The sequence below is a fragment of the Strigops habroptila genome, chromosome 1 (genome assembly GCF_004027225.2).
Source record: "Strigops habroptila isolate Jane chromosome 1, bStrHab1.2.pri, whole genome shotgun sequence".
NCBI classification, from domain to species: domain Eukaryota; kingdom Metazoa; phylum Chordata; class Aves; order Psittaciformes; family Psittacidae; genus Strigops; species Strigops habroptila.
Window position 1 is genome coordinate 7,435,424 of NC_044277.2, and position 72,089 is coordinate 7,507,512.

Sequence of the window (72,089 nt, forward strand, 5' to 3'; positions counted from 1 at the left end):
GGTATGGCAGTGAAACACAGAACTGACCTGCATCAGACATGCTCTGAGCCGTCTAGACATTAATTTCTGGGCAAAGACCCACATATCCCCACCTCAGAGTCCTATTTTGTGCAGCCAGACCAGCAAAGAGAGTTTATAAATGCAGTGTTATAAACTCAGGTCAGACTGTGCCAGTACCCAAGTAGTTTCAGATCCAGTTGCAGGTGTGAAAGAGAAAGATTCAAATACATCATGTATTTCATTTCAAGCAAATCTTTCTCTCCAGGACATAAAACACTACATAAAAGCTGCTGTAATGCTTGGGGTATTCAGTATCTCTAATGGTATAAAGCAGACCAGCCTTTTAGGGATTTTTCTAATTGACAGAAGGTGATTAAATGGAGAGTGGTGAGACAGGAAGTGCTCTAGGTGTTAAATACTTAGAGCTGGTTTGTGCCACTGTGAGTAAATGGAATCAATGCTTTGTATCATTATTTAAACAATATAATTAAATTTGGAAATTCAGATGCTTAATGTTCCCTCTGGCCTGCAGCCAGGAAAAAGCATGAACAAAGGAGAGGAGGCCAATAAACCAGCAAGGCAGCTCAGGTGCACTGGAGATCAGAGAGAAATCAGTTCCAGGGTACTAATTGAAATCAGTGGGCTTAAAGTGAGGCCCAGTCCATCTCAGGGAGATGAGGTTTTCTCTCATTTTGGGTTGGTTTGGAGAGATGTTTTCTGGCACTCCGTGCCTCTACCCTAGGTTGCTCCTCCTCTACCTCTGTTGAAGTGACCACAGTGCTACCTTGGGGAGGATTTTGCAGTGATGTTTCCCTTGGAAGACTGCTGTTATTCACAGCATCAAGCAAAGCACAGCTACTCTAAAAAGTCTTCTAACTTTCACAAGCATATTTGGTACATGTACCCATTTTTGATGTGACAGAGTGGAGGCATGATGGTAATGTTTCTGCCTCCATCACCTACAAAGGATAACTTAATTGTGCTTCCCCTTAGATAGCCTAATAGCTGGAATCTGATGTCAAAGAAATCCATAGTAGGAATAAACTTTGATTGGTAAGGCCAGTTGGCCACAGTTGCAGATTGCAAAACCTTTCCAGCTAGCATGTCTTCAGATCAAGAACAGGAAATTTCATGGAAGTTACTCATGAAGCAACTTACTGACCTCAGCATAGAAGTGAAAGAGTGAAAGATGCCTATAGTAAAATAGGGTCAAACTAACTGATCAAACAGTTCTGTCCAATACACATCTGTGAGAATCTAAGTCATTGGTGCAAAAACTTTTTGTAGCCACTAAATTTGTGATGCAATGCTGGATTTACTTTTGTTTTTGATTTCAAGATTAATAGATGAAGATAATTGACGCTGAGGTTTTGGAAGCAAACTTCATCTTATGTGATGAAAATTACAGAAAATTATCCCGTTATATTTATGCTACCTGTGGCAAAACTGTGCCTCCTGTTACTTGAAAAATAGTATTGTGGAGCAAGGTTTGTAAGGGGGTTTCATCTAACAGATTCTAAGGCCAAGCTCAGTAGTTAGTCATTGATAAGGTTTTTAGTCATTTTGAAGAATTGGGAAAATAGGGCAATCAGTGGTTTTCAGTGCGCTGTCCTACCAGCATTGCATTTGGAGAGATAAGTATCCTCCTTCAAGGTGTGTTTTTCTTAGCATAGCTTAATAGGTATATCTGTCTTTGGCAATCTACTCTAGGGAAAAAGAAAATAAAGATCAAAGATAATTACATTGTGGATTGCAGAAAGATACCTTCGAGCTGTTTCAATAAAGATGAGATTGCCTACTAGAGATGATCTTTAGAGCTGTTTCCATGGTACAAGCAAACAACCTTAATGCAAAATTATGCCCAAGTCTCTTTCAGGTGTTCCTTTATCTAAAACAAGCAGCATAAGTAGCTCATTCACACAAGCACCTTACTTCACAAACAGCGCCACTGAAATCAGCAACAAGGATGGCAAAATCAGTCTCTGGGTAATCATGCTTTTCAAGGGGATTTCAGTTCTGCAAGATGCTCAGCAGATCCTGCAGAACTGACACAGACTTGGGGACAATTAAGACTTTGCAGAATCAAACTGGTAATTATCAGGCTTTGATTCATGTTACCTCCTGGGTATGAAGCTTACATTTCAAGTTTTGATCTCATAAATAATTTCTCTAATTTTTCTTATTGCAGCTTCTTGAAATAATCCAATAACTTTGGCATACAGATACATGAATAGCTCACAAGTTATTGGGGATGATACTAATGACTTTTGGGGCACACTAATTAACCCAATGATTCTTTTCCATTGTCCAGGCTCAAACAAATAACATGTCCCCCTAATTTTCAGATACATTTCCAAATTTGTTTAAATATATAAATAAAAATATAAAATAAATTATATACACAAATACAGACCTTTCTGTATAGTGAGATGATAATTATTATGTTGCTATAGGACAACCTAAACAAAACACATTACTTAGGTGTGTATTTCTCACCCTTACATCAGCAGTGTCATCCTTAGACAGTAAAGTCCTTGGGGCAGGCAATAGCCATGCTCTTGAGAGGTGGTAGAAACAGTTGACTTTACAGTCTGTTTTGTGAGTCTTGTGCTTATGTTTGTATGAATGAAGACTAATAGCAGGGATTTTTGTGTTTTATAGCAACACTTGCACATGTGATTGATTGGATGGAGTGATTAAGGCTTCTGATGTGTAGGATAAGCAGAGATAGGGTGGGGTGTCCCATTCTCAAGAAATGTGATGGGTATATACTGGTTGCCTGTCAATGCAGAGGTCTGGAAAGTGTTCATCTAGGATCAGTGCTTCCCAGCCTTTTAGAGGATAATGTGGATGGGAGTTAGCAGGCTGTGGAAATAGCAGATTCTAGAGTGTGTCACTGCCACTTCTACATTTGCAGATGAACACAGTAGTTAGTACATGTTTGTGCTACCTCAAGCTTTGGCTGCTTTTCTGAAAATGCTTTTAAGACCACACTTTATTTTTAGGAGAGGATCCTAAAATGAATCAATTTTGGTTTTGGTTGGGGTTTTTTTGGCAAGGGCCATACTGGGGGAAGGCTAAATAACTGTCCTGGCCTGGCAGGGACACATATGGGGCTGCATTTGCTCTGCAAATAGAGCTTCCATTTCCAGTCCCTGCTGTCTGGTGCATTTCACATGTATTAATTCTACAGAAAAAAAACCCACAACATGAATTTTTGTATTTGAAAGCAGATGTCTAATTAGCTAGTGGATGCTATTTTTCTCTTAGACATGCTTTTGGGAGATTAATGATAATGAAAAATTGCTGAATCTCCTTTATCCCAAAGAACATTCATTCCAATACTTTAGATCCAATGCCATAACCCACAACATACTGTTGGATGCTCTACTGCTTTCAAGTATAATCCCCATCTCTGTTTTGGGGGAAGGGAGGTTGTTTGCTCTTGTACATCCACGTCTGCTTTGATTCATACGTAATTTATGGTGTGCTTTCAACTGTTCAGTTAACTGCCTTCTGTGCATATTCCACAAAGCAAACAGAGTTTCTAAGTCAGTCATACAAACTTTAAAGAGTTCTACTTTTCTGAATTGTTTGATGGATTACACATATTTGTATAATAAGATGTGGTGTGCACATTGTCACAGACCATGCTTAATGGCTTGGAAGTTGGAAGCTTATAACTACAGTGAACATAAGCATCCGCTGTGTTTGCAGGCTACTAGACAGAAAAAAACAACTGAAGCAAAAAATATGCTGCTAAAAAGGAAAGTTGTCTGCTGACAGTCAGCAGTTGTCTTGCAGTTGGAAGAAACGAGGCACTGTGCTACTGTACCCTTGCATTGCGATGGGGTCAGGGAGCCTAAAGATCTCTCTATAGGAATTTCCCTGAGCTGAACTGTCTTCCTGCAGAGCTCCAGTTCACTCTCTTTCTCAATTACTTTCATTCAGACCTTTCCTGCTTCTGCCAGAGACCTTTCTTCTCTGAAAACCCAGGAATGAAAAATTACTCTCCATTGTAACCGGAAAGTTAAGGGAGATGGCCCAAGGGTGGCACCACACCTCCATTTTAGCTGCCTTTGGCTGCAGCATTCACATCACTTTGTGTCATAATTTCTTTTTTTAATCAAACAGCCCTGACCTTCTAACCCTCCAGAATGTGGGCAAAAAAACTATATAAAACTCCTTTATAATTAAAGTGCTCCATTGAAATAGAAACTCAGATGTTAATTGCTCTGAGATATGTGAGTCTGGAAGGATATTCCTTTTCTTAACACGTTCTGGCTATTTGATCTCCTCAAGACAAGGGAAGAACCCCCACTATCACAGCGGTGATGGTAGATGGCTCTATCAAAAGGGCATCTCTTCAGTAGAATTATTTTTATGAACACTTTCAACTGCTGTCCCATATGTTGAGCACACCTGGGAGAGACTTAGCGCCACAATGGGGTTTTTCATGGCAGATGAAATGGCAGATCTGTTAGAAGTGAATTATTCATACTGATGTCGTGACCTTTCATTAATATCCTCAGTTTCAAAAATAAACTCTAATTCTTTATAATAAGTCTCCCTTACTTTTTCTGAACATCTTTGTCTTCTAACTCAGGAACAGACAGATCCTAAAACTTAAATGCAAATTCCTGAGAAGATCCTTCTTTTTTTTAATCATTCCCCAACCTTTTTTTTGTTAATAAGCTCAGGAAATTAAGAAATGTTCCTATAGTCATTTCACAATACACACCAATAATTTCACCTTCCATGGAAGTCACTGTATCCCTGTGTAATTTAAATTCCTATCATATCCTACTAATTATATGCCACTTCCTTTGGGGAAATTATTTCCCAATTCTTGTATCATATCACAAGAAATGTAAGGTATAATAATACTGATTTATTTTTACAGATATTTCCCCTCTCATATAACTATGATCGGTTTCATTTCCAAACTTCTCTCAGCTCTTTAATATTCAAGAGCTCTTACATTCTTATTAGTAAATAACAGATCTTTAAATTTCAGCCTCTTCTAAGAGTATTGCATTTTTCAGATATAAGGATTATCTCAGGATCATTATTTCTAATCCAAATTTAGATTACTTGCCTTGTTTAAACTTCCAAATGCACCACAAAGCTTTGCTTACATGCCTTTCTTTTTCTTGCATTTGCATTTGAAAGCAATGGGTTTGTAAATCACCTCCTCATCCCCCAGTGTGCAGAGTATCTTTTAAATGATTGCCGATACATCTTGGGCTTCATCTAATTAAACCATACTCAACTGATGGATGTGCTTCTGTTTTATCTTTCCTTGTGTAATGATATTCTTTTACTTACTAGGCTTTCTGGATCACCTTCCCTTAGTACTCTTAAAGTACCACAAAAATTCTGGAAAGCCTAGTAGGACAATTTGTCCTGGGAGTCCTAGTTCATTATTTCAGATGGGGTCTGATCCCATGTACAGTTAAGTCAATAGAGTGATGCCTTGTGATTTTTGATTAAGCTTTTTGATTAAATTTGGTGCATTGGTTGCAGCGCTGGAGCTTGATTCTCTTCCCCCTAGCAGGTAATTTGGCAAATTGGCTGGAAGGATTCTAGTCTAGATTCTTCTAGTGGAAGGTGTCCCTGCCCATGGCAGGGGGTTGGAACTAGGTGATCTTTAAGGTCCTTTCCAACCTAAACCATTCTATGGTTTTATGATTCTATGATTCTCAAATCTTTTAGGTCTACACCTCCTCTTTCTTCAGTATTCTCTTCAATAGCTTAATCAATGGCCAAAAGAAAGTTAGGCTCTTTACATGAGTGCTACAGAATAGAAAACTTTCAGTGAGGCAAAGAGGAAGAGAAACTCAAAACTGTAGTGGTCAGAGGTAAAGATCTGCAAACTGTGCTTCTCTGACACTGCAAATGCAATCTACCCATTGCCATAGAGACAATGCTCTCAAATCTCTCTTGGTTTGAGTCAAGAGCTGTCTTTGCTCCGATCTTTCGTCCAGATATCACTAAATTATTCAGGTGAAACAAAGACCTTCCCACTCTCCTGAGAGGCTAACACACACATTCCACCTTTCAATACCTTCGAGGCACAGTCAGTGGTCAAGAGCAATTATTCTACCCCTTTCTTACTTTTATAAATGAAAGCAGTTAAATGCATATGGCTTTCTATGATGGAAATATAGACTACCCATATCTATATGGATATGGCATCACAATCTGCATTTAAATAAATACTTTTTTATTTATATATATTGTATATATATTTTTATACTGTCTGGAAAGAGAAGAGCATCATTTCTTAGGGACCAGTTCCAGTTACAACCGTTATTTTATTTACTGAAGAAAGCAGTGTTAGTTCTTGTCCCTGACTAAGATTATGCAAAAAGTGGCTGGGTTAAAAAAAGAGAACTTGATTATCACAGTGCTGAAATTTTGGTTACCTATTTATAAGGCACCTCCCTCCTTAATGCATTTCTTGATGTTCGTACAAGGCTTGCGTATTGTCAGATGTCCAGGAACAGGAGTCACAAAGGTCTATGTGCTGTGCAGAGAGCTCTTAGACTTATCCAATAGGATGCTTCCAGGGAAGGCTTAAACTCTTTGCCCTCTTAGCAATCCTCAATAGAGTTTCTTCTGTGAATTCACAAGTTGCAACACTCCCTAATCCTCCTGTCAGGATTCAGAGACAAAACAATCATTGAGGAAAAAGTAAAGCAAAAAACCCAGCACCTGGAAAAAAACCCCTGCACCTCATGTACTTTGGTGATAAACTTCTACCATGTTGCCCAGGATAGCATCAAGACCTCTAAGAACCACATGGGTTAAGCATCTACATGACATAACGGTTCAGATCTGGCAGATTACAGTTTTGACCCTGCCTCTAAAACATTTTATATGTCCTAGCCACTCTCCTGATGGTTAAACTGCTTTTCTGCTCTCGTAGGAGTAGGGAGCTTTCAGTTCTAGTTGCAGCTCCTAGTACTGTACCTAAAATCGTTGGAGCAAAGGCCAGGACCATTGAGTGAAAGCACCTTTCTTAGTAGGTAAAGTTAAGAATACAAATTCTCCCAAACAATGATCTTCTTGATCCTTGGTGAGCTACTATATAACATCTAGATGGGAGGTGTAGCACTGTCGTTTCTAGTCATCTGTGAGGACCTTCTTCCAAGGACAGTCCAAGCATACTTACAGGACTGCATAAACTTCTGTGTATGAAGACACTTCTCCATATGTGCCAGAACTGCAGTGAAGGACAGAACCATGTCTCTAGGCCATCTGTCATCTTGAGGCCATTTTAGGCAGAGGTTTAAACTGAGAGATAGATGAGATTTTATCTTAGGGATCTCCAGGATGGTTGAGAGCAGCAACTCTAAGCAGCTTTTCCTAGTTCAGATATCCAAACTCCACTTGATTTGAGTCATGTGTGATGTTCACATATTCACAATCTGGCACTGGGCAATTAATTCCCTCTTGTACATAGCCAAAAATGAAGTCCCAAAAGCTTTATTTGGGCAAATTGCTTTCAGATGCACACTGCAGGTACTCTTGCATCTGACAATTTGTGCAAAAATTCATTAATCTTTCTTTCAGTACCCAGTTTTGAAAACTTTGTTGTAGAGCTTACGTGGATCAACAGCTTCCATTTCAGTAATTTAGAAAAGAAAGGAAAAGGCTCGTAAAATTCCTTAAAGCATATTTGTTCCTGGTGTCAAGATACCATGAAGTATATATATCAGCACAAGGATTTGCTTAATTTATATACTTCTTAAAAGAAACATGGAGATACATTCCTGTAAGAGTCTGCAATACTTGTACCAAATGCAGTGCCTTGTGGGTTTCAGGGATTTTCTTCTTTGCACTTGATCTATTTGATTCAGTAGTCACCTGATCTTTCTGCACTAAATATGCTGCTAGTGCACTAATATTAATTTTTGCACAATGTTGCATATCAGGTAGTAATGAGCAAAACTCAAAAGTTTCATAAAGGATCTGCATTCAATACCCTATCCCCTGCAGGTATTCCCTTCTTTTCATTAATGTTAGGGAGCTAACTTAGCCAACCACATAAAACACCATCATCAGGTAAGACAAAAATCAATTACAATAATTGATCTTTTCAGAACCGGCTTGCTCAGATCTCAATGCCACTATTTGAGTTTCTTTGCTTTAGTGGAAACTAATTAATAAACCAGTACAAAAAACTTGATTCAACAAAATACCCTTGCATCCTGCTCTGAAGATAAGCAACTTGACTCACCAGCGATTGCTTTATAAGTGAGTATATGAATATTAATATTGATGTGTTTTGTTGATGAAGCTGTTCACACTTTTTCAAAGTTCTGCATTTTAAGAATACATATTCCCTTCTGTACCTTCTTTGGAGTCTATCATCATAATAAGGAGCACATTTAGAGCCTGCTCATTCAATGTGCTTAGTGCTCTACTTCAGTCCTGAGTGCCCTTGGTTCCTTGAGCTCAGGGACATATTGTGGAGCACTGTTCATGCTCAGCACAATAACACAACATCCAGATTCTTTGCTTTAATCCCTTGGCCCTTCTGTTACTTAAATAGTTGGTTTATTTTAGCTTAGACAACACTGCTTCAAATAACTCACCTTGTATGAATTCTATCTTCCCTGTCAAGGCTGTGAAAAATGATATGTGATGTTATTCACTGTAGAGGTAGGTGTCCCTGAGTTCCTGACAGAATACAGCCTGTAGAAAAATTCCATTAAAACCGTTTTTGCTTAGTTTGTCTTCATCTGCAGGATTTATCCTTGGATGCTCCATCCCACTTCCTCCTAGAAACAACTGGGCTGGAAGGTGGCATCAGTTCTTTCTGGCTTCTTCAGCAATAAGTCCATGCTCCTTTTTGTTGGATGATGTCCTGTCTTCATAGTCTTCATTAGCTTGCCCTGAGCTTGCTGGTCTAAAGTAAGAACGAGGCTATCAGCAGGTTTTAGGCTTGACTTGTTGGGTAAGGAAACAGCATTTTTGGGGCATGCGTAGCTGGCCAGGTGTATTCTGTATTGGGTTAGATTTGTGTATGTTTTGTGCACCTCTTTGGAGTGGCCCAAATCCATCAGCTCATTTTGTAGTCGGTCTGCTTGCCAAAAAGCTGTCAAGGTGATAGTACCTGCATCCTCTCCAACTGAACTCGAAATGCTGACCTGGTGAGCTGGCTCCTAACCATTGGTTTGTTCTTCCAGGCAGCAATATTTCTGTGAGATCAGCACAAGCCTGTGCGATCCTGGTGCTGCTCTCATTCTAACTCACAGAGCAATGCCCATATTGGGGAGGCAGGATCTGCAGCACCCACACTGAGGGACATCTGTTTACTTGCTATGTTTTAAATGTAAGTGCACTTCCAAAAAGAAAAGAAGAAAATCTAAGCACCCACAGCTTCAGCCAGTGGACACATGAGCATCCATGGGAAACATAGTATTTCACAATTGAACAGCTTCTGTTTTAATTTAATTTTACAGCTTTATTAGCCTGAATATTCATCTCCCAGGAAAAAATTCTCAGAGCTCATGGTCTGGCAGGAAGAAAACCAAACAGGACAAAACCTTAGCCAAATGTGTAATAATGAAGACTAATCCTGACCTGGCAATGAGATGGAACAGATGACCAAAGAAATCTTTTCCATTTCAGGCCATGGTGGTTCAATAATAGCACCCAGCCAATAGCTGCCTTCATCCAAAACCCAGTCCCAAATTTCTAAGCACATGAATACAATAGAAAAGAACTGAGTTACAGGCAAAATACTGGCTTACACAATCTTTGCATTGAAGAGTAAATTTGAAGTCTTAGACTTTGAGATCTTCATTTCTTAGCTCTAGAGTAGCTTACAAAAACGATTTCTTATATGGAAAGACCAGAAAATATCAAAATGCCCTAGCTGGATCATCAGGAGAGTTTAAGCTTTTAAATCCACAGCTCTAGATGCAACATGAGCGAATAGAGTTCCTGGTGCCAGAGAAAGCCCCTGTCTTCTAAGTGGGACAATCATTAGTAGCATGGTGCGTTTGTGCACACAAATAAGAGAAGGTTTCTTCTGATTTATTCCTTGAAGCAGATGCAAAGGGTGTGAGGTTAAATGGCTGGGGAATGGAGGTAACTTATGTCTCCTTCCTCGATGTTTACCAGTGTCTAGGTTTGGGACTAAAAAGTGGAATTAAATATTCCATATATGAAAAATATTTTACTTGTTACCAGAAATTGGAGTCAAAAACCCTGGGCACTAGAAAACATGTAAAAAAAAGTATAACTTTCAACTGTCCATGTACAGAGGAGCATGTGGCAAGCTTACATTGAACAGTGTCCCTTCCTGATCAAATATAGTTTCAGTATTTGCCAAACATGAGGTTCAGAAAGCAAAAACAGATGACAAGTTGCCATCAAAGTTAGGGCCATGGTCCACATCCGGGGTATTCTAAATCCGCTCTGCCACTGAAGGAGTCCTTTCTCTGACCTCAGAGAATGTTCCCCAAACCTCCCTAATTCTGTTACTGGATTTGTTGCTAGGAAGGTATTCTGATTTTGAGAAACCATCTACCTTGGATAGTTAATCCTGGGAACCAGAAGCAGAAGCAAACAAACAGGGTGCACTGAGCTTTGAAATAGTGGTGCAGTGGTCTTCAGCACCACAAGCTGCATCTTGTTTTGTTGGCAGCTCATACAGGCATCGTAAGCTTTTAAAAGCCAGGTAGTGTCTTCATAACTCCCAAGGGGACCCACTAGTATTTTCCCAAGTTGGACTAAACCAGAAAAGAATAAAACAGCTTTTCTGTGTGAAAAGAACTCTCGGGCACATACATATACAGCACTAGAGTAACTGTTTGCATATAGTAAAAAATCTACAGCAACACTGACATTTGAATCTACATAGAGAGAATAATTTACAGTCACGGATCACAGCTTTGAGTGCTTCATTGTGCTGATTTTTTTCTTGACGTAAGTAAAGCCAAACACTGCCTGTTAACATAGTGTTTAGAAAAAACCAGTAGAACCTGTAAGATGTTTTTCTTTTGGAATAAATTCTTGAATATCATTTATTCCAAGTGTTCCCTCCTCTTCAGCTGTGCTAGTCCAGCGTTTAGATATTACAGAGTACTTTCCTTCTCCACATTAATTGCAAAACTCAGTCTTTGGAATACTGACAACTGTAAAACCCCAAAACTACAGATGGCACAATTAGAACACAAAGGATGTGTTGACAGGCTGATAAATGGACAAACTAAGCAGATTTGCTCTAGAAAGGCTTGGGAAAGCATCTCTTAAAGAAAACAGGAGATTTTTGTGTTCTTTTTGCCTTCTGTCATAAGAACATCAATATTTTGTTCTCTACAGCATTAAAAAAAGAAAATTTATATTGAGAAAAGGCTAGCAAACATTGTCTTCAAAGACAGCAAGAGCAATTTCTATGAAAACACTCAACTGAAGAAGTACATTAAAGTTATTTTTATTTCTGAAATCTTCAATAATTTTTGGCTCTGACTGCAGAAAGAGCAGGTAGCAGCAAGCTTTCTTACTCAGTGTGCTTTCTCTCTGTGTATATGCAGACTCCCATTTGCTTAATGTCAGGCAACTGATCTGTTTGTCCTGTAGCGCTAGCAATCATGGGAGCTGGAAATGAGTTTCATTTTGGCTTACATGTCATCGACTGAAGTCTTAATTAAAGTGTAAGTTCGGATAACTTTGGGATGTGAGTCATCAGGATGAAGAGAGTGACGAGTTTAAGTTTGAAAATGAAATTAGAAGTCAACTGATGAAACAGGAGGGGAAAAGCAGTGATAGAACATTTTTATCCCAAATTTGATGGAAAATCAAAGGAAACAGCAACTCCAAAGCCATAGCACAACAGCTATCTCAGGTGCAATCCATACACACCCCAATTATAAACTTTCTTTCTGTGTCAAGTCTATATTAGCAAAGCTTTGCTGGAATTGCTGGTTTCTGTGTAAGACAGGGCATAAATTCAGGAAGCATCGTCCTTAAACCCCTGTGGAAATGGAACTTTTGGACAGAGCTTTTTGATGACAACCAGCTTAGTTTTAAGAATATAAAGTTGTTCCCAGAGGTTGCTGGCAGCATCCTGCAACCCCTAGTAGAGCAGAATTAGATCTAGCATAGGCACAATGGGCTACAACACCCAGCAGCCAGATCTAGCAGAAAAAATCAGAGCTAACACAGCTGAGAAAACATTCAACCAGCCCGTCTTCAAGCCCATGAGTAGAAACCAAGGCAGTTTAAAATGTAAAAAATAAATGAATGTTTCACTAGGTCAATTAATTTTCAGCTGTGAAAATGAAAACCACACAGTGACTCAGTGCTTCTAACTTAATATTACTGCCCAGAAACAAAAAACAAACATAAATCTGAAATACTATCTGCCACAGTGGAATATATCAAAAGTCCTTATGAGGGAAAATTACCTTTTTCAGTAAGTTATTCTTGTTATCTGAGCGGAAGTGATGGAAAAGAATTTTCTGGAACACAAGGGATATAGCCGAAGTGGGAGTTTTAAGAAGAGGAAGTTCTGACATTTCAGTCAACTGCCTCAAAAGCCGTTTGGCAAACGCTTTAAAAAGCCTTCATTAAAGTGTCCATCAGCTGCACTAATGTTTTAAACATGATCCATATTTTCATAGCAGCATGTGACTGAAAGGTGAAAGGGACTTGTGGGGAGCAGGTCCCATCTGTGTGAGTGGAAGGGAGACATATGCCAGCTGATTCCCCTCTTTCAAGCTCTAATTCTTCATGGGAAGAGTATTATTCCCTCCAGACAATTTGAGACATAGAAAATTACTATAAAATAATAGTTTTGGGTCATATTAAAGCTAGATTATATATATATTTTAAAGATTCTATTAATTTCAAAGCTGATGAAATTTAATTCGACTCTAAATAAAATCTGCCGTTTTAATTTGGGGTTGTAGAAACACCTTAAGAACTCATTTGTTTCTCTTCATCTCTCTTTCCTTTTTAGTGCAAGTCATTTTTAAACAAAGATACTGCTTTGAACAAAATACAAAGAAAGATCTTGTTTCAAAAAAAAAAAAAAAAAGTTCAAAACCCCCCATACTGATATTTTATAAATGAAGCAATGTACCTGCAGAGAGGAGGACAGTGTAATGCAGTTGTGGATAATAAGATATAGTGCCATGCCAAAGCAGGAATATAATGAAGAAAAAGAAACTTAATAAATTGCCTTCAAAATGAAATGAGAGACTGAGCTCCAAGGCTTCCCACCATCACTCTTGAGAGAACTTTCTGTTCATGGAATACTTAAATTGGGAAACACGTGAGGCACATGTCCAAACAGTGATAGAAACAGCCTTTTCAAGATGAGTAGTCTGTAGCATAATCCAGGGGCCCTTTGAAGAGTCAAGACAACCAAACAGTTTATTTTGCCTGCAAGATCGTGTCATGTAACATTTGTGCCTTCAACATGCTATCCGAAAATGAATAAGACACATTCCCAGATGTCCCTGTGTTCATAGATAATGAACTATTTCTATTTTTTTTTCAAGGATGGAGGAAAAATGAAATGCATCAGTATGACATAAGCATAATTTGTTTGTTTCACATCGATACTTAGAAACGAAAATTATTTTCAATTCACATCAGTACAAGAAATGCCCTATGGACAGTACTGTGTACAGTACCAGTGTCCTCAACATAAAAAGGACATGGAGCTGTTGGAACAAGCCCAGAGGAGGCCACGAGGATGATCAGGGGCTGGAGCACCTCCTGTATGAAGACAGGCTGAGAAAGTTGGGGCTGTTCAGCCTGGAAAAGAGAAGGCTGCGTGGAGACCTCAGAGCAGCTTCCAGTGTCTGAAGGGGGTTACAAGGATGGTGTGGAGGGACTCTTCGTTAGGGACTGTAGTGATAGGACAAGAGGTGATGGGTTTAAACTTAAACAGAGGAAGTTCAGGTTAGATATAAGGAAGAAGTTCTTTACTGTGAGGGTGATGAGGCACTGGAACAGGTTGCCCAAAGAAGTGGTGAATGCTCCATCCCTGGCAGTGTTCAAGGCCAGGCTGGATAGAGCCTTGGGTGACATGGTCTAGTGTGAGGCGTCCCTGCCTATGGCAGAGGGTTGGAACTAGATGATCTTAAGGTCCTTTCCAACCCTAACTGTTCTATGATTCTATTATCCTATGACAGCAGCCTTCGGCAATTCTCTCATGGTATGCACAAAAGTGAACAGGGGATGTAGGTCAAAGTAAAAGGCAGGGAAATGAGGTGCTAAAACCCCCCAAAGATCTCAGAAAGTGTAGTGGCAGCAGAATATTGTCTTTAGAAATGTAGGAAATGAAAAAAAACTGCTGTCCCTCTTTTCTGTGCTCCTGTCTTCAAGTGAGCTGCACTAACCAGCCCTAGGAAAATCCTAAAATCAGAGGCTAATGGACTTTCCTGCTGTTGCTGGAGTTGGAGAAGCCCCTCTTTAGCACTCGAGTTTAATCTTTTCTGAATTTCAAGAGAAAAAATGTCTCATGTGCTTTAATGCAAAGGAAGATATCCTTCTTATTCTAGAATAAGTCTATCCTGCCCCTCTACTCTGCTCTCGTGAGACCTCACTTGGAGTACTGTGTACAGTTCTGGTGTCCTCAACATAAAAAGGACATGGAGCTGTTGGAGCGAGTCCAGAGGAGGGCCACGAGGATGATAAGAGGCCTGGAGTACCTCCCGTATGAACACAGGCTGAGAGAGTTGGGGCTGTTCAGCCTGGAGAAGAGAAGGCTGCGTGGTGACCTCATAGCAGCCTTCCAGTATCTGAAGGGGGTCTACAAGGGTGCTGGGGAGGGACTCTTCCTTAGGGACTGTAGTGGTAGGACACGGGGTAATGGGTTCAAACTTAAACAGGGGAAGTTTAGGCTAGATATAAGGAAGAAGTTCTTTACAGTGAGGGTGGTGAAGCACTGGAATGGGTTGCCCAGGGAGGTTGTGGATGCTCCATCCCTGGCGGTGTTCAAGGCCAGGTTGGACAGAGCCTTGAGCCGCGTGGTTTAGGGCAAGGTGTCCCTGCCCATGGCAGGGGGGTTGGAACTAGATGATCTTAAGGTCCTTTCCAACCCTTACGATTCTATGATTCTATGATTCTATGATTCTATGGGCCATCATCGAGCATGGACATGATTGTCTCCTCCTCTACCCGTAAAGCAAATACTTGTCCTCTTCTTTGGGATAGAGCTTTCCAAAGGGCAGGTGGGATTTCCCTCTCTTGTTTTGGAAAAAGAACCAAAAAATGTCAGGAATATGACCTCTGAGTTCTCTTTAGCTGCTCTTATAGAGCTGTAAACCTGAAAACTGAGGTGTCAGGAGACTCTAATACTCAGAAGCCTTCAGACTGCAGGCATAGACTTCCTGGTTCACGCAGAATCCATTTTGGGGGAGGGAATTTTTCTTATAGAAGATCTGCAAACAAAAACCGATCCCATCCTTCGCAACCTCAGAAGTCTGGTAAGAGTTTTAACTGTCTAGTTTTCACATTCCCCAGTTTTACAGCAACCACCGTTCACAGACGTGCAGTGTTTTCTATCATTCAACAGCCTATAAGCAATGAAGATCAACATGCCTGGGGGTTTTGGATAGGGAATTAGAAAGGAAAATTAATTTTCCAACATCGTCCTGTGAATAGGTGGCACAGTTCAGAACTCTGAGCTGTTTTCCAAGTCCTGAATGGCAATTGGAATATGCTTTTATTCTCAGCAATAAAACCGGCAATTAAAAACAATATATATTTTTCAATAGAATTTTTTGAAGAGCTGAGATATTCTCCTAATGCACAGGAATTTTTTGAATGATTTTATTTGGTTTTGTTCACTGAAAGCACATTTTCCTATTAAAAAAAAAATATATATATTCCAATGGGAAATGTTAACCTAACATGTTTCTAGTTCCTTGCCAGATCTCAGAGGTGATAGATCACAAATCTTCAGCACTGAGACAGGGATTTCCTTTCGGCTTATTATTTTAATAAGCCAACAGCAATAGATCTACCTATTCTGGAGCTTTAGTCAATAAGTGACAAGGGCTGGGATTTATTAACTGCTCACTTATGCAAATGTGGTTTTCTGCATTCAAAGGATTTTCAGTCGAAGACAGCAACTGAGCTGACTTCCTTTATCATAGAATCACAGATCATAGAATCATAGAATGAACTAGGTTGGAAAAGATCTTTAAGATCATCAAGTCCAACCGTTACCCCAGCACTGCCAAGGCCACCACTAACCCATGTCACTGAGGGCCTCGTCTATACAGTTTGTGAACACTTCCAGGGATGGTGACTCCACCACTGCCCTGGGCAGCCTGTTCCAATGCCTGAGCACCGTCTCTGTGAAGAAATTTTTCCTAATAGCCAATCTAAACCTCCCCTCATGCAGCTTGAGGCTGTTTCCTCTTGTTCTATCTTGTCTTTCTATATATATTCAAATGTTCCCCAATGAATCCGAAAAACTAGCAACAAAGTGTGCTGCTACATGTACAACGTGACTTATGTTGAGCCCATTCAGGGGCAACATAAAACCTGGTTGCAGCATACACTAAGGAAAAGAGAAAAATAGATACCGCAATCAATGGAATAGTAATTTTCAACCTTGCTAATTGTGTATGATACCAGTATCAGATAAATCCTCACCTTAACTAGGTGAGATGAAGCTAAATTATGTTTTTCTTTAATACAAATAGAAGTTGATAGAAATAAACATGTATAAGCTTCCAGTGCAGTTTATTAAGCATACTCCTCCGGCTTTTGCTATCTCTTTGAATGTGATGAAACACCAGTGTCCAGGTTCTAATTAACCTGCAATGATCAGGGAGATAATAGTTTGGCAAACCTTACCTCAGGCCACTAACCAGTAGCCACTCTCAGCCTCAGAATGGATGGCAATGCATTTTTGTTTTATCGAGCAAAATTGATGCTATTTTCATTTGCTGTCCTCCTGACAATGCTAAACTACATAACAACACTTCAGAACAATGACCATGCAGCTATAACGGGCATATCAAGAGAATTAAAGTCTATATGGAAGCCAATTAATTTTTTGCTTTTCATCCCAATTGTTTTTATCAGAGACATAAATATTAAATATTGCCCATTCTGTGCATAATGAATGAATCCCTTAAAAAACCTATAAAACTAAGTAGGAAACCAATAGTAAACTAGTGTTTTGTAATTTGAAACAGTGTAAAGTGGTGTTTCTCTTCAACTTCCCTCAGCAAGGGTAGGTGAAAATCTCCCTTGTGGCTGCTGACTAGTTTAAGACCCTCTCTAAGCCAAGAGAGAGGCTTAGAGAAAGGCAGTGACAGGACACAGGTATGATGCCACCCCAGAGGGGATGCAGGGGCAGTTACCTTTTGCAGTGGAAACACTTCAGGACCATTTCACAATGAGAAAAAATAAAAGCTCTGCTGTTCTTGATGACAATTACAGCATGGGGACTGGGTACCTCTGTACCCAGTACAGGGGCACCTCTGGGGGCTGCTGCTAGTTTTCCCTGAAGACATCCCTTCACCACCCTGAACAAGCCCTGGTTCCTCAGCTTCTGCTCCGTAAGCAAGTGCTCTCCACCCTACTGGCTCTCCACTGACTTTGCTTCAATTTGCCTATACTCTTCTTTTATGGGAGGTGAGGTGGGGGGAAGGAGGCAAAACATTAAAGTTGTGATTGAACATGGTTTTAAGTGTAGGACTTAAGCCTACATGGTCTTAGGTCAGAATTTCCCTTACAACCAGATGTGTAACATTGTGCTGTAAGCCAGCCAGCTGTTGACGTTCCTTCTGGCACCTGCTTCACTTTGCATGTATCAGATGTGAATCATGTGATACTTGGCAATGAAGCAAGGAAAAGAGGAAAATGGAGGATAATATAAACCATTTCAAAAGAAACAGAATGTTAAAGGCCAGGTCCTTATCCCTGACAATATGAAAACAATGGCCAAATTCTCGCTTGGTGAAATTTTTGTCTTTTGTTGTTACTCTCTTCTCTGTCTTATCTGAGCTAAGCTTGAATTACCTATTACTCATGCATCTACAGCTTTCTTGTGGGTTAAGCAGACTGTAAGAAGCCAACTCATATTTTGGGATTTTGGAATCTTTTTTTGGTTCTTTGAAAAGATATCATGTATCTGATGACCCTGTGAGATGGAAAAGGTTCAAAGTAAATGATAATCGTTTCAACAGAGTTTTTTCTTTCTTCCTTAGCGTCTTCTTTCCACTGAAATACAGACTGTTTAATATTTCTGTTACTTAACAAACTCAAGCCCTGGTACTTTTTACACCCTAGCATCTGAGAGCTTGAAAAATACCCCAAACATAGGGTTCAGGGTTCCCCAATGAGAATCTGCCAGAAAAAAATGTGTATGAAATAGTAGAACTCAGCCTGAAAGCTTTTCTCGAGTCTGATTTCCTGGAAGAACTATTACAGAGAAGTCACAGTGCACAAGTTATTCCTCTGTAGATTAACTCGATATTTGGTTCATGATAGGTAATACTCATGCCCACAGGAACTGTCGCACCCTAAGCTCATGTCATGCAAGTAGGTGCTATTACATGCGCAACTGATTGTAGGAAAAGCAATGCTGGCAGTGGATGCTTGCACTCAGAGCATGTGGAGTACCCAATAGACCTACAATCTCACTACCGCAATCCACACATACCTTGAAGTATTGACTTGAATCTAGTTTGGATGCAATAAGCTAATGATCTTTGAAGTGATTGGGTAAACTCATCTCTTTGAGATGCTGCTCATCACTGTAACACAGAGTCAAGGGCCCTTGTTGGAGGTGGACCTGCCTCTGTCTAGAGAGATGTTTGTCAGAGCCAGAGGAAGGACACCAACTGAGGAGTCCTAATCTACGATCCTCTCTAGCAATCATGAAATAAACTAGTAAAATCCATTTAAATCCTTTTGCAGAATGTCTTGTTTAGGGAAATCTTTCTATAGCAGCAAAATGCAGATAAATACTAAAAATGAAAGCAAAGTAAAAAATCCCCAAAGTTTAATGGCTGAGTACAGATACACTGAAGCAATATCCACTTCAACCCAATTGTAAACCAGTTAGTATATAGTGCTTTGCCCGGAATACTGGACAGTGATGTACAACCTACATATATGTAAGAAATAAATGTTCAGAACCCACCAGTAAGCAAGTTCAGCATTAATTGCTTTACTGAGCAATTTTCTGCTAGTCAGATGTCCCCAGACATGCCATAACAATAAGCAGTCATTCTCCCTGAGATTTTCTACTGGCTGATGGTGTCATCACATACAACCTCTTCTACAGTAATGACTCCTTTTCCTGTAAATATAAAGTACGATGCTGGGAAAAAATTTCCTCCACCCTGTAGGAGTTTTGTTTTTGCCTCATGAACCCAAAATAACTCATGATGATAATCTGATTATACTTCTCAATGAAAACTCTGGTAAACTATTTTTCTGCACAGATTAATAACAACAACAACAATAATAGTGATAATAATAAAATTGGAGAGATTTACAATAATTCTTAGCACATGGATTTTATCTGGGTAAGATTCTCTCAGGGCTGATCAAATCATTGGCTATAGCCCAATGCTAAACTTCTCTTTGATGGTTAAAAACTTCTGGTGAATCTTAGTTGCATTAAAAAAAAAGGCAACACATTTCCAGTCACCTGGCCTCATAGGTTCTAGCTGTTAGTTGTGGGTTTTGACATAAAGTAACCACTTCCTGCAGTTTGCGCAAATATACTGGAGTATTTTGTGAAAAGCTTTGTCTTATTGATGTACATTAAGAATTCTCCAAATACATCACTAAATTGCCTACTCAGAGGATGCAGGGAAAGGTTTTCTACTGTATAGAACCCACTTAGTAGGTGTTCAGATGTCTACGAATTTATGTGAGTTTGGGCATGAATCTTTGGCCATGGTTTGGAGTTTGGCATTTAAACATCACATAAGTCTCTTGTTAGGCTCTGAAGGACCATTCGTTATTCAGCTCTGATCAGCCTGCCAAAAGAAGAGAAAACTCCAGGCCACAACAGGTAGAGATATTCTATAACACTAAGCATCAAGTTAAAAACAAACAACAGCAATAACTTATCTTAGTAGATGTTTGCAGATTTAATCTGTTGTCAATCACATAGCGAACTTCAACATTACCTTGAAATTACCACTACTTTTCTGCAATGATCATTTTTGATAAGAAAGTTGCCTTGAACCACTTAAATACCAGGTGATGACTGAAAATGGCTGTTTAGGATTCTAAGAAGGTGTTTTCTTGTGAGTGAGCTTTGCAAGAGAAAACAGTCCCCACTTTAGCTTCTCTTAAGATCCATTCTTCTTGACATCAGAAATGTCATTGTAAACAGCACGCCCTCCCATCCTAATTGGTAAAGTTTTTCATATTTAGTCAATACTTCATCAGAGATAAGTAAAATGTATAGTATGACTTTTATAAAAAATCGTAATTAGCAGATTATGAGGTCCTTTCCTGAGCTAGATTCCTGCTGATGCACAGTTGCCCTGACATGGATCTGTGTTTTATGCTTTTGAAGTTTGCTTGGCTTAGGTGTCTCTCTAATGCTTCACCGTATGATGCAAGTGTTGCCTTTCTCAAATGAGGGGACCCTGGGTCCTAAAATGCTGTTGGTACAGGAGACATCAGAGTTCAGTCCAAAGTCTGATGATCCTAGGTTTTTAGCATAATGACAAAAAGACCCTTACTGGCAAAATAGCTTTGAATATTTAGAACAGGTTTATTTCATTATCACCATTGGATGATTTGGGTTGGAAGAGACCTTAAAGCACATCTAGTTCCAACCCCCTGCCATGGGCAATGGACATCTTCCACTAGACCAGGTTGCTCAAAGCCTCATCCAGTTCTTGATAAATATTCCTAAAAAAGCCAAGGAACTCTGGCTCTTGTGTTTATACCACATTTTTTTTTCTGCATGTAATTGCTTAGTCTGCATACCCTTAGGTGAAGATGCAACATCTTAATTTTTCACATGTATTTGTTACTTTTCTCTTCCTGTTACCATTTGAAATTGGGTGCTGAGAGGAGGAACAATGGGGAAGACAATAGTTGATTTTTTTACAAAGAGACATATTAATCAAACTTCTGTTCCAGAAACAGCTTTTCAGCATTGACTACAGGTGCTGTATGAATCAGATCAGTAGTTTTTTATGCACAGTGAGGCTCTTGGACACTGCAATCTGAAACTTCAACACCTTTTGCTCTCTGCCAAAGGAGGCTCCTCGCAAATAGAGAGAACACAGCCACAACAGGCACAACTTCAGCATTTCTGAACTTCCACAGAGCAGAAAGCATCCACATGAGTTTTCATGCTGGAGGCTGAATTGTATTGTTGGTTGCTAGGAGCAGCCATGGAGAGTCCCACAGGGCAGCAGCTGTGCCAAATAACAGTGGTTAAGCTCCTAAACATCACTGATAAATGTCTTGTAGGTAAAACTGTTTTCTTGAGCAGCTGAAGGACATTACCATGTTTGATTTAAACTCACAACAGTTTTGGAGTTCACCTTCCTTTCCCTTCTGTTGTGCTGTTATTTACTTTTCCTCTATCTCATGCATCTGATTAAAAGAGTTCTTAGAACCAACAAGTTTATCAGTCAGGCTGGTTTTGATAGTGTTTTCTTTTGAACCTGATAAACACAAGAAGAGACTTGACTAAGATGCATTATAAGAGTCCACTGTAAGAGATTAAAGAATGCATAAACCAATCTTTAAGTACCATTCACTTATACACTGCTTTATGGGGCATGGAAAATCTTGTTAAAAGAAATCCCTCTTTTTTAGCATTGTGGTGCCAGGAGATAGGTCTCTGGGCAAAGAAAATCTCCTCTTTCTTCAGAAATGCAAAATATATGAGAAGTTGAAGGCAGGAAAAAGTATCAGTTCCAAATATATTTTCCCCATGCATCACTATTAAATTAAGTATGTCAATGTTTTGCTTAACTTTATGACCTTTTAAGTACATTTGAGTATAACAACCGCCACAAACCTCTACTGAAACTATTTCTACAGAGACAACCCTTTACCTGAATTGCTGAATTCTACTACAGGGAGCCTTTTACATTCAAAGAAATATATAGAGACTATAAAGCACGGGAGAATGGCCACATCTCCAGGGAAGATAGGTTTGATAGCTGCATTTTTTTCATGGCTACTGTTATCCATTAGTCCTTAAGTTAACTGTGCTGTGGAAGAAGAATGAGCAAGATGGGCATGCCTGTATCTTATTTTAGCAGAGTTAGGACACTCCTAGTTCAGGAGAAAAGTGGGAACACAATAAATGGATATCCACTAGGTGTTTTCGTAGATAGTGGGGAAAAATACATACAGTTGTATGTTAATTTGGAGGCTATGTTAAACAAGAAAAAATCCTCTGGACAAGCTGTTTCACATGTTTTGCATGTTGTGGTGAAAATGCTGGCTCTGGCTGATATTTCTAAATTTGTGGATGGAGGAAGATTTTGATAGAAGAGGCATATTTCATTTTTCTATTAAAATTCATTGACTACATAGATAACAGACTCCTTCATTTCCAGGACTAACATACATGACAACTGTTTTTCCTTTTTTTTTTAACCAGGTAGAATGACAATTTAACAGAAAATAACAATAAAAGACATAAACACATCTTAAGCGTTAGTAATTAAAGTAGCCATAAGTCCCACAACTCTCAAAATCCAAGACAACACACAGCACCTAACAGCAGCTATTACACATTTTGAAGGTCTTTTACACTAAAACCTTACTACAACAACAGACATACCTATAAACAGACCACAGTTTCTTTTAAAGATCTTTTTTCTACAGCTACCTCTGAGTGCCTTTTTCTCTGCACCATCATCACTGCAGCTGTGAAGTCTCAGACTCACTAGTGGGAGTTTAACTGAGGTCTTGTGGCTGCCAAGTGCCAAAATAGCAGGTAGCTCAGTACCTCTCTCTGTATTACCCCTCTTTGATCTTGCTGTGGAGAAGGGTGGTTTTTTCTCTAGTCGCTGTGAAATGTTGATTTTGCATTCAAAGAGGATGTTTCCTCCACTGAAAAGTTTATTGTTCCCCCACATTTGGCCCTTTGTTTCATGCAACGTATTGCAGACATGAAAATGAACTCTATATACACTGGGAAAAAGTATCAGAGGCATTTTATGAGTCCAGCTGGGAAGAAACACCAAGAAAGTGGGGTTTTTTTCTCATTTTGTTTGTATTGTTTTGTTGTTTCACTCTTTTGTGAGAGCTGTTGTGAACAAAGAACCGTCTAGGTCAGTGTTGCGGTTTAAGCCCAGCCAGAAGTCAGAACAGCGCAGTGGTAAAATCATTCCCTATTACTTATTTTATTTTTGCTTATATTTCAGATCCTCTACATACAGCACATGGACTTTGTCTGCAGTCCCTGGATGTCTATGGAGTCTTCTGACCTCTGATCAGATGTCTTCCGATCTCATGCATGCTCTCCCTCTTGTGTTTGCTTGTTAATATTTCACTGGATCAGTTGATCTCAAATTTCTGTATCTTTGATGCATTTATGTCCAACGCATGACATCCGAATCTGGGGAGAAACTGGAACATGCAGCTCTGTCAATTTATTGGAAATAACAGATTGCTTTTTCTTCTGCTTTTCCCCTTTGTCCTCCACTGCTTTATTTCTCCCTTCCACTCACAAAATTGGGAGAATAAACTGACATGTCAGAAAAGTATGGAAGATCTGGGGTTATAGCCTCAGCTGATGTAAGTTATGATGGCTTACTGGGTTCTACATCAACAGGAAACTTCATCTTTGAGTTTCTCATATAACATTTCCTGGTTCTGTAAATGGATCACATATTTTAGAGCAAATCAATCTGAATCACAATAACAAATAAGGAAAAGATATGTTGATATTTTACTGCCTCACATCTATGCACACTGTGTTCAAGACAAATTCTCTCTTCATTTTCCCTGGCTGTAGCACTTTACATTGTCCCCATGTAGGTGAAGAGGACACCCTAAGGAGTGAAAGAAGCCATTTCAGAAAATGAAGTTATTTAGGTCTCCTTTATTGTTTCTACTCATTGTTAACACTAATGAACATTCCACCCCGTAAGGGCAATACATCTTATCTTACATTTTGAAAATGAATATGAAAACCATGCTACTGTTTTATAGCAGACACTTGTAAAGCACTTTTCAATTTGTGGCTTTTTCTGTACAAATGGGTGTTAATTGATGTTTCCTAGGAATTGATGCAATCTGGTATAATTGCAACAGAAAGATGATTATGTTAGCAGAAAAACAGCTAGCTGTGTTGTAAAAGTGCTCTACCCAGCCATCCCACTATTATCAGAGCTGCAAATAATCCCTTAAAATCTCTGGGAAGTTATAGAATACCATGAGGAAAAGGGCGTAATCCTTGCAGTCTGCCACTGTGCGAGTGTGATTCAGTATTAATGCTCGTTCTATCCACTGTGAAAGGTGCCTCTCTGGGTAGGGTTGTGGGCCCTTGGAGCAGAAATGGATACCATTACAAAACCACCCATCTCTGAAGACATCTCTGTAGCACTGATAAAGAAATGACGCTGTTGTTCCCCAGCTGGTTTTGAGCTGTGATGCTGAATACAAGGAAACATAACACAGGCAGTGGCTAGAGAGAGATCCTCTCATGAACAGGAAAAGAATAAATAAGAATGTTTCACTCTAGGACCCACAAAGCTCTCCTTTGAAATGCATGTGTAGCCCACACAGTTCCCCAGGGTCATCATGTCTTTATGGTCCAACATTAAGAAATTTCAAGAGAAAAGTCAGATGAAAGCTAAGCTGAAAGATGCTTGGCACAGGGAGGTACAATAATAAGGCTAATCAGGATACTTATTTCACCCTGGGGTCATTGTATGAGCTGCTATATGCAGAATGAACCCAGCTTCCTCTAGTGGAACATTGATCTGGTCATTAAACATTGATTTTATTTTTTTAGTGGGACAGACAATCCCTAACCACTTTAGGCTTGGTACCACTGTGTACAGTAATAGCTTATCTGCTGTGGAAGCAGGTTTTGCCTTAGGCAAAAGTGATATAAGGAGTCCCGGGACCTGTTTCAGCAGTGGGGAAATGTCATGGTATAGGAATCAATATGTAGAGCAAACGAATTAACACTGTTCTACCTTGCTCAGACCCACCAACACATTTTTTCTTGGAGGCTGCCCAAAGACTCTTGACTTTCAGGGTAGCTTGCATTTCCCAGGCCATTTTCTCCAAAGCTAAGCAGACAAAATTGCCAGCTTGCTGTGGGAAGCCCAGGCATTGATCTGGGTCCAGCCCAAGCTGACTGCTTTGGACTTCCTTTGTTATTTCCAGAAATGCATGCGGATCTTCACCTCAGAAGCCTCTTTACTAGGTGCCCACTAAATCCTGCTGCTGGGTTTTCCCCTCGGAAATCACAGGCTGATCTCCCTACGCTCTTCTCTGCTCTCGTATGTATTTCCCAGCCATGCTCATCTTTGTGTTATCCAGGGTTAGAACATGGTTTAAGGAGAAGGAAAAGGATTTGAATGTGCATCTCTCATATTTCTAAGTCTCTTAGTTTTAAGTCTCTAAGCAGTAAACAGTCAACAGGACAGTGGGTCTGTTCTATTTTCACATGGGACATAAAGTAATAACTCGCTGTAAGAGCACTTTTCAGTCTGACCCTCAGAAGTGGAAGAGGTGTAGGAACATTCTGGGAAACTTGAAGGGCTTAGGTGTGAGGTGGACACTTAGTGCTTTAATAAAGACGCATATTTAGAGTCTATTAGTGTAATGAACATAAGCACATAAGAGGTTTCAAGTGCCACCAGAATTCAGCAGCAGGCACAGAGAGAGCCAGTGAGCCTACATTTGGAAGTACAGAAAGTGGCAGTGATCTGAGTCGTGTCCAGGGCACCAGCCTTCAAAATTGACTTAGAATCAGAGCTTCTTTTAAAAAGGTGGCAATTCAGATTCTGAAACACTTCTGAGGACCAGCTGCTTTCTATCATGCGCTGCATGAAAATGAAAGATGCCATGTCCTGCACTGCAAATGTGTCTGCAATTGCATGCCATGTTTGAGGAATAATCTGGGAAAAGCCATTTTCCTTCAGCTTCAGCTGTACTTGAGAGCAATGAAGGGTGCTGAGTGCCTCAGGGTACTGAACACTGATCACTGAGATGTAATGGACATATATCTTTCTGCAGCATTTTGTTGTGTCTGTGCATTCATTCAACAGCAGCACTCCCCTGATTTCAGTGGTGCAAGATCACATCCTTAACACTTATCTCCTTGAGAAATGAAAGGACAGTCAGCAATGTTCTTATTTTTACTGCAGAAAAGAATGCTCATATGCAAAAGGGCATAAATAAGGAGGATTAAAGTTAAAAGCATAAAAGAAATACTGAAGAGACATCATATTCCAGACCTATGCATATAGAATAACATTTCAAATTGCACCAAACAATGCAGCAAGACTGTCCTGTAGCTCATTAGGCTGACTTGGTGTTGAATTTGGAGAGCTCTTTACATGTGTCATTTAATGTAATATTGATTTTTCCTATGTGAGTTTCATTATTTGTGAGCTCTCGTAAGATGAGCAAGCATGATGGAAAAATGGAGTTTTTCTGGTGAGCGGCATTAACACTTCACTTTCCCTTACATGGCACAGCACAGAGCTGCACTGAAATGAGGCCAGCACTAAATCAGTGCCTTGCTCACAAGGGTCATTGTGTCTCCTGCAACATCTCACATCTCCCTGGGGGTGCACAAATACTTCCATTTTCACTCTCCCAGCCCAAGGGAGAAGGAAGGGTGAAGGAAGGTCTGTGCACACTTCACAGTTTGAGAGTGGATTGACATACAGAAAGCAAGCTGCAACAAACTGATGGCAGAGCTGGGTCCAAAGCACAGGGGTTTCTGACTGAGCCTCGGATTCTGCTTTGCTCCGAGGATGTGGACAAGGACAAGGAGGAGCAGATATTACTAAAAATCGAAAGAGATACTGCCATTAAAATGTGAGCTTATCAAATGGCATTCCTTGGGTAGAGCAAGACCCTCTCTTGCTGGTTTCAGACTCTCCTTGGTCAAAGTCAAGTATTTGTTCCCCGGCTTTTTATCAGGTTTAGCTGTGAGGATCCCAGGATAGGGCTAGGTAAGTCTGACTTACACTGGATCTAGCGGGTATAACTCTTTTTACTCTTTGACACACCAATTTTCTCCCACCTCCATGGCAGAGTAGGACAAATATTGCTGGCAGCTCAGATATTATATATGTATGTTATCTGCACTAAGCTCATGTTTATTAAACCTGATCCTGGAATAAAATGCTACCAAAAAGAACATGATCCTATTGAAAATAAAGGGATAGTTTGAGAAATTAAGTTTAGCAGTCTTACCAGGTGTACAGGAGCAAAGCTATTTGCGAAGATTTTAATGCATTCTTAATTTTACACATATAACCAGACCCACTGTGAGCAGCACAGGAACAGAAGCATGATCAAGGTGCAAAAGAAATCATAGAATCATAGAGTTAGCTAGGTTGGAAAAGACCTTTAAGATCATCAAGTCCAACCATTACCCCAGCACTACCAAAACCACCACTAAACCATGTCACTAAGGGCCTCATCTACATGGGTTTTGAACACTTCAGGGATGGTGACTCCACCACTGCCCCGCGCAGCCTGACCACCCTCTCAGTGAAGAAATTGTTCCTAATATCCAATCTCAATCTCCCCTACTGCAGCTTGAGACTGTTTCCTCTTGTCATGTCACTTGTTACTTGGGAGAAGAGACTGACCCCATCCCACTACAACCTCCTTTCAGGTAGCTGTAGAGAGCGATAAGGTCCCCCCTGAGCCTTGTCTTCTCCAGGCTGAAAAATCCCACTTCCCTCACATAGATGGCAGCCCACTCCCTGATCGGTACACAATTGCCATGTACCTGCCTGACTGCCAGAATTCCCTATGCCCTTAGATCTAACAAGGATTCAAGCATGTGGGCGATGACTCTGGAAATATGCTCATCTTCTTTTTCTGATCATACCTTTCATTTGGCTGCTCAGGGACTCTGTATTCTCTGAGAGCTCCAATAGAATCTGCTGGGCCAGATGATTTCCTTTGAATTTCAACAAATTAAATGCCTGTATTCTTTCTCTGTTTAACTGAAATCAGTTGTATGGGGGGTTGTGCTGCTTCTTTTTTTAACCAAGTAGTGATTAAGAATGTGGAATAAAAAAGGGGAGTTCAGGTCATATGAAAGTAGCTTTCATATTCTGAGTGAAGACAGATGTAATGCCATCACTTTTTGTGAGGAATTGTGATGGTTAGAAATTGGATGGCTTTTAATTTTGTTTTTCAGTACTTCCTTCAGTGTTAAGTTAATTAACTGGAAGGTGGCCAGATAACTTGGAGTCTTTACAGTGTTTGAGGGGGGGGTTTGCATAAAGAGAGGCAAGCCCACTACTTGGTGAAATAATTAGATTAGCCTGAATGATTTAAAGCCTTTGGAGGAGGAGGAGTTGTATAAGCTTTGTATACATAATGCTAAAGCTCTTCTTTACTTCTTACAGGGACTTACTGAGGCCCTGCAAAACCAGACCTTGTCTATCAGACCTTGCACTGAGAAGTATACCAAACATTAAGCCCAAAAGGAAGCAGAGGGAATGCCAGTGGTTACACAGAAGCGGGATAGATCCCAGCAGTGGGCAGAACTCAGATCCACAGGTGTCTATTTTTGACCCGCTCAGATGCACTGACCAGCAGAGAGGACACCTGGAACAGTCCCAGTGCGCCTGAGGTTGTGGTGCTGCTCAAGTCATGCCTGTCACGAAGGATGCTCTCAGATGATGGCAGGATTCTGAGCTCCTGGTCCAGATGAACAAGAGCTGTTCTAGTCATACCTAACAGTGGGGCTGGACTCCGACTGACAGATTGACATGTTGGGTAGGGCTTTGGCACATGGGTGCCCACTTTCTTCATGGAAGAGTAACCCAGCACATAGTGGTTTCCTCTCACAAAATCTTCACTGAAGATCCAAGATGTGGGTCTAAATTTTTGATAAAATCAACACAAGATTCTAGATACCAGTGAGTATTCAATGGATCTGTTTATATAAAGACAGCATTATCCAAGGCTGATTAATTCTTCCAGGAAAGGATTCCACCCATGGTTGCCTCAGTGAGTGGAACTGCCAGCTGATATCCCAGGCAATGACTTACTTTCCCAGAGGGACCAGTGATGAGGAGCAGTGACAGAATCTGTGCATGTGACATCCCCCCTGCCCCCAAAATATAGCAAAGACTTAGAAAATAGGGAGCTGCTTCATCTAAAAGGCATTGGAAAAAACTGGGAGCTGGGGGATGGATCAAAACCCGCCTATGTATGTTGAGTATTAGCGGCACAATGCCAGCAGGTTTCCTATGAATACTGTACCCTGTTCCTTGTGGTTTGAGTCAACTGCAGCTGTTAATAAGTTTTAAGTCATGCCTTTCTTTTTCAGAATACACCAAGATCTCTGTTTTATAGGAGTGTAACCTTGCTATAATTAGCAGGATAATAGATGTGGAAAACAACACCCCTGTAGCATAGCGAGACCCCAGGTCACACACTCAAGCCCAAGGAACTGGAATTTCCTTCATTCTTCTCTAAATGGCTGTTCCAAACACAGTTGAAATGAACAGGAAAGCAGGCTCTGAGCAAAAATGTTGAGATGATCCATTGCCTTCAGAATTTCATTTAAACTCTATTCCCAGTTGGAGTTTCAGGCAGCTGAACCTGGCAGTCTCTCTATCTTTTGTAATACTACATAGGTAATGTGTTTCTCCAAGGATGAATTATTCTTGTACTCTTCCATATTAGGCCCAAATTCAGCCTCTCAGTCTTTTCAGGGCATATCTTGTTTTCTCCTATCTGCCTTTTTAATATAGATTTCTATGCATATACTGATATATCTTCCTTATAACCTTCAGGCATTGGATTATTTTTATTTATAAGGTTGAAGTTATTAGATTCACTAAAATTCTCATGGTAAAGACCGAGTACGTGGTGCGTATGACTCAGGAACTGTAGGAAGAGCAATACATATTAATTTAGTAGCTCCAGAGTGATCCCAAATCATATGGAAGCATAACTTTTGCTGTTTCTGCACCAATTAGCTGTCATGCTCCCTGTCAATTGAAAAACCACTCTCTGAACTCCATCGTTTCATTATGAAGTCAAAATACAATTTGCCCATATAGGAGGCTCACAATAGCTTTGCTCCCCAGTGAATATATCAAATGTTTGACTGGAACTTTCATTGCATGCTTTTGGTAAAATACACTTGCCTTATTTGTTCTAATCTCTTTTCCACGCCCTTGGAATGCTCTTGGACTCTAAAGCTTAAATGACCCCCAAGAGACTTTCCCTGAGAAACTGCTCATGTTCCTATTCTGAGTTTCCTGTTTCTTAGTGTGATTGTTCACAGCTTTGAAGAGCAAGTTTGAGGTACTTGGATGACTTGGCCATGTCTGCACTGCTCTTTCAGGTAACTCTCAGGGGTCAGAGCACTGTGCTCACACCACACTGACAGCCCCTTGGGCATATCTAGGCCAAACCAGGCTCAGCTTTTCTGAACTCTGTACAAGCTTGTGAGACATCCCCATCCAGCTCATCTAGCAGTCAGCCTGAGCTCTGGCCCCATGTCTTCTGCTTGCACAAAGATATCCTCCAGTCAGTGCCTTAATCAGCGGAAGTGCTGTACCCAGACAGGGTAGAGGAAACCTTGGACACCAGACAGTTACCCTATATAGCCACGAAATTGCCGCACTGAAGTATAACTTCATATCTGGAGCACTAGAAATATATGGTATTTCTATCAAATGCTTTAGTGTTTAAGATACAGCTTAGACACAGCTTAGTTTCTCTAAGAACATTTAAAATCCTGTAAAGTTTATATTAACAAAAGTGTTTCTCCTTCTTTAAAGTGTATATTCCCAACATTGTGCGCTTTCTCATCATTACTCATATGTTCCATCCTTGTGATGCCTATATTTCACATTGATGTCATGCGCTTACTCCACTGCCCTGTACACATAGAAGGCTAAATGTCACTGAGAATTTTGAGAAGCTGTACCTAAGTGGCTTGCCTGGACTGGCTTGTTGTACTTGATAACATTCCAATCACAGCAAGCAATGAGGTACCTTTTCCAGGAGAACAAAAGCAAATAAAAATCACGGTCATCCGCAACCCCACCCCAAGCAACATCATTGTTTTAACATGAAGCAAAAGTTGTAAATTATTCACTTTATGACATGTAAAGAAGCATGACATAAAATGAGTTTATTGGGCTGCAGTCAGTGAAGTCATACAGAAATGATTAAGAGAAGAGCTCAGACAAGTAAAATTCCTAGTTATGGATGTCTTCTGCTATGTTCAGTTAATTTATGTGGTTTGAGTAGTAAATGGCATAGAAAACCAATTAGGAAAAGGATTTTTAAACATATGATTCAGACATGGCTTTCCATTTAAGAAACATGGTAATATAAAGTGTGCTCAGTCAGCTGGCCCAAGGTGATTACTCACAAGGTAAACAGTCAGAGAGAAGATAGACCCTAGTAAAAGGGGAAAAACATCAATCATAATCTTGCTTCTTCCCATGCTGAGTAGGCTCAGTTCAACTCCATTTGCTTTCTCAACTGGAGTCCAATAACATCCTGAGTAGTATAGATTCCTTAGTTAATCCCAGTGTATGTTTTACATGTGTTGAGTGTAAAGTGTATTAAATTAAATTAAAAAGTCTTATGTATGGGCACAGCTTGAGAACACTTTCGTCTGGATGGGAGAATCGGTGCAGGATGTTGGTCTTTCTATGCATCTGAATCTGACCTTTTCCCCATATTCATCTGCCTCCCACTGTCCCTCTTCTGTCCATTTTACATCCAGTGTCCAAATTTTCAGATTCACAGAAAATAAAGATACATTCAGAAGAGTAAACTCAAAGTCCTACATAAGGGTTCCCATCATTTCGGCTGTATCTAAGTGTAAATCTCTGAGGCAAACAATATAAACTTACAGGCCATGGTATGTTTCAGATTTTCTCACTGAACTCATGAAAATGTGCTCAGCTGCAGCAGGGTGAATAACAAATTGAACAGAAGTCACCAGTATGGCCTTGCACTGAAGAAGGCACATGTAAGACCACATCGGGAGTGACTGGTTGGGGGATAACTGTTACAAGAAAGATATTGAGGAATGGCGGTGTATCAAAAGAACAGTCACTGAGATGGTCAAATGGTTGGAGAAGATGATATTCAAGGGCATGTAGTGATAGACAGGGGCTGGATGGCTTTAAACTGGAAGAGGGTAGATTTAGATTAGATACTAGGAAGAAATTCTTCCCTGTGAGGGTGATGAGGCTCTGGCACAGGGTACCCAGAGAAGCTGTGGCTGCCCCATCCCTGGCAGTGTTCATGGCCAGGTTGGATGGGGCTTGGAGCAACCTGGTCTAGTGGACGGTGTCCCTGCCCATGGCAGGGGGTTGGAACTGGATGATCTTAAGGTCCCTTCCAACCCAAACCATTCTGTAATTCTATGATTTTATGACATTTGAGGGGATGCTGACAGAACTGGGCTTTGTGGATAATTTCTACTCTCTGCTGCACCACTAAACTGGGGACTTCAGAATTTTTTTCTTTTCCTGTTTCCTCTTCTTCTCTTTCTCTATTTTTTTCTTTTAATGTGAATTTTTCAGAATGGGGTCATCATTCACAAGTCACTTAAAGGCTGGGCTGATGTCTCTGCCATCAATGACAACAAAAAGGAAGGATTTGCAATGTCATTTAGCCTGACAAATACGCTTGTAAAGAGACGTGCATGTTTATTAAAGGTGAAATAAGTGCACTACTTTCTCTCCTACAGTTTTTTCTGTTTTGGAAGTACCCTAAGACATTTCAGATCTTTCTATATTTGAGATAGTAATTGGGAAAACAATTGAAGAAGATTGAACACATAGTGAAGAAAAAGCAGTAGGAGGCAAAGATTTCTTCAAAAGAAAATATAACACATCACAGAAATTGAGTGCTCTGCATTTAATAAGGCAAGCAAATAGACAAGAGGAAACCAAAGAAAAGGCTCAATGGAGACAAAAAAGGCTTATTATGACAAGAAAGCCAGAGCTGCTAATTATCAGTCTGGTGATAAACTATTACAGTATTATGAATGCTGTCTCCTGAAGAATGAAAATTACATGACAAGAGATTTGGCCCCACACAGAGATAAAGAAAGAACATGCAGTTGTATTTCCAAAAGGACAAGAAGATTAAAAAAATTGGGGGTGGGGAGTCAAGGGAGTTGATTTATGTAGTTTTAAAGTCACCAGCATAGGCAAAATACATAAAAAAGGAACAAATGAACAAACCCTGGAGTAAAATAGACCAACAGATCAAACTTAACTTATGCAGATGTAAAGAGAAAGCAGATCTCACACTTGGTGTTGCTGATTTGATTTTAGCTGAAATTTAGTACTCTGTTAATCAGATTTCACAAATACAAGGGGGCTCAGTTGCCAGCAGACCCTGAGAAGTATTTATCAATCAGGTAGGAAGAAAAATGTCCTCCTTGAAGACTGTGTGTGTCCAAAGAGGGCCTGAAAACTTGCAGGAGCAATCAGAGAAAAACAGAGTGAAACTGTCTGTGAGCTGGGAATGGTACAAATCAGTTTGAATATTTTTTCTTAAGTGGGATCACTTTCACATTTTCAGGGAGAAGGATAAGGCAGTGTTTTCACAATGTGTTGTACCTAATTGACAAGTATTTTAATGGGGCGTCCATGCAGAGTTATAGATGCCGTGACCGTGTCTTATCTGCTCAAAGAGAGCAAAAGGGATCCACTGCATATGGGATCCCTGTTGTGCTCTGCCTGGGACAGTGAAAGCATATCTCCTTCGCTATAAGGGATCAAGGGAGCTGCATGATGGTCTTTCATAATGATTTAAGAAGAGTTTCATCTTGGACATCACAATTTCTTGCACACCGTGTTCTAACCAAACTACATTTAAGTCTCTCATATCTGGCAGAGCACTGCGCTCTCCAAGATGTAAGTTCCATCCACTACACGTAGGAAAATGGAAAGCACCCACACCCTAGGTGATTGGGTGTTGTGTACATTTGCTCACACAAGTGGAAACTGAAAGTGCAGTTGTTTGTGTTGTAGAAGGTTATCATAGGTGTTAGGTGGAAAACTCCAAGGCTTCCCTCCCCAAAGCCAAGAGAGGTACCAAGTCCCTCCTGGCCATAGGAGCAGATCGTTCACACATACTAAAAACTACACTGATCAGGTGCAGGGCTGCCTGACAGGGACCCCTTGTACCTCCCAAATAACCAACTTGCCACTAGTAATCTTTTCCCCAGTGGTCCCAGCCTTTGATACATCCATACCCAAATCTGATACTTCTGTTATGTTACTTAGGTTATCATGGCCTCATGTGGTGTTACTCATATGGTTACCCTGGTGCTGTTGGCTTTGCAGGATTTGCTTCCCAAAAGAACCCCAATACTTCCCTTCAGTTACCTATGGACTTTGGCAATTGCTGCCTCTAACTGACTCTGAAGACCAGGCATCCCCCAAGGCACTATCCATAGCTTTTTTCAGCTCATATCAGTGTCTTCCAAAATTTTTTGTCATACACAGGGATTTTTCATGGCCTTTTCAGTTAGTTTAATCTCAGGCCATGGACTAATCAGCAACTGAGTGTTTACTTGCAGCTGTAGCAATCTGTGATCAAGCATCTTCACCTTCATGAGAGACCTTGTGTGTTCTGGCTGGGCTGAATGAAACTAGTCTGGAAACCCCTGACCCAACACAAGACTTTGGTAGTTTGGAGATTTAACCAAACTTTAGGAGCTTTATGAAAACCACAAGAAGATTTTTCCCAGAACAGCTGATAATCTGTTGGTAGAGGGTTTGAGGTGGGATTGCTTATGTGCTGTGTAAATGGACCTGGCTTCTGGGCATTTGGCTGTCTTGGGACAGTCATCTCTTTGACCAAATACTCTCACTTAGATCAGGAAATTCCATTAAAGAAAGTCTTATTCAGCTTTTAAAGGGTGCTTTATTTAAAATATATGTAAACATTTTCAATTAAATAAAAAAGTTTCATTAAGAAATTTCCACCCAGGTGTTTTTCAGCCGTTATATACATGATCTTTTGCAAGAATACTTCCTGCAAAAGTAAATGGGTGCTGTAGTACACAACATCAAATTTGACTCTTCATCAGAGACTGTAGCAATAGAACAAGGGGAAATAGGCTTAAGCTTTAACAGGGGAAGTTCAGGTTAGATATAGGGAAGAAGTTCTTTACTGTGAGGGTGGTGAGGCACTGGAACAGGTTGCCCAAAGAAGTGGTAAATGCTCCATCCCTGGCAGTGTTCAAGGCCAGGTTGGACAGAGCCTTGAGTGACATGATCTAGTGTGAGCTGTCCCTGCCCATGGCAGGGGGATTGAACTGGATGATCTTAAGGTCCTTTCCAACCCAAACCATTTCATTATTCTATGATTCTATGATTGTTCAGGAATACCACTGCAAATCCTGTAAGAATCCAAGTTTCCCTTAAAGGCAAAGGAAGGAGAGCAGGCAGAGAGTGTGAAAAGCTTTATTAGCTTTGTTCAAGGTTGCACATAGGCATAGGAGCTTGTGAACAGTAAGGCATGGCAGAGATGGGTGGTTCTCATCATGCTGAATAAGGCCCCTTGAGTACCCGCTGCAGAGATGCAGGCAGACTGGCAGATACTGTCCTTCAGCAAGTGGAAAAACATACAGCTTAGGCATATCCTAACAGACTTTAGAGAGCAATCTAAATCCCTCACAACCTGTGCCCCGATCTTAACCATCCTGTTGATTATTTTACAGTCAAAACATTACTGTTTCTCCTTTGAATTAAACATACACAGCTGTTGCAGCACAGAGCATATATTTCCTGTGCTACAGTTAAAAATTCTCTCTGCACTCAGACCAAATGTTTCCTGGTTCAAGATCAAAAGGATTTTTCTTTATACCTTCTCATATCCGCAAATTTAAGGGATTGCTCTTTCACTCTGGTCTATTAATGATGCTGGTTTTGTATCAGGACATCTCTGCAATCTATCGTGCTGTAGTGTTATTCACATTAGCCTGTGCTATCATCCCCAAAAGCCTGGAGCCCATCATTTTGTTCATATATTTAAAATATATGCAAGCATTTTCAATTAAATAGAAAAGTTTCATGAAGAAATTTACAGCTGGGTCTTCTTCAGCTCTTATACGCATAAAGTTTTGTTTTTATTTTATTATATGTAATATAAATAAAGCAATTAGCAAAGAAGACCTACACCTCAAGCAAAACTATTTTTGGTTCAAATAAACCAAGCGTCACCTATTTATTCCTCTTGCCTCCTCCTTTGCCTTTTCTTGAAAAAATAGGATCACTTTATTGTTTCATGACACCATGAGAAAGTTTTGCCTCCCTTTTCTTGGGAACATGTAATGAGAAAGAAACACAAGGAAAAAAATGTCTTAAAGGGTAAAAGCCAGCTTAATGTAGAATTCTTAAATCATATTTCTATTTGGTGTTTGTCCTTCTCCCCTTCCACTGCCTCTCTTGTAATTCCATGAATCTAAATGGTAACAGAAAAGGAAGGTCCAAGGAGGACAACGTGGTTATACCACTTGAATAAGGACCCTTCTAGGCCTATTAGGGGCACTGAGCGATGGGGATAAAGCAAATGACACAGCCCAATAGCTCAGTATAAGCAATGGGTCAAACCATCAGCCCACCCAACAGAAACGGCAGCAGAAGCACACTCCGGTCCCTTTTCTCTCAAGGTTGTGGTCTCTTTTCCTACATCAGAGAGTTAAAAACTTCTTTGCCAGGTGTCACCATTAGCAATAATAGCAGACCCCAGCTGGAATTGCAGCTCCTGGATCTGTGTTGGGCTGTGCCTGCTCTGAAAGACAGCACAGATAGAGCTACACAGTCTTTCTGCTTTGAAAAACTTGACTTTGTCTGCACCACAAATGCACTGAATTGTGCACAAATAAACATGCTTTTTTTAGGACTTTATAAATTGACTGCATTTCTAAGCAGTTCACAAAGTCTTTGCTCATATCTGTTTTGGTCCTGCTCTTAAGAAAATGTTAAAGCTGACATTTATTTTGACCCAGAGGCTCAAGACTTTAAGGAAGAAGAAACTGTTTTTCTAAATGCAGAGCTTATTCCTGGAGAACATTGTCAAATTAACCTGAATGCACATCATTAGGATGAGGATAGAAGGACAGGCCACATCTCTTGGGAATCAAGCAAATGAAACCATAGATCATTGCAGTGGATTTGCCTCCAGCCAAGTAACTTTGACATTATATTATCTCTGCTGTTCAGTGATCATCTGACCTTTCTTCAGACACTTTATTTTCATATCTCTGTTCTGTCTGAGCCCAACAGCTTGTTATTGAATAAATCACTGGAGGCGAAAGAAAAGCTTCAGCTGCCAACTCAGAAACATATTAGATGTGCCTTCTTAGATATACTATTTCCATCATACCCACCGTGGATACATAAATATACATGTTATGTCCATTTGAGGTAGCTCACTATTGCTTTGGATAATCGCTTCCTGCAAGCCCAGTGGTACGTTTGGGAATTCCCTAAACTTTGCTCACCAAGTAGCTGTGAAAAAATGCAGATCTCTTATGAGCTGGTTTTTTTCCTCCTTAGGCATAGTTTTTAAAATGACAAGGTTGAAGAGCATGAATAGGGGATATTGTGCTTTCCACCTCCAGTCTGCTGGTTTAAAATTGGAGGTCATATTTTAGGAAAGCAATTAAGCACATGTTTAACTTCCACTGTGGTTTATGTACCCTGACTGACACTGTAATACTCCTAAGATTAAGCACATGTTCAAGTGCAGGATTGCACCAGGGGGGCTTCATAACCACTGTAATGTAAAACATTTGGACTCTTGGTGGTGGTCTGGATGGGCAGCCTGAGTAATTTACAAACAGAAACTCCTTCTTTATTATTGTCATCCATGTGTATATATATATGTGTGTGTGTGTGACATGATCAATATGTTTATAGTCATATATTCTTGAGTATCCAGATATGCTCTTTCTGTTTATAAAGACTGAGAAAGACAGTTCATGCTCCTTTATTGTCACAGTCTAAATGAGAACAACATAAAATACGAGATGATGAACAAAAAAGAGTTAAGGAAAGGGGTGATGAACCACATCATACATAAAAAATAACTTGGGCCATATTGCTGTCAGAATGAGCTGTATTTGTAAAAACTTAAACAAAAGAAAGTGTTTGAGGACTCTTCCTTTTTTTTATTATTACGCCTGCACACTTATGTACCTGACATCTCTGTGTGTGTGTGTATTCTATTCAAAGGGAAATTGTCCTGACAAACACATAGTACAGATGACATTTTGTAGGAGGGTTTCCATGAAAAACTTACCATCACATTTTTCCACTTTTTAAACCTCATGTCAATCCAAGTTGTCAGATAAACTGAAATCTTCCAATTTTCAATGTCAAATAAAGCTGTAAACAAGTGGCTGGGAGTGGAGATGTAACCCATAATCCTCCAAAGTATTGTTGTTGTTTTTTTCAATGCAATAAAGCCGCTTTTTTCCTGCATGTTTTTTAGATGAAGGCTGTTCCCCAAAGAGGAACTCCAATTTTTATCTGCGAGAAGGTCAGGAAGGACAAGAATGGTTAATGTAGGGCTGAAATGAGGAGGTGGAAGAAGGATTGAAGAAGTGGGAGGAGGCTTGTAGGAGAATAGAGGTGTTTGTTTGAAATGAGGATACTGTTCCAGTGCAAGGGAGTGGCAATAAAAGTGCCTGAAAAGAGAGAAAAAAGACACAGAAATGAGTGTAATGGATAGGAATCTAGCTGAGAGTTGATTCCCTCTCATGACTGTTTTTTGTCACAGCGCATCTGGTAGAGTACATAAATGTATGTTCATCATGACTGTTTGTCGGAAGGAGGCAGGAAAACATGAGGATGCAGCTGTTCTATAACCTCCATACTTGGCCACACGGGGCCAATGCTCTCAGTGTGGACAACAGTGAGGTCATGAGAAACTGCATGGACTGACAAGTAAACAGTTACAGATCAGGCATAAAGCCGGTTGTTCTTATAAGGGTACAAAAGCAGGACCCTTTTGTGGCTGAATCCGAAGCCTCACCTACGAGTGGATGCACCACGTAGGAACTGTGCCAGTTACCTGAGACTCCTGGCATTGGCTGAAACAGGGTTTCCCAGCTTGAAGTGTGGGCCTGGATGATGATTCAGTGCTAATTGGTGATGGATTTCTTCTTAATCACTATTCTTTTTATACAGGAATGATTTGATGTATTGCTAATTTTCCTCTGTACTTTACCTATATATCTGATTTGCTTTATTGTACTTATTTACTATATATCTAGAGATCCACATTAGTGTGTTTGTTTGCTTTAGTGTGTTTATTTGTTTTAGTGTGTTTGTTTAATAAACTGTGCATGTTATACAGCTAGTGTGTTTGTTTTGTTGCGTACCCTGCCTGTCCGCAGGACACACAAGGCTCTCAGATGTCAACCCACCATGGTACATGCGGCAGTGTTCTTCCAGGTTCTTGAAACTGCCAGAAAAGAGATGGCAAATTGAAAAGAATGGGCTGAATAATTAAATTGAAACAGGTTCCTCAAGAAAAAATAGTAATGAAAATCTCCAGCCTTATCTGAAAAATGGAGTTTAGAGCTGTTAGAGTAATTACTAACACAGCTGCACCTCTAGTTCCAATGCATTTCTTCTCAGAGAAGTAATTTCTATCATATTTTCACATCTGGCTATGTCAGGAAGCACATAAATTTTATACTTGCTTAACAGAATGTACAATGCAGAAAGGTGGCTGTGTACATTGCAAATGCTTTTACACTGACAAGAGCCAGTCACTATGTCTCATTGCCAAAGGAAGCTACAGATTTATCATGGCAAATTGTATTGAACGTGCTGCACAGCTGAAACCCATTGAACCAATGCACGTCAGCTCTAATCCCTGGCCACTCGCAGAGCAGAGAGAAGGAATTGCTGCCTGACTGCATCCCATCCACAAGAAGATGCTTTACAGTTTTGTCCCCAGAAGACCAGCGATCCGCTTTACTGAGACCGATGCTCTCTCCTACTCCCTGCATGGCATGTCTGCTGCCCACTGGGTCATGCCAGGCAGCTGCACAAAAAGAGGCTGGATTTATCTCTTTTCCAGTTTAGAAGATGGTATGAGACAATATCTGGTGGGAGCAGACACATGCGTAATGACGCTTAGCAATAGGATGTTCATTTCCTTCTGGGGAACTTGAGGATCATAAGAAAGCTTTGTATGTGTAGATACAAGTAGGGGAAGTAAGAATGTCAAAAAGAAACATGAAATTAAAAAACGTATTTTGTTTAATCTTTCATACTCTGGCTTAGTAAGAATTCCATCTGTCCTGAATTGCCCATAAAGCCCTGCTCAGATGGGCCAGAAGTACTGAAAAAGAAAACCTCAGAAAGAGCAATCACTCCTATTGCTACTGCCACAGGTTTTGGTGCGAGGGAATTGAGGGGCTTATTAGAACCTGCAAACCTGCCAGGAAGCAGTTTTTCCCCTTTGGTAATAAAGTATGAAAGGAAGGAAGCAAGTCTGAATCACAAACAGGCGTCAAAGAGAGACAGTCTGAAATGTCTATCAAAAGCCATTAAATATTTGTCTTCTATAGAGAGCACAACAGTGGAATAATTGTCATGCTGGGACACTGGGAGGAGCTGAGTGAAGGCTCATTCCTGTGGGAGGTCTTCAGGCTTTTCCACACAAAGAGTGTAGTAGCCTGTAATGACTTTAATCAAATGCCAGATCTTAAAAGCGCAACAGAAATGCAAGCAAGGCTGTGCATTCTGTTCTTACTGTCAAGGCAAAACATAGCTATGAATTGACGGCAAACCTTTTTGAGAATGGCTCACTAAGATCGTCTCCTGTCCCCAATTTCCCTCTCCTCATTTCTTAAAGGGATAAGCACTCGAAATTGGTTTCTAGGAGTGATCCGTGGTTACTTTCAGCTAATCCAAAGTTTCACTGCTGTTGAAGGGTGTTCCATCCTCACCACCTCCATTCCTTGTGTTCATGTGTCAGAGCAGTCAAGCCACATCTGTGTTTTCCAGTCCCCCCGCCAAGTCATGGCCACACAGTGATGATGTAGGGAAGACTTAAGCATAATTTAGCAAATGGGAGCTGAGGCATAGGTGGCAAATTTACCCCAGCTGGGTGACTTGGCTTTGCTTCATCTGTGTCACTCATGAGAAGTTGTCCTGGTTTAAGCCCAGCTGGTAACTCAGAACCACACAGCCGCTCCTCATGGCCCTCGTTCTTCTTCCTCCTGCTCCCGAAGGGATGGGGAGGAGAATCAAAAGAATGTAACTCCCACGGGTTGAGATAAGAACAGTCCAGTAACTAAGGTACAATACAAAATCACTACTGCTACCACCAATGATAACAATGATAAGGGGAATAACAAGGGGAGGGGATATAATTGCTCACCACCTGCCGACCGATACTCAGCCCGACCCGAGTAGCGATCTGGGCCTTCCGGGTAACTCCCCCCAGTTTACACACAGGGCATGATGTCCTGTGGTATGGAATACCCCTTTGGCTGGTTTGGGTCAGGTGTCCTGTCTCTGCTTCCTCCTGGCTTCCCCTCCTCCCTGGCAGATCATGAGGCTGAGAAAGTCCTTGATGGGAGTATACATTACTTAGCAACAATTAAAAACATCAGCGTTGTTTCCAGGCTGAAAGTTAAAAAACACAGCACTGTACCAGCTACTATGAAGGAGAAAAATGACTGCTACTGCTGAACCCAGGACAGGAATGATGTCAGAGTGAGGGATTTTGGCAAACAAGCTATATTGATACAAACATATAAAAGCAGTTGTCTCTGCAGTGGTATATACACTGGGCTGGATTGTGAAGTCTCTCCTTCAGTCAAGTGGGTAAGGAGTGGAGAAATAGGGATAACTGAAGAAGTTTTGAAGGTACGAGGAGCTGCTACCCTGTCCTGGGAGAGCAGCTGAGTGATTGCTTCCCTCCATCTCTCCCTGGGCATGCACTGCTCCTTACTGAAGCCACTAGTCAGCACGCATAAGCAGTTACTTGCTTATGCAGCGAGGAGCACCTGAGTGGCTTGTCACAGCCTGGTGCTTGAGGTCCCTCCATGTGGTTGAAATTCCTCTTTAGAAATAAATCAAGATGAAGGAAAATCTGGAAGTGCAAATATTTCTGATTATCCTAGACTTTGCTTGATCATATCAATTTTGTGTCATTTTCTTAGCTGAATGAGCTCTTTGAAATGGCACCAGACATGAGTATAATGAGAAAATAGAGCAAAATAGCTGCTTTCCCCCCTTCACTGTGTCTGTTGGCCTAAGATATTCAGTCTTCTAAAGAAGGTCTTAGAATGGTAATTTGGATAATGTACGGCTGGTTATCTCTAGATAAGGGTAATGCATATAAAAGCTTCATAATTATGTACTTTCCCTGACTTAGATGTCAGGATGTGTAAAGGTAATAACACCACATTAAAAAACCACATGAAAATCTATCAACACCATAAAATTGATTATAAATTTATATTAACACTGTCATGTGTTCCTGTTCTTGCTTCTAAGCATTCATTAACTGCCCAACCAACAGATTTAGCAGTTACAGTGGGAGAATGAGGGTCTGATTCACTCCTCGTTTTAAAGTAAGGTTTGCTGAAATCAGTCAAGCCACTCTGGCATAAATGACAGGTGAATCAGTCCTACAAGGTTAAAACTGTAAAATTTCCTTTAGGCAAGGTGTTGTTCTATATAGGACATCTGTCCTTATGGCAAATATATATGTGCACACAGCTACATTGGACTAGGTCTGTCTGCCAATGCTGTCTTTTAGGGGCTCTTGTGGGCATCATCTCAGTCACAGAGACGCGAAACTGCTCTGTACAGTATGCTCAGATCTCTATGCCAATAGATAGCCAAGCTCCAAGACAGCATTCAAGTCCAGACTCATCTATCACACCATCACAATCTCATGCCCAAATGCAAACTTAGGCTGAGCTCCTGAGCACCTTGGGGCAGGAAAACTGGGGTCCAACACTTGATCTTTGAACTCAGCATTTCCTAAACAGATGCTGGATGTTTCACACTGACCAACGAAGAGTCAAATAGCCAGCAAGGCAGATGGAAACTGCAAAGAACATGGAACTTCTTATGTTGGAGTTGATTCTTAAGGCTTCTCTTTATCCTGTAGTATAAATGCAACCTCAGAGCTATTCAGCATAGACCAGTCTGCCGAGATCACCTTCCCATTTCTGAATGCTGTCTTGTTAGAAAGAAGTAATTACAAGTCTGGGAAGTTGGTAAAGAGCCACAACCATTTAGAGGTTATAAAGAGTTATTTAAAAAACATCTCTAAGGAACTGAAGACCTGCAAATATTTTACCTTGACTGAGCAATAATTAAAGGGTAGTGTGATATTTTACAGTAAACCGTAGGAAATAAAAAGCTTTTTATCCCTCTCAAGTTTTGAATTATTTTTCATCTATATAGCTTCTTTATACCACCTGTATACCAAACATAGCTCAAGAAGCAAATCTAGCCCAAGGACGCTGCATTGGTTTTCTTCCATTGGTAAAGGTAAGAGGAAGGTGCAGAACCTACTGTTGTCAAGTCTGGCACCAGAAAGCAGATGAAGGAGGAAAGGTATGGAAAAATGTTTGAAAAGCTTTGAAAAGCTGTAGCTGGCTGGTGTATCTACAGCATTAGGATCTGGCAGGACTGTATCCATCTCTCCTAGGAACTTTGACATTCTCTGCATCTGTGACAGGCAAGAGAGCATTAAAAGGGTTTGACTTCAGTCTGTTGATTTTATATGATCCAGCTCTATCATACTCTTACTGTTCCAACAGTAAGCAATGAGGGGAAGAATGTCCTGTATCCAGTTCAGATAGGAACTATTAATGTTCATTGACAAAATCTACCTGGCTAACTCAATGGATACCCTAGACCTGGCTACAAGGTTCTTTGTTGGAGAGTTTAGTAATTAAGCTGTGAATCCTTCAAAGAAAGCAATGGCTTTAAACACCTGAGAAATTCGATTTGGGTTCACTTGCCAAAAGTGATAAAAAGGATGATTCTACTTAAGTTCTCACTATCATCACATAATCACTAAACATAAATGTTTTGTGTTACCGGTGTTGCATTAGTAGGTCCAAGTGATCACCAAGGGCTGGCAGACATGACACAGGACCCATGGGAGACCTGCACCCATCTCAGAGCTGCCTGGAGACCAAGTGGATTAGGGCATCTCAGACGTCTGTATGTGGGCAAATGAACAGAGTACATGGTCCACACAAGCCGTGATGTCTCCCAAGATATTCAGCTGGCCATCCAGCAGCTATCTACTGCAGAACTGCTCTCCTTCATCCGCTGACTTACACATCTAAGACTTGTTTCTGTCATCTGCACACAGGCATCCAGGGCCATTTGAGATGCCTTCAGGTAGCCCACCTGGCCTCCAGGTGCATTTTTGGCAAGGCAGGAGTCTACTGTGTGTCCTGTGTCATATTAGCTCTGAGTGGATGGTTTAGATACCAGGTCCATTGTTGGTGGGATTTTACTGCACTATAGTGTATATATTGCTTAAGAGTGCATCAGCCTTTTCTGTAGGTGTTTTGGGAGTTCACACCTCTGAAAAGGGAATCCAGCCTTTTTGCAAAGTTGGGGTCTTCATGCACATGCTGGTCAGACACATACAGCCGTTGCCTCTGGATCCTTGTTGGAATGACTTTCGCAACAGAACAAAGAAGAAATGCCAAAGGCTAAAGGAGCTATGGAGCATGACCTATGAAGTTGCACCAAAGTCTTCTTGTTCTCAAATCTTTGGGGTTACACTCACAAAAAAATCAAAGGAAGGCACTAGATCCTTCTCACTCAAGAAAGTTTAAAGCATGAGCACTGACAGTCAAAAGCGATACAACAGAATGAAGGTTGTGACACAGAAAGAGCCTAAAACTGCATATATTAATGAACTCTCCATACCAAGATCCCTGGCTACTACAAATCGGCACAGATCTATTAACTTCTGCATGATAGTGCCACTTTATGAGAAGACATGGCATTCAAAATATCAGTATCTTTAGCCTTGAATGAAAAAGTGTTGAGGTTTTCTCCCTCACAAGAGCCAAGCAGTGAAGACATCACATATTGCAGCACTGCTGAATTATAGCATGCTGCTCACTCATACTAATTTGCAGCAATTTACGAAGAGTAAAGCCACTTGAGTTGTCAATAGGTCACAGGAAAAAAGAGAAACTAGTGAACTCAGCATAAAAGAAACACTGTGAAGAGAAAATTAATAAGAAATCATTAAAATGTTTAGCAATCTGACAGACACAATCAAGAACAACTCACCTGTGACCAGAGATCTGTTTCAAAATGGCCCTCATGTAGCAGAAAATGAATGCACGGAGAGGGTGTATTCATAAAGGGATTTATTCCTGCTGCTTTGGGGCATGTATCCAAAACTGAAATGCTCAAAAACTGTTGCCAGTTTCTGAAGAACCTAAATTCCTCATGCAACTGAAGCATCTGCCAGTACAAGTTATCTAATCATATCATTTTCTGCCAGAGGCATGCACACAGCTGGTCAACTCCTGGTGACAACAATATGTTCGATAATCTGCCCAAAAGCTTTTTGAAACCTTGTGGTAGAAAGGATCTCCTGATTCTTTAGATTGCTGTCATTTCTGTTCTTACAGGAAAACTGGTTTTAAGCTGCTTCTTCCATCCAAAGCCTAATGTAAAGCAATCTATAGCCTACGATGTACGTTTTCTTGTATGCTATTGGTCTTTGGTTTTAAAACCTCTTTCTAGACCTTTTTGTAGTTACTGATTTCCTGTATTCACAGGAAACAACCATGATAGTTACAGCAGGTGGGTTGGAACTAGATGATCTTAAGGTCCTTTCCAACCCTAACTATTCTATGATTCTATGATTCTATGATTCTGGTTGCTTTGTGGCTTAACTGGATACATTAAATTCAGATCCACTGGATGATGGTGAGACTTGGACTTTGGTGTCTAATTAATAGAATTAGAAATCTGGAGACTGAGAGAAACATCCAAGAATTTTCTAGCTATATATTCTTTTAAGAATATAATATCTACTGCTACCTTGGTCTCTGCCAATTACTTTGGTTGTAAGCCCGATACTTACCAATGCTCAGAGTTGTCAGGCCGTATGTCTCTAAAATCAATAAAACCAGCCTGAAAGTGAGTTTTAACTTTTAAAAATTCATTGGCATTTTCTCAAGCAAACCACAAATGCAATTCATACTTTTTGTGGTTTAAATCATCTAAGCCACAAAGCCCATGACTACAGGCTTTGCTGTATGAGAAGCTGCATCTTGATTTTAAAACAATTCAGGTGGAAGATGCAAAAAGCTCATCCAGAGAACCTTTATATTTAAATATATACAACAAGATGGGTTATTTTTTGTCAGTTAAAAGTGATTTTTAAAAGGCAAAGGATAAGCCAAAATAGGCAGCTTTACCTACAATGATAAGTTGCACTGGTTTCATGTAGATCCTTTTTTGCTTTCACATCCCAACTACCACAAGACAAATAGAGACATAAGCTCTCAGGTGATAATTAAAGAAACTGACAACATAAAATGTTCAGGTCCTTCCAGAATGTCGTGAGTGGTGAGGGCTCACCATTCCTATGAATTTTCTAGGGTTTCAAGAAAGCATCTATTCTGTGCATTGCACTCTCCTCACCTACAGCAAATTCAGGTTAAGATGATCCACAGTCTAGTTCAACATATGTTTTAAGCTGTCACCAATACTAAAAGAAGAAATGCTAACTTTCCTCTTCTCTGGGTTGATTATATCCAAACCTCACATGAATGTGGAGAGAATGTAGAGCTGAAAGCTAACCAGTCTTCAGGATACCAACAACAATAACAATAATAATGATAATTTGTTTTCCAGCTGGATCAACTCCCTAATTTGCTTTACCATGCAGCTGTAGAGATGTTTCCACCAGTAAATAAAAGGGAGTGTGGAGACTGAATAGCAGCAGAGAGAAGGACAGTTTCTTTCAGTGTCACTTGATGTTGTCTTGCAGGAACAGCCCAAGTACCAATGTAGAGAACCTAATTTTACTACAGGCTACACCAAATGTAACTATCAGACTGTTGCTATGGGATAAAAGTACACACAAGGGCAGCTCCTGCAGCTCCGCTAATGCTCAGTAACTCCTTAAATTGAGCTAATTTAGCAGTTGGTCTAAGCCTTGAGAAAAGAATTTTGAAAGAATCATTCTTAATTATCACAATAACACCAAATGTATAACACTTCACATTTTCATAGTGCTTTACCATCACTAGCCAACAAATCAATTCAGTTTCTAATCGCATACTGATATTATGAGTAATTTCAATGTCTTTCACTTAAGGCTGGGAAAAAATGATTTTCTCAACTACAGAAACCTTTCTGTAACTAGAAGTATAAAAGTGCCTGACTTATCTGAATGCTAACTGACTCTTAGCGTGTTGCTTGCTGGGCAAGGCAGGCTGTGCTTTTCCCAGGGGAAGATGACAAGTACTCTACAGGCCGCTGACTGCAGAAATAAAGGTATTGTAAGAATGTGGAGAGGTATGTTAAGTGCTAACATTTCCAAGAAACTAAGGTCTATGAAACAAAGACTTACTTATGAAACCCATTTTGGTGTGTTTTTGAATCACTTCTGTTCACTGCTAAATGTACATGGGTCAAACACATGTGGAAATAGACTCATTAGGGCAGGTTACAAGCCCTGAGACACCAGGAACAAAGAAAGCAGAGCTTACTTCTGTAAATATTAAATCTTGAGAGCATAATAATTTTGAAGAACTGTAGCTTTTGGGAACAGAAACATTTCTCTAGCCAAAGAAAGAAGGTGTTACAGAAGGTACAGTGTGCACAATCTGAACAATATCACTTATGTAAAAATTTAAGGAAGATTCAAGGAAGAATCCTTGGGAAATCTCTTTTTTCCTGTGATCTATTGACAACTCAAGTGGCTTCACACTTTGTAAAGTGCTATGAATTTATACGTGTGAACAGCATTCCAAAAGAAGAAATCCTTCAAGGAATTAAGGAAAATTCTAGGAAGAGGTTTACAGAGCTAGACCCAGATTAGATGTCTTCCTTTCTTCTTCACATACACCTATTTTGCACTGGAGCAACCACACTGACTGTCCACCAATTTTAACAAAGTTACTCTTGATTTAATAGTTCTGGACATGAGAGTTAACTCAAGCTCTTGGGGTAAATTATGGATCAAAGCTAGGTTGGAGATGGAATAAATCCACACATTAAAGCCAAAAGCTTCACAATTATAGAATGGATGACACACAAGGAAATGAAACTATAACTCTGACTTGTCAGTTCCAAGAACAAAGGGCTTTATCTGGATAAAAGGAGATATCTTATAAGCATTCTTGGCAACTGGTCCCTTCTTATCCTTACAGGTCAGTTACTGGAAGGTGGACGCTCATACCTCTAAAGCTAGTATTTTACAGCAACTGGTTCAGATAGGCATCGGTTTGAAAAATAGCAGTTTCCTCAGATGTTCATGAGTAACTTTTGTATGAAATGGGGGAGTCATGTGTGACACTGAAAGTCAGAGGGAGGACAGAAAGCTCAAGAGAAAATATCAACCTTGGAATACCATGAGAAACTTATGCAAACACCCAAGGGAGTGGTGGAGTCATCATCCCTGGAGGTATTCTATAAAGGTGTGTAGATGTAGCGCTTAAGGACATGGTTTAGTGGCAGCCTTGGCAGTACTAGGTGGACTTGATAAATTTAAAGGTCTTTCCGAACATAAATGATTCTGTGATTTTGTGATAAGCAATGGTATATGTCACCGTTTCAATGTACCTCAACTCAGATGAGGTGGTGGAGAGGCTCTTGCAAGTGACTGACCCGTTGCTGCCCTTGGTCTCTCCTGAGACTCTCAGCAAGATATCTGTTAGCACCAAATGTGTTCTAAATAATACAACAAACCCACAACTCTTGGCACTATTCTTAATAAAGAAGACATCAATACCAAAAGGTGGTAGTCAATGTAACGAGAATAATGGTCTAAAAATATAATGCCAATCCTTTGTTATATTTTGGAAATAACTTTTAATTAATGAGCATCTTATTTTCCAATAGAAAATATTTCATCAGATCCTATTTACTTACTGTTTTCTACTGAAAATGAATGCTTTGTCTTGTAGAAAAGGTTAACACTCAGAAAGATTAATTCCTACTTTCCCAGAAAAAACATTGTAATTAAGTTCTTAGTGAAACAGATGGACAGTTCTATACACAAAATAGAGGTATTAATGTAAATATCACTGAACTAATTGTTGCTCAGTTACATCAAAAAAAAGCACATAAGATGCTTTCATAGTGTCAACATTTCTGACTATGATTTACTACGTTAATGATTTCTCATAGGGAGCCATTTTCCTAAGAGAAAACAAAACCTGTAACTTTTGGACCCAACTTATTTTCCTGATCAATGCAGTTGCATGCAAAGAAAATGCACTATGTTAGCCTAACAGTAAATGACAAATCCATAAGGAATTGTATGCCAAGTTTGGTTGGACTTTCTTCCATAAAGAGGTCACATTATAAACCATTCAGGTTTCTCAGGATGCTCTGTATTGTATCATGTTAGAAATAACACGCATTTAAAAACTATTTACTTGTAACTAATTCAGTTAATTTATAGCCCCTGAAGAAAGAGCCAACATGAACACCTCATTAATTTCAGTTAATCAACAGTAAAACACTTAGATGGATCATATGCTTTAAGCCCTTCTTTATTAGAGAGAGAGACTCATCAGACTACTATGTACAAAATCCTCTCAAGCTGTAGGACAGTTCACGTTTTCCACAACCCCTAAGGCTGGAGCCCTTAAAAGCAACTGTAAAAGGGAAAAGTCATGTTTTGCAAAATGCTGATGGGACCCATATCAGTATTCCCTGAATATGTGTAATTCCTCTGTAGAAGAAATATGTAATATGTAAAAAAGCTCCAAAGTATAAAGCGAAATGGGGCTAATCCATGAATCTATAACTTGACATGAACTCTGTTACTTTAACTGTTCACCTGGAGTTGAGAAGTTTATGGTTTGGCAATATATGTGATGATTTCACCAAGAGTTTGTGAAGTAGAGGGGGAAGACACCATCTGTGTCTGAAGGGCAGCTTATATGAAATCGATTAATCTGAGCAGAACATAAACACTAGATATCATTGACTTGAATAAATACTGTATGGTCAGAATAGAAGAGAGTCTTCAGAAGTAACCAATGCTTTTACAGGGCTATGTTAGTGTTGAAGACGCAGGACAAAGAACATGCCTGAAAAGCAGGTGACAACACATGGTCATACATTTGCAGACAAGTATGAGACAAAATGGGAACTGTCAGATCGTCCCTTCAGATCACGGGAGGTTGGTGGATTGTCAAAATGTGAAAAGGCAGGGCAGGAAACCTAAAGATTCTGATTTGCCCACATAAATTTGAAGTCCAATAGGATGGCAAGAAATACCGTGTTTAGGTGATCAAAAATAAAGGTGGTTTTTTTTCTCTTTCTTTTTTTTGCCCAAGATAAAACTAAATGCCACAAAACTGACTTCAGTTCAATACTATTCAGTGAACTTAACTCAGATGTAATGTTGGTCATTTTATCATTAAATCATTGTTGTTATTTTTACTACTATTTTCATATGGCATATTCATAGGTAAAACACAGTGTTCGGATTTTTTTCCCTTGCTTGTAATTATTTCTTATACCTCTCAGAGATGTCACATTCCCTTTCTACTATTGCCTGTATATAAGAGAATTATGAACATGGCTTCTCTTACCTCCTGGGAAAGTTTAGCAGTAAGTAAATCTAATTCCTTCACTTCCAGCAGAATCATTGTAACTTCCATCATTACTGAAACAGATGGACAATTGCACCAAATAAATAAAATATTAGTGTAAATATTACTGAGCTAATTGACATTCATCTGAACCAAAAGAGGGAAAACAAGATACTTACATGTTGCTAACAGCTGTGAGTATAATTTACAGCATTAATGGCTCCTTATACTAGGCTATTATCATGGGCACAAAGATTCCGGAATCTAATTTATTTTCTTGATCAGTGGAGCTGAATGCAAAGACAGCATGCAGAGCTTGTTGTATACTAAATCATACATTTAAGGCAATAGAATGTAGACACACTCAAATACATTTTTTTTCCTGAGGAGAAGATAACATCAGGGTTTTAATTTTTCATCAGGTTTTAGTTATCTAAGAGGGAACATTTTCCCCGAAAGATTTTTTTAGACACTTTTTCCTCTAGAGAAATGTACAAGATTCTATCTATTATCCATCCATAAAGCCTGACGAGTCTGTGAAATTTCCCAGAAGATTTACCTCATCACAACTGAGAAAAGGATTTATTCTTTTCTGTGAAAATATGCAACAGTTTCACCGAGGCCACAATTATGGGGAAAAATTTGCTGCTTGAAGCTGAATAACAAGTATGTAACACTGCATTTCTAGTGATAAAACACAAAACCTGGATGTTCTCCTTGTTTACCCTGATTTTGCATATGGGTAAACCCAGCACCTGTTGGACTGAAACCAGTATTCTTCAAATGTTTGGGAAGAAATTCAAGAATTCTTTCACTTTCAATCTACAAAGCTTTTAATGCAACATCTTCCAGCACAGCAAAATGTCCAAGCTCACTAAATAAGAAGTCATTGAGGAATTACCTTAATAATTAATTAATGAGCAAGAATATTTCACATGACATTTGCTCTAGTACTTGTTCATAAAATTCTTTAAGAACAATACTTTTACTTTAAGGATAAGGCTGTTTTGGGGGATTTAAGTCATTGGATTAAGATCTTGAAAAAGATGCACGTGTCAAATTTAACAGCCTGGAAAAAATATGTAGGGTTTCTTCCCCCATAACCGTCTCCAGGAACCTAAATCTCTGGGCACTATAAAACAGTTCAAGCTAGAAAACACTTTGCATATTTCATGCACACTGACTATTACATTTCCTTTTTCAATCCAAACATCAAAACTCTTTTCACCTCATTTTTCATAATGTGTTGGGTTTTTAAAAAAATCAGTGACAGCAACAAAAAAATGGTGGATGCAGTGCTGACTCAAGTAATCTCTGATAGCTCTCTAACAGATAACACCTCTTGCTACACTGCACAGTCACATTCAGGCAACTAATGTGCAATTCTAATTCAAAAAGTGTTAGAACATAATGTTTCTGTCTTGCTGCCTGATCTTTCAACTTATGTTTCTGTGCAGTGTTAATTCTTATAGTCCATTGACTCTTGAAAAAAAAAGAAAAAAATGTATTTCTCTGGCAGTGTTAAACTTTCTTACTTGTTACTTCTTTGTTTCCCCCACACTGCTGTATCACTGAAAAATACAACAGAGGAGTACAATATAGTTTATTCTTCAAAAGTGAGGCTGACATTCAGAATTTGTCAAACCTGGAATATAAGGATCTGAAGCAGAAAAACATTTCCATGACACTGGAAACGTTAAGACATGTTACTGATGAATACTCACAAGAATGGAACGAAGCTGTCTGTCTGGGGAAGACCATATAGGAAGTGCAAGTTCTTGTCTTCTTGTATTCTTCAATGCATGTGCTCTAGTTCCCAGAAATTACAACAAGATGATACTAAAATAATGAAGATTTCACGATGTCAGAGCACTGGGAGATATTTAGAGAAAGAAGAATCTTCTCAGATGATGGAGTCTGCAGAAGGAATAGAGAAAATAATCTCCTGGGATGAGGTATGGCAAGATAGAGCTTTGAGACTGGAATCACCTTAAATCAAATAGCTTCAAAACAAGAAATCAATGAATGCAATTATGAAGTTCATGTAATCTTCATACGTTGTCTCGTGGCATAAGGAGGAGGAAAATCAGGTGAACAAGGATACAGTGGTGAACAAGGATACAGTAGTGAACAAGGATGCAGTAGTGAACAAAACTGGATGGACTGAAAAAGTCCAGTTGGTGGAAGGACTGAAGAATCTAATGGGGAGATGGACTAAAAGAAGAGATACTAATATTAATATAAACAATCATTACAAAATGTCAGAATTGGTGAAACTGCAGTGCCTAACGTGGCAATGGTCAGGAGAGTGAAGGAAATGAGGCCTGTATGCAAAGCCCAGGCAACAAAAGATAAAGATTTACTGGTGGTGGTGTATAAAACTATGTCTGTGGTAACATAGAGAGGGTGGGAAAAAAATTATAGCTGGACTGCAGCTATTGAAGGCTTTGAGCTACCTCAGAAAAACACAAATTCAAGCAAAATTATGAGAATATTAGTTCATATAGAAGTACGTCAAAGCACCTCACCTATAGCCTTTGATATGGATTTGGTGCAGTCATCTTTCCCCCTTTTCCTTCTTTCCCCTTTTTCCATCAGCTTAGAGCAGGGAGGATCTTGCAGGTCCACGAGCTTTACAGGGAGACCCCGTGCTGTCTTTTGATCAGCTCCATAGTTCCCTGCCTGTCAAAGTTGGTGCATTTGTTAACAGTTAAGGCTCTTACCATTTCAGGGATCCAGGGATCTTCAGTGCCCAGTTCTAGATGCTTCAGTTATCCCTGACTCATGAAGGCAAATACTATGTCATTTTAGAAATCACACTCTCTTTTCTTATCTTTAAGGTATTTTATTTCTGTCCTTAAAGTCACTGATTATCCTAAAAACCTTAGTTAGGAAGTCTTGTTAGGAAGTTTGAGGAAAACCCTTACTGAGGGACTACTTCACTCCCATTTTGAATGATAGTAAGGAGAGAGTAGAGACAGTTATTCATGCCTCCATATTTTATTATTCAAGAAATACCATCCTATTGTCCATGTCCTGTAAGAAAGGTGTAATTCCAACTTTGGGATATTTTACATCACAGTTAAAGGAAGGCGGTAGGCAATAATAGCTGATAAAGAATGGGGAAACAAAGAGTAGAAGAACAGCAATTAAAGGACTTGAAAAATGCAGACCTTCTAAGAAGTGCAGTAGCTCAATTAGAGATATTAAACTTGCTCCAGCATATGGCAGAAGGAAAAATGTAAAGTCATTAGTAAAAGGAATAGGAATACAAAATTCTGAGAATGCAAGAGAGATTGACTTCCTTATGGTAAATTTCTTCTGTAGAACACAAGGATGTAGCGGCTTGTTTCATCTTAGAATGAGAAAAGAGAAAGACAACACATTTCAAGTCCAAGGAAGAAAAAAAACCCCCAGAAAATTAAAATAACAGTAACACCAGTGTTTCCCAGCTCATTTCAAATGGAATTGTTAGATGACTATTTTTTTTTCTTTACCAGTTTCTCATCACATCTCAGGATAACACTTGCTGAAAGGCTAATAAATAAAGCCAGACTATATTTTTCCAGGCTTCCGCCCCTCCTTTCTACTAATTACAGGCCCATTTCAAGCTTTCTGTCCCATCTTATTTGTTTTTCACCATATATCATCTTCACAATTTATTTCCATGAATCTGATTATTTCCATTTTCTGCTTCACGTAATGAATCACATCTTTGTTTCAAGAGCTCCTCATCACCTGATCCCCTTTGGGATCAAAAGCATGAAATTTGATACATTAGCCATTCTATCCCATTACATTAATTAGGAATGAAGATCATGTTTTGAGAAATAGCTTGAACCTTCTGAAGCATTTATTGAAATCACTGCCTTTTAAATATAGGCAATTGCAGAGTTTCTCAAAAAAAAATAAAAACACATAGGAGAAACACAAAGCTAGAAATCAGTGTGTCATGACTGGAGCAGACATAATTACTCTAAAATTATTGTCTCCAATTGTCTCTGTCTCATAGGCAAAAATGCCAAAGGTAAATGCCAAAAATGCATTCCTCTTCAACTAGAAAGAGCAGATATAATTTTCGGTAGTTAAAAGGTAAAGTATGTCATTAGTTTGGTTAGAAGTAGTGTCAAATCCAGAGCAAAGGTTGGCAAACACCATGTTGTGGAGTCAATTTTTGATTGAGTTTCTTCTGGGAGATGTTTGTATTAGCATTCAATGGCTCTGTGAATGGAAAATAAGACAGCTTTCCTTCCTCCATACCTTCAAAAGATTTAGTTCTCAGTCCTTTCAGTTTCAAAATATTATGCCTTCATTAACAGGAAGATTTTGTAAGAGGCCTATGACACCTCTCAGAAAGACATATTAGTATCCTCTATCCCTGCCTTTGCTCCTGCTTGTGCCAGTGCAGAGGTGCCCAGGTGCTCGCACAGATGTAATTTTATGACACTGGAGTGGAGCTGAATGTCCAGAAGACAGGATGGAAAAGGATGGAGAAGAGGGGAAAGGAATGGTAGGGAGAAGGCAACTCATCATTTTCTCCTCCTCTCCTGGGCAGTAGATCCATCTGTTGGATTCAGCAATTTCAGAGCAATGTCAGAACAAGGAAAGTTCTGTGAAATTCCCACAGTCTGCCTGCTCCAGCAGCACAGTCAGGACATTGGCGTCTGGACCCAATGAAGTCCTTCTAGCAGGTGCTCCAGTGCATGGCAGTTCAGCTTCTAAGCATGTGTTTGAATACAGTTGAAAATAATGAGCTTTGGTGAGTAGAAATAGCTTATGGGTGAGTTATAATTCAAAAATAAGAATACAGGCTTTGCTTGGTCTGGGTTTCAGAATATTCTTTGTTTGGGATTGTGAAATAACACATCCAGCTATGAATGATCAGATATATACCTTTTCCCTGCTGTGAAAGTGTTTCTGTGCTGTTGGCATTACTTCTAAAGAGAGAGAGTAACGCCCCCCTTTAGCCAAGGGATTTCTGAAAGCCGGTAAAGATTAGTCATCCTCCCTACAGACTAAGGGCAGAGAAATTTGTCTAAAAGTTCTGAGCTGTTTTGTTCTACAGCTTCTTGAGATGCATGTTCTCCCCTTAAATACCTCAGAGATGCAAAACCTGAGAGCCAAAGGAGAAACAGTGAATTTTAATAAATAGGTACTGAGTGCAGATACAGGCCAATCCACTTAGTGAGCTTAGACAAGTTTTGGCAGAGCAGCTGAACTCTTGAGTGCTCAGTAGCACAGGATACCAAAAAACATATTCCCTACATCAGATTTAATGTCATTTTCTTCTTGGCTTTGCCCAAAGAGGTGGTAAATGCTCCATCTCTGGCAGTGTTAAAGGCCAGGTTGGACAGAGCTTTGGGCGACATGGCCTAGTATGAGAAAACCTTGCCCATGACAGGGGGTTGGAACTAGATGATCTTGCAGTCCTTTCCAACCCAAACCATTCTATGATTCTATGATTCTATACTATCCTTTTGTTTTCATTCTTTCCTTTGATATTTTTGTCTTCCTAGATAGCAATGATAAGCATATTTATGCAGATCGCTTAGTGGCAATTGTGTTCCCGCATGTGCTCTAATGCGTTTCTTGTCATGTTGTTCATTATTCCTTCAGACTTTAATGTTCTCAGCTTGATATGGTTAAGAATAATGAAGCATTTATTCCTATTTGAGAAGCTAATTAAAAGTCTCAGTTTTATTTCTTTTAGGTGGGTTGATGGCTTAATTATAGATGTAACACTTAGGAAAAAAATTTCTATGTTGGGTGGCCCTATATAACTACACCATGTCTCTCTTTCCATTTTCTCCATGACACTGTATATTACAGTTCCATGAAAAAAGAACAATATAATGAAGTTTGAAACAAAATGCTTCTGCTAATGAGCTGCAAAGTTGTGATGAGCAATTACTACGTGAAACTTTAAGTGAACGTTATTTGGAGCTGGAAGGCAGTTTTCCATTGTATAGCTGGAAGCAAAACGGGGCCCGGATATTGTCTCCACTTGCCACCTCCAACTCAGATCATAAGTAATGGTGTAAAAGTGATATATGACTATGTGCCCATCCCAAGCTTAATCCTTCAAAGCAGAGAGATCTATGGAAATTTGTAGTGTTTTGTCTTTATTACACTGTATGCTAGCAGTGATTTAGACCTACACTAAGCTGATGCCTTCCCAACAGTTTTCCAGACTTACAGTTGACATGTATTGTCTTCTTCTTCTAGCTTTCTTTGTTAAAGACCACAAATTGTGAAATCAAGAATGAAGACATAAAGACGCTCTCTGAGTCTGACCATCAGAAACATAGTGGAAACAGAAATAATTGTGAGCCCTCCACTCTGTAACCTCCCTGGTCCTGCAGACCTGCAGAGCCCACAGGAAAAAATGAAGGACCTGTATAGACTAACTGACAGAGAACTGCATGGGGTACTCCAGCCAGGAGATGTTGGCTGAGGAGCAAGGTGAAAACCCTGGGTTAGAACCAGGCCCTGCCAGTTGCCCAGCAGGGATCTATGGGAATGACTGTCCTGAGAAGCTCTGGAAGGGATCTTCTGGTCTCCTGCAGCAGGATCTGCCTTGACTTCTGCCTGGAGTCCTGATACAGATTGGACTCTGTTTATTTGAGTAGAGAAAAGGCAGAGAAGAAGTGGGTATCCTGATGTATTCAACAGTTATGTATTACATACGTTCAAGTCTTGAGGACATTGTAAAGGGAGCACTACATAAGGACCCTTGTGTTTCTATTCTGCGGGAGGAGATTGGAAAGATGAAGGAGGGAAAAATCATCTTATCTTTAAATTATCTCCTAGACTTGTCCCTTCAAGCAGCACAACCTTTCTTGCTGCTATGTGTGATAACTCCTTTATTAAAGAATTTCAAGGCACAGTTGTATTCATCCAGAGTGACATTTCCACTGAACCATATCAAAAAAGGTTGGGATATGGAGACCTACAGATCATGGGATCAACACCATGACCTGGCCTGGAGTTTGGAGGCTTCTGACTGCACATACTTGCAGGTTTTTTGCCTTTAAAAAATTAATATTCCCAGCCTTTTTATAGTTGAAAATTCATCTCTCTTGCAGTTTGGAGGCAGTGACAGACCCGTCAATCATAGGTAGCAGAGAATTCGCTGATGATGGTAACCTTTCTAGCCAGGATCTCTCATATCTACTTCCTTGAGTTACACACTGTGGAGGAGTTTTTCCTGCTTCTGAGCGTGGCAAGTGCAGCTTCTGACTATATTGACTATCCAATGATTATTAAGTCTGGTGTCAGGGACTAGTTCCTTCTGTCTATTTTAGACTACAGTCTTCGTTTCAGATATGAATTTATTTTCTCTTATTTCTTTTTTCTCTTTACTTTTTTTTCAGTTATATTAGACTGCAACTTTGAATGCTTGTAACAAAAAGGCTAAGGAAATATTTAAATGCATAACCACAGTAATGCAGTAGCACTAATAGGTTGGCTTCTTTCCTGGAAAGCAGGTTTATCAGCTGTAGGGGCCCATGCTAATTTTCAGACAGTCAGGAAATCTGAGAGGGGAGAGACATGAAAAGTCATACAAAGAGGAAGCAAATATTTTACTAATGGAGGTGGGAGACAGATTTTTATCACCGTAAGATGAAGTAACTCAGTTTCAAAAGCCTGATGGAGGGAAAGGAATGCAATTTACATGAAGACAAGCCTCAGGGAAAGAGTAAACTCGAAGAAGAGGTGTTAAAATAAGAATATTTGGTGTTTTTAAAATGGTATGTACTTTCCTGTGCTTGCTTTTTTTAGTAAATAACAGTGATGTTTTTAGACCATATTTTTAGCAGTGATCGAAGTTATCTGAAGTTAGAGAGTTCAAATACATACACCACTTAATAAACCTAGACTAGCGGGTATAAATTATAATTTTATTCTAGATGAACTGTTTTGCAGTGCGTCTGTCAGATTTGGATGTAATCTGAAGCCATTCTTTTACCAAAGAACACATTAAGTAAACATAGATACGTACTTCCTTACTTGTAAAATTCACAGCTCAATTTCACTGGCATTTCCATAGCAACATACCTCTAATGTAGAATCCAGGATTACCTGCTATCTTCTAAGAACAGCTTGAAAACAGCACAGAGCATGCTTTGATGCACTACATGCCCACTTTCTGAATATAGGGTAGCCTTGAAGAAAACAAGCAAAGTGCCTAGGCAATGCTGCTGAATGGTGTTAATGGCACTATATGCCATGATCTGCATGCTGTAAGAACATGGCCAGCTCCAGCTGACACTGTGCTTGCAGGTTAATGGTAGGCAAATATTAACTTGCAGGGTTTTAATCTGAATGCCTATACCTGGTGGCACTGGCACTGCAGGTTGGTCACAGAAAGATGCTGTGCCTGATTGCCTTCACTACCCAATGCTGCGTGAAAGCTTTTGTGACTAAAATGATGCCTGCCTGCAGCTGATACACCAAAGGACTTCAAAGAGTTTTGGTGAGTGGGGGATAAAATTCAAGCTCTTCCCAAAACCTAGCACTTGGCTAATCCACATGGGAAGGTTCCCCATTGGAGTTGTCTCAAGTTTAGCAATGTATTTTAGGGGATGTTATCCAACATCCGCATGGCAATCTGAATTTCAGTTTATCTTGCATCAGATGCAGTAGTTGTTTGAAATTCACAGTGAATGTTCTGAGAGCTAATATAATATAATCGAAAAATTATTGTTTCTTAAGATACGTAACTTACGAGATAGATAGGAAATTTATCACTCTCTCTTCCAAAAGCAGTAACAGGAAGATGCAGGCAGGCAGTGAGAGATATTCTGATTAGAATAGAAGGAAACATTGAAGAGAAGGGGGTAGAAGGGAGCGGTGGTGATTTAATCTCTTTCAGGCTGATGTGGTGCCCCAGTGCCCAGACACTGCAGACATAGGGAGGGATAGAGATATGGTGAAGGTAAACAGAAAGCTAGGATGGCAATGTAAGCTGGAATAGACAAAGTACTTGTCGTGGTTTAAGCACTGCACCAGCTACGAAGAAGGAGAAAAATGACTGCTACTGCTGAACCCAGGACAGTACTCAGAGAAGACAAAGGAATAGCCATCTTGCATGACAGAGAGGGACCCAAGGACAAAAAATCAGCAAAACCTCTCCAGCTTATGCCACCCTTGAGTAGAAAGAGAAACTAAGGTGCCAGCTACCTAAATAAACAAACAAGCTAAAACAGCCAAGGAAGATTTCAGATGACAACTGTAGTTAAGAACCGTGGGTGGTTTGTCTTACACTTTTACACCTAGTTCATGTATAGCGAACACATGCTTCACAGAAAAACTGAAAGCTGTCGTTGGAAAAGTATGTTTCCTGCCTTCAGTAATCTGGCCAGATAACTTCCAGTAACCCCAGGCACACACTCTCTCATCTCTATACTAATCAAGCTGCAGGTCTTTTGGAGCAGGCAGGTCGTGCCCATTCTGTATACTGAATGGAGCAAGCCCGCCATCCCTTTTGCCTCAATGAGGCAGGTCCTCCTGCAACATTCACTATGGCTTACATGTCTCGTGTGTTGTGTGTGATTATACCAGTACCCAGCAGAAAAGGGCATGTTCAGCACCATCATTCAACCTCTGCTTTGCACATCCTGCGTGTTGCTTCATGATGCTACTGGTATGGGCAGAGCTTCAGCCATGAAGAATTGCATCAAGACCAAAAATGTGCCTACTGAAACAACAGAAAACACAGGAGTGTTGGTGTCTCCTGGATTTGGTGACCTGGTCCTTTACTGTTATGAATGACATATCCTTACAGAAAGCTTTGAGGGCTTCAGCAATAAATGAATGACAAATATCTCCCTGCAAGCTTGGCTAAAGTAAATGAGTAACTCAGAGGGGATAAATGTGTCCCACAGCACGTATTGGTTAGGGGCACTTTGGAAAACATGATGGAGTGAAGAGAAAGTCTTAAGAGAGTGAAGGGTTATTTCAAACTACCTACAAAGCATAAGGAGAAAGAGGACGCTTTTCACACTGTTAGCTGCTCTTCAAATGAGTATTTCTTCTGGAACCGTAAGCACTTAAGTCTATAGCTTTTATTTACTTCAGGAGTTTCTTTTAGTCACTAAGTATTCTTTATAAATGGAGAAAGTGCATTCTATACATAAAATCAGAACTGTAAATATAATTCAAGTGTACATTATTTCACTGTGGCAGTATAGATAGTTTTGTGTGTTTTGCTTGCTTCTAGTCTAGGTGCCAGTTTTTCACTGTGAGCAGATCAGAGCCCAGAGGAGATGAAGAGAAAAACTTCTTTTTAAAGCAAGGGAGTTTATATGTGCTCTTAGGCCATAACTTCCCCTTTTTATGGGCAGATATGATTCAAAACTGTTGATATCTTCTGGTGCCTGGAACAATCATGCCCCTGAGTCCTCACTGTATGTTTTTTTTTCATGGAAATACGTGCTTTGTCCCAGTGTGTCACCATTTCCATGGGCCAAGAAGGTGGCTTTTTAACAAGGGTAGCAGGACAGACAGATAAGCAGTGAATACAGCCAGGCTATGAATATACATTATAATACTGTTTGTCCTTCCTCTATCCTTCCTGTCTTTATGCTTTTTGTGTTGACAAGCTCCTCTTTGGGGCAAATATTGGCTTTTGCCATTTGCTTCTGTATGTCCAGAATAACTCTGATCCTCATTATTAATGATTGTAGAGCTAATATAATACAAATCACTTCCTCCAGATCTCATCTTTGTTTCACATTTCAAATGTCCTTCTCTAAACCTGCAAAAAGCTGACACTGACTTGGCTCAAATGCTAGTCAAATGAGAACTTTTCTGTTCCTTTACCTGACTCCACATCCTTTAAATTTCAGGTAACCACAATCCCACATAATTCTCAAACTCCTTATCTCATATATCCTGCAAAATATCAAACCACCCGTATTCAAGATTCCACACGGATTTTCAGGTATGGGACATGAAAATACCCTGGTTTTGCTTCAATACTTCACCAGATGATTCACTAGTTACAAAAGCTTGTGCATATCCGCATCCATCATAACCCCCTTTTTCTCTCTTTTTAATACTAGGTGGTGGACAGATTATCCTCTCTGTGACAATTTTTAGTAATTTAATATTGTTTCCTCAGCAATCAGAATTAGAGAGGTGAAGGGAAGACAGGGAAAAAGGAAGAAAGAAGCAATAAAAGAATAATTAAATCAATATAGAATATTAATGGTGATGTCTAACTGGTTTTCTTAAGTTTTTGAAAGAAAGGTTTTCATCATCATGAAAATGCAAGAAATAGTTATAGAAAAATACAGCACAACAACATGGCCTAGACTTTAGAAACCTCCCAAAAAGCTGCTTCTTGCTGTACCAGTTATGAGGTCATTTTCTCCCTTTATTTTCGCAAATACATCTATAATTACAAATGCCCTTTGAAGAACTGTTACAACTGAGTATATCACTTCTACTCGTTAACTAACAATTGGCAAAACAAAAGAGCATCAGAAATCCAGCAGCTTTGGGTTTTTTATTGTGTTTACTTACACAATAATTAATTTGAGAAAATAAGCAATGGAATCAATTTGGAAAAACACTCAGGTCTTAATGTGTTTAATTTGCTGAAGTTACTCCTGTCCTCAGAGGGCTGACATAAAGTCTATGCATCATTTCAGATGCATATAGGACTTCTCTTCAGATACATGTGGTGCACACTTCTTTCCTAAGCACCTCACTGGGGTCAGAGGTGATTTCCATCTTGCTGAAGTAATTTGAGACTTAGTAAATCTTCAGCTAAATACTCCAGTTTTCATAAATGAAATATTTTTAGCACACAATCTCATTGCATGGCTCTATAATTTACTAGTGTTGAAAGTCAATATATTAATTATTGTCAAGGAAGGCAAGAAATTGGTTCCAGCAGGATCTCCTTCAGATTGATGTTAAAAATTGCAATTTCTATTTGATTCTTATTCACTGCCTTATCTACAATTAATGGCCACCAGCATCCACAGCATAAGGACCACACTGCAAAACCAAGATTACAAATAGAAGTAGCTGCAGGCAAATGAGAAGAAGTAGTTTGAAAATACTTCTGGATTTGTTCTTCCAGTAAGTTATAGGACAGACAGTTTAAAACTGCAGATAAGCTCCTGCTGAACTCGAGTGAGTGAATATAATTTATCTATCTGCAACATTAATGTCAATTAAGACAACAATAAGACAGTAGTTATTTTCTGATTATAATTGACAATAACAACCTTATTAGATTGCAGTTGGTACATAAACATTATGAGTTTAAAGTGTGCAAACAGGAACCCAGTCATTTTTTTGAGTCAAATAAGTTTTTTTGAGACTGATCACATTAAACTAAAAGTGTGACTGATAAACCCAGCCTTGGTTTCACTGGCAATCCACAATATTGGCTATATTAGTCTAAGATAAAAATGTTACTTAGTGTTACCCATGGGGAAGAAACACAAATATCCATCAATATGAATTTCTATAAAGTCTGAGTCCCAGCATGCCAAGATCCAGATTCTCAAAACCTTCAGTTCCTTCAAAGGTATTTAGGAACCTGTGTTGGTTTGGGCTGTGATAGTGTTAATTTTCTTCATAGAAGCTTGTATAGGGCTGTGTTTTGGATTTTTGCTGGAAACTGCTGATAACACAGGGATGTTTTAGTTACTGCTAAGCAGTGCTTACACAGAGAGCCAAGGCCTTTTCTGCTCCTCACTCTACCCCACCAGTGAGCAGGCTGGGGATGCACAAGGAGTTGGGAGGGGACACAGCTGGGACAGCTGACCCCCATTGACCCAAGGGATATTCCAGACCATATGGTGTCATGATCAGTATACAGAGCTGGGGGAAGAAGCAGGAAGCAGGGAACGTTCAGAGTAACGATATTTGTCTTTGCCCTGCTTTCCTGGATGTGGCTAGACACCTGCCTGCTGATGGGAAGTGGTGAATAAATTCCTTGTTTTGCTTTGCTTGTGCGCGTGGCTTTTGCTTTACCTATTAAAGTGTCTTTATCTCACCCCATGAGTTTTCTCACTTTTACCCTTCTGATTCTCTCCCCCGTCCCATGAGCAGCTGTTGGGGTTGGAGCTAAACCACAACAGCACTTTTTGGTGCACAACATGGGACTCAAAATGTTTGAGATAACAACAGATTTTATTGCAATGTGCTGGATCAAATTTCTAGCTGTTACTGCTGTTCAGCTATTAATTGCAGGCTCCTTTGCTTGCCATGGGACTTGCTTTGCTTGCCTTACTCTACATTAGAGTCTAGTACTCATTAGTGTCTGTTTTTTGCTTTCACTACTCACTGTACTGCTGTGTTGCTTGTCATCTTCTCTGCTGTGCCTGGAAACACATGAGAATACGTCCACACTGAAGCAGGTACATCTTGAAACATCCATGATTGTGGTTATGTCTGCATGACAGCAGATGTAGCTCTGAAGGGATTGTGGTCCAAGGACAAGTCCATGCTGGAGAAGTTACACACTGAAGCATCTCTGGGTGTGCATGAGCTTGTGTTGGACCACCTCAAAGTGTGTGGACATGTGTAAGCCCACAACAGAGCAGGTACACCCCTAAGGGACTGCAGTCTGTGTGTAAGTACAAGCCAGAGCAGGGGCAAGGGGAGGAATTTCATTGCAATGTTAAACACTATGGTCTGGCCCAAAGAGACCAGAGGCAGGGATTGTAATAGAGATGCAAACTTTTGCAACCCTGTTGTAACAAACACCCCTGTTGTGTCAAACAGTAATGCCTACATAAATTCTGTTGGTTATTGGATGGTTATAATAATTTTGGCAAAACTTAGTTCCTTAGCTGCCAGATCACCATAGCATCTTTAATTCTTAATTGTAATGAGCAATTGCACATAAAAAATGAAGTGGGTACATGCTATCAGATCTTGAAGTAACTGCTTCACTAAGCATACCCTGTGAAATGAGTTCTGACTAAAGCCTTTGTCTCATGCAGGCAGAGGTGCACAGATGCCACATGAAGGAAAGTTTGCTCCCTGATTTCATCAAGGTAGTATGTTAAGCCTGAATATTTCACAGAGATGATGCTGCTAAGGGAAAGCTTTAGGTGTCAAAAGACAGTGTGAAGCCTTGGAGGCCTCATACAACTGTCCTTGTTTCTCTTCCACAAAAACACCCTAGTCTTCAGTCAGGGACTACTTGAGGAGATGTCTGTTTCGACATTACACCAGCAGAGTCCCATCACAAAGGGCACCAGGATAGCTTCAACCACCCTCACCTTTCACCAACAGAAAACAAGTAGACTGTCAGGAATTATCACAGATTAACAAAAGGGTATGGCAAAAGGACAGCACAAGGCAAAAGACAGGCCCAAAATAGACAACAAAATAAAAGAAGAGCAGAGCAATGTGCAGAAAAAAGTCACTGGGTGCAAGCTGCTCCTTCTATAGCTTCGTGATTCAGTCCGGGTAATGAGTTATTTGTTGTTTGTTGACTCCAGAGGAATTGCATGACAGATTGTGCTGCAGATGTCATTGTCTAAGGGATTTTCTTTTTCATCAGCTTTGCTTTTGGGGAAGAAAAATGAAGTGGCAAAAAACATTTCCTGTTGGTGGTTATCAAAGTTATTCCTGGAAGCAAAAAGTGTTATGAAGTTATGACCAGGATAACAGAACTGGGTACGTATTTAATGTGGTGTTATTTCACTTCATGCCGTAATAGATCTGCAAAAGGTTAAGAGGGCACTGTAGTCAGAAGCTTTAAAACATGTAGTTGGGAAAAACTGAAATTATATATTGGTTTTGTAAGATTTTCTCAGGGAAAACACCTATTATTATTATTATGATTATTATTACTATTTTTTCCTAATGCAGCAAAATTCAGAGAACAAATAAAAATCATGGGAATGCCATAAATTTCAAGGCATCTACCTTGGAATGCAACTTTCTCATATTTTAGTATACACACATAGACATATAATTCTGAGAAAACAGAACAAAATTTGTGGGTTTTTGGATTAAGTTATTGATGGTTGGTCACCTAGTTGAGAAGAGAAAACTGACAAACCGAACAGGTAAAAGATAGAAAAAAGTGAGTGGAAACTTCCCAGAGGTACTTCAATCCTTTCTTCCTCTCTTCCGATGGAAAGTCCACTGAAAACAGAAGGCAGTGCCCAAGCAACTTCGTGAATTTCTTTTCATTCCAGACATTGTTCACTAACAGAAAGATACTAGGATTGTTTAAAATCCTTAATCATATGGCCTCATTCTTTCGCAAACATGAGCAGAGATACAATTATCGATTGGTGATTTTGTTTTCAAATGGGGCATTAACCGAGTGGTATGGAGCTATAAGCACCTTGGCAGAGCTGCCACTGGCTGAGATTTTCAGCTGGCTCGTATGAGAGGCCAGATTAGAAGTTCACATAATCCTTCTTACCCTATCTCTAAGGCTGCTTTTACACTGGCTTCCTAATTTTCCATGTCTCATATTGTTTTATCACTTCTTGCATTGTTTATGAGAAATTCCTCAGATTCTGAAATATATTTCAGAAAAGCAACTTGCACATGCTCACTAGCAAAACATCTTGCCAAATTCATGAATGACATAAAGTACTAATATGTACAAACAGACAAGCACTATGTATTTAACTCATCTCTTTAACACACGTGCTCAAAATATGTTCTAACAATAAGTTCACAGTTTGAATGAACAATTGGACTGGTTTATTTGACACTGGCACAGGGTGCCCAGAGAAGCTGTGGCTGCCCCATCCCTGGTAGTGTTCAAGGCCAGGTTGGATGGGGCTTGGAGCAACCTGGTCTAGTGGAAGGTGTCCCTGCCCGTGGCAGGGGATTGGAACTGGATGAGGAACTGGATGAGCTTTAAGGTCCCTTCCAACACAAACCAGTCTGTGGTTCTATGATTCCATGATTTTTGAAAGTGCATGTGGTGCTTTCACAATTTAAAACATTGTGTTTCATATGCATTATGAAACTTTCCACAGGGAACATAAATCTGTGATTAAATTAGTCTAAGAATTAGCGTAATAAATGACATGTCACATTTAAAATTATTTGTGTTTATGTCATAATCATTCTTTGAGTCAAACCAGAGCACAACTGTAAATTAAAAACATAAGAAAACACCTATTAAAGCCTGGATGTCAGTATTTATAGATTCCCTGCAAATATCTTTAATTGAAATTAAATTTGAGATTTAATCACAGAAAACGGCATTTTAAAATCCACATTCTTTTGAGGAAGCATATTTTCAGTTTTCAAAGAAACTCATTGCTAACCAAGGAAAAACATTCCATCAATGTTAAATTATAACAACTTTCCTACAGTGTCATTGGATCTTCACTTGTTTTACAAATTTAAGAGATAATTCATGAATTGTCATACCTTTAGGTTACGAAGGGGACATCATGGTTCATATTACCTTAAATATCCATATGACACATATTTGAGCCAAACAGAATGTGCTTTATTGCAATAGTTGGACTCTAGTTTTTCAGTGGTTTGCAGCCTGAAGAGAAAGCTTTCATCAATTCATGAATGTCTTTTCTCCTTCCAGAGGAATTAGAGACAATTCTTGAACACTAAGCAAGCCCAAAGGTGTCTGATACTTAATACTTAAGTAAGTACTTTGTTAGTTCCACTCTGCGCAAATCTGGGCTGAATCAAAGTCTCTTTCTGGTTAAAGTCATCTGTCTCTTACACTTGTGATGCTAATAAATTATCTTGTCATCTGTCTTTGCCGCTTCTGTCTTAGTGAAAAAGTGCACCTGTATAGCTGGTATCACCAGAGATTCTCGGAGAGCTTTTAACTAAAATATGCTTCAATGATCTTGTCAACATTTCTTTCCTGTTTATTATCAAGGTCCCTGCTACGTCTTTCACATCACACCATCACAGAGCTTTACATTTCCTCAAACATGATCCTGGGCAACCTGCTCTAGCTGACCCAGTTTGAACAGGGGGTTTGGACTACACGATCTTGAGAAGATGCCTTCCAACCTCAGTGATTCTACGATTCTGTACGAGGCAGTGCTAATATTGAAAACATGCCAGCTTGTCAGTGGTATCCCATTCCACAAACACACCATGAATCAGATCGTCTCATTGGTATGTTGATATCTTCGCTGGCCTTACAGAAGGCATGAGATTTCACTAATCAGCTTGTTATCTACCCACTTACTCTTCTTCCTGGTCACACTGCTATGGTAGACAGTGAGCTGCAGTGTAATAGCCACAGCAGTACAATTGATTTTGCAGGCAGTGTCCCATGATACTGCTCTTCCCAGTAGCTGTGATCATCACCATGCAAAGCTCTAACTCAGCCACTTCTTCAGAAACTGAAAATTGATCTGTAGTTATATTTGTATTGGAGCGTTTGTCATGGAGTCCAGCTTTAGATTACCTGGGTCAGCAGTGATAACAAGGTCTGGAATTAAGCACAGGTCCAAATAACCAGAGTTTCTTTGTACTGGAAATAATTGCACAGCTAAGCAACCATCTACATGGCTGAACCAAGTGCCTGATTTGAATATTGTGGGCTGAATTCCAATCTCAATAACACCAGAGGAATAACTCCTGGGAAAGCAATGATGTAAATATGGACCACAAAATATGTTGTTCTGTGTATGGGTGTAAATGTGATGGGCATTTTACAACCATAAACATAATTTTGTCAGCATGGAAAAAAACTTCAGTATATTTCATGAACCTTGGTCTTTTCTGATTGTCTAGATGATCTGAATGGTGGTGATAACCACAGAGAGATCTGAATCCAAAGATTGATCCCATATGCAGAAAATACCGCATTGTTTTACAGAAATGAAATAAGTGAACAGAGTAGAATCAATACCTGGAGGCACAAGAGATACTTCAGATTTAGTAGCATTGATTAAAGCATGATTGTTCAATATCACACGCAGGGGAATCATAACTGTTTTCAGGAAGGGTAAAATATTCTATGCAATATCTGAGAAATAAAGCAAGAAAACAAAACCATTAAAACAAGTGCTAGGAATTAGCCAGAACTTTTTATGACCAGAGCATATAAAAGTACAGAAGATAGGAGTGAGGGTCATTAAGGTATGTTCCTCAGTATAGCATACAGATTGTAGCCACTGTCATTAGGCTGGGAGTCTTGTTCTTCGGTTTAAAACAAAGACGGTTATACACTCTGTGTTCTGCTCATGAGTCTGCCTAAAGTAACTTAGCTGATGATTTATCCTAAATACATCCTGAGTCAAAAACCGAATTGTTCCAGATTGCCTCTGTAGGTATTTGGGTAAGATAGACTGAGATGTATATAGAATCATAGAATCAACTAGGTCAGAAAAGACCCTTAAGATCATCAAGTCCAACTTGGCCACAACTGCCAAGTCCACCACTAAACCATGTCATGAAGGGCCTCACCTACATGGTTTTTGAACACTTCTAGGGACAGTGATTCCACCACTTCCCTAAAAAACCTGTTCCAATGCCTGATCACCCTCTCAGTGAAGAAATTTTTCCTAATATCCAGTCTAAACCTCCCCTGTTGCAGCCTGAGGCTTTTACTTCTTGTCCACAGATTGCAGACTGGCTGTCACCCCACCTGGAAACCATATATTCCAGTTTCTTATTATTTTTTTAATACATATTTATTTTTACTATTTTTTTTCTTTCAAGTTCCTTATTTTTAGCACAATGACTTGCATTTGTTAGTGGACTGTACTTAGGACAGCTGAAGTGGCTTTAGCTCACAGCTTTCTTCTGTGCTCTTCTGACCAAGGTACACAGGCTCACAGTTGGCAACAGCTTTAGCACTGATTAAGAAGTTCCTGAATTACATGTTTTATAGCATAGCGTATGAAAAAATCCTCAACCCTGTTCTCTTTAATATGCTGGGTTACAGTCTGCAGCATTTTCTCAGTCAATTCAGGAGATGTTCAGCTCTCTCTTCCAAGGAGTGGTGGTATCTGTCTTATAAAGGATGGACAAGCACAAAGGTATCCTTCCTGGCTACGTTATGGAAGTCTAACATCTTTTGGCTCCTCCATTATGTGAATCTATCGAGTAAGATGATTTCAGAACTTCTCCATTTCTCCAGATTTCTGCATGACACAGGCATTTCTTACAGATCTCCCCCTAAGAAGCATGGCTGTGTACTTCTAAGCCCATAGGCTTCTGTGTATATCTGTCCTAGGATAAAGCTCAATCCTTGGGCGTGTGATCTCACAGCAGAGCCCAGAGTGCTGAAACAGACCTGAAAACTTGGTGAGAATGATGTTTTCAAAATGTCTATTTCATGCCTCTAACTTAGATCGGTCTTTTGTAAGTGCTTCCTTTTTTCTATCAACTGCAGATGGAGCTTTGTCATCCTACTATATCCTCTGAACACAGATGATAAGGTTGTGAAGCAGATGGGAGGACTAGCCACCCCCCTCACCTTACACATACAGCAGCCTCCTTAATATGTTGAAGAGGAAGAGTAACTGTTGCAGAGCAGAGCTATACAAGCAGACAGCCTAACGAAGTAGTGCAGTGTTGAGGATGTGTAGGAGGCATTTTCTTGTCTCTCTCTGGTCTCTCATACCCCTGAAGATGCATCCCTCAACACAGCTTTTCTGTATAAGAGGAAATAAAACCCCAAAGAGTTACACTGAAAATACTTCACCTAATCTCATTTCCTGCCAGTATTTTGTTACCTCATCAGAAACAACAAGCAATCTCAGGTAATACTATCAGAATATTCTCCTAAGTACCATGTGTAGTATTACAAAATCAAAGACAGACATATCTTAGTATTTATGTTTGAGAGCTTAGTTGTGAACCTGTCAGGTTCTCCTGAAGTATTTTTTCGAGGGAAAATAACAATACTTAACATTTATATAGCACAGCACTGTTCACTCCTATAGTGCTTTCAAGTTATTACCTAATCAATCCTCACAGTGTCCCTCTGCAGCAAAGATACATTTCTATCCCCATTCGACAAATTCTATACACTATATAAGAAAATATACACTCTTGAGATCTCTAACCAGCTTAGCTACACATAAAAAGTTTGGATAAACACCCAAGGTGAAATTCTTTGCTTAAACCAGTGAGAGTTTTGAGATAGACGTCAGTAGTGTCAGGCTTTCATACCCATACTCTGCATTGTTCATATGAGAAGAGCCAACAGAAGCCACACTTCTTACAGGTTACTGTTATTATAAACTACATCTATATAGCTAATTGAAATAGGGGGTATAGCCTAGGTAGTAGGATTAGACAAGTGTTTAGGGCATGGGAAGCCAAATCTTGTCAGTGCTTCTGATTGCAGTAGATCTCTGAAACTTACCAGTGTTGACAAGAGTGATTGTTGATGTGCAGCAAAACCATGCTGGGATTATGCTGACAAAGAGACAGTAATGACAGTGGTGAAGCTCAGTGTGTGGCACTGTTTTATCTCCTGGGATGAAAGCAGTCTGTGGTACAGACTTCTTCCAGTCTGGTTAAAAACAGAGATGGGCCAAATCCTGCCACAAGCTGAACATCCCTCAAATTCCCAATCAAAATAATGTGTTCAGAATCTACTAAAATATTAAACTTTTCTTCTTAATTTCAACTTCTGCTTTTGGTCCAGACATTTGGAGGTCTGGACCTACATGCCTGATTTTATTCACTGAAGAAAACTACAGTAGAGGCTTTGAGGAAATAAAATGTGTGAGAGGATTTTGATATAAAGGAGAGACTTGGTATCTTTGCCTCTTCATAGTCCTTGTAAAAGTTTTGTGATGGCAACTTATGGATGTAAAATATGTGGGGATTCTTAATGCACATTCCAATAAAGAAATATTCAAACCACAGGCAAATACCTTCTTTAATTGAGTTATATATACTTAAGTTGACAAAACTGGTTAAGAGCAGGAGAATGGAAGACCTACACCATTTCATATGAGACCATTAGACAGTAACAGCCTGCCTCCATTCTCATTTTCCTAGCCTCCTAAAACAGCTACCCTGCCAGAGACTTGTTAAGGAATATTTGTAAATATTTTACGATCACAGAATCACAAACTCATAGAATAGTTGAGGTTGGAATGGACCTCTGGAAGTCATCTGGCCCACCCCCCCCACTCCAGCAAGACCACCTAGAGCCAGTTGCTCTGGA